This window comes from Camarhynchus parvulus, chromosome 1, assembly GCF_901933205.1.
Source record: "Camarhynchus parvulus chromosome 1, STF_HiC, whole genome shotgun sequence".
NCBI classification, from domain to species: Eukaryota; Metazoa; Chordata; class Aves; order Passeriformes; family Thraupidae; genus Camarhynchus; species Camarhynchus parvulus.
In genome coordinates this window covers 44,420,742-44,492,830 of record NC_044571.1, presented here as the reverse complement: position 1 = coordinate 44,492,830, position 72,089 = coordinate 44,420,742, and the positions used below count along the sequence as shown (strand labels likewise).

Genomic DNA, 72,089 nt, shown 5'->3' with positions numbered 1-72,089 from the left:
GAAATTGGTTTCCCCAGCAGTTGTTCACACAGAAACCACGTCCTTTTCTGGAGAAAATAAACTGTTTCCTGAGAGCAAACCTGAAAAGTCAATTACAGTTTATGAGTTAAGCACTTAATGTTTTCTTGATTCTTTTAATTTGAAATGTGGAAGACAGTTTTTCTTAAACAGCTACTGATTTCAAAAGGAGCTAAGTCTTCTAAATACAAGTTAGACACCCAAGAATCATTGTAGAAATGGCCACAAGGGCTATTTTCTAAGACAATAATATTTTATGTTTTTAATTAGGGAAGCTTGAAAAATCAACTAATTCCCCTTTACCAACAAAAGGAGACATAATAAAATTATAAAAAGCTGGAAGCTAGAAACATCTTGGGAAGGGATTAATTTATCTGGGAGGGACAGTTTGAAAGCAGCATTTGGAACCGATCTCCAGAGGGATGGAGAATTTACTAATGAGCACTAAATATTCATATATTTGTGATTATGGACATTGTAGTCAATGAGTGTCCATGTATTTTGCATATAACTAAGTTCTCATGTAAACAGACAATAGGAAAGTATCCCAGATTTAGTGTTTCTCTGCTATCTGGGATGTAAAGAAAACAAGCGAGCCTTATGAAAGAAAACTAGCTGTTAGAGCTTGTGTCAGAAATTCCTATTGTTTAATAGCAGGTCCTATTTCTGGGGCAGGAACTTCAAACCGTGGAGAGACAGGATGATTGTTTTCTTTGTTTTGCATATGCATTGTTAGCTTCCCTGCCCTTAGGGAAAGGAATCTTCCATCTATCTCAACAGCTATTGTTGGTCGAGATTTAGGATTCCCCCCTTAGCCTGCAAATATGATATGAGAAAGTAACATTCTGAAGGGAATGTCAGTTGGGTTGTTTCCATTTCTTTTATTTATATTGTATTAGGGCAGTTTGCTGTCCTGAAATACTCATATATTTGGGAGACTTCTGTTTATTCTTAAAGGGACACTGAAGATGCTCAGTGCTCTTTAGGATGCACTAGTGGTCTAAATTGCATACTAAATGAAATTAGTATATAAATTTAAATTATAAATGCATTCTGAATTCTGGTTTTTATGACATTGATTGAATCTGTTCCAGTTCTTCTTGGCAACTGCTTGGATTATGTTGTTTAAATGTGGTTTTCTTCCTATCCCTGTATCAAAACCTTGTTCATCCTGGCCCTCGTTTGTGCTTCTTTGTGCCACAGCACCTCTTTCATCATTGCACTTACAAAAAAAGATTAAACTATTCCAGGAAGTGGGAGAGTAATGCAATTGAATGGATATTTAGGAGGCCTGGATGTGCATGAATTGGCCCTCAGTAAATAGTTTGGCCCTATGCCTTTAGTCTTTAAAGCAAATTAAATCCTGAATGGCATTTCTCCAGGAAACATGCTTGATGGATTCCAAATCCCAAATATTAAACATAGGCTGAATCTCTGAAGTAATTTTTTCCTTCATAAATAATTTTAGGAGGTAAACCCATTCTTTTCAATAGACAACTAAGGTTGCAGTGCTCTCTTAGCCCAGAAATCTAAAATGCTGGACAGAAGTTAAGCTAAAAATTGATGATACAGAACTGTAAGGAATTATTTACTGTGTTCACCACTGGCTGGTGACACTATTAGGCTTCTGTAGTTGAAACACAAACAAGCAAAATAGACAGATATATATTTTTGTAATTGAATTCATACCTTAAAGTCATCTTAAAACTTGCCACAGGATTTCTCAACATATATGGGTTTAAGTATTCTAAATAGTTTTTTAGAGAAGCAAGAGTCAATAGCTTTTATGCAAGAGACCTACTGTAAGAGACCTGCCCTAAGAACATTTTGTCTTAGAGTTGAAATTACTTGCTAAAGGGCTCAAATATTCTGTCTTGTATGAACTTGAGTGGTGAACAAACCTTGTTATTATTTGAGTTTTCTCTATTGAATGTGTGACCTTTTAAATACAACAGAGTTGGTTGGCCCACACCTTAGCTGGAGCCATTTTCAGGAAGTTTGTGCAATATTTTTACTCTATAATAATTCTGTGTTTATATAGGTATAACTCATAGGCAGGAGCCCTGGACCAGAAAAAAATCATAAGTAACTGAGGACATATTAAATATCAGAAAATAATTTGACAGCTAATTTCATTTAGTCAGTACATTTGAAAACCATTGAATAAAGGTTAAATTAACATATAATTTCTTAGACAAGCAAAGTAGTACTTCCTAATATCACTGACTAGTTTGTAAGTGTAGCTTATTTTTTTCTGAAACCAAAATATTAAGATTCAAAGACAGAAATGGAATAACAAATATGTTTTAAAGTTATAAGTCCAGCACCTCAAAAAAAGTAATGGAATTTATTTTGCTTTCTTTTTTTCCTCTGAAACATTTTTCCTATAAATGTAATTCAGAAGGGCAAGCAAACACTTCTCTTTAAAACACTATAATCTTACACACAAGGTACAAGCAAAATGATGATTTGTTTTTTCTGTCATGTAAAACTCAGATGACAGCTTTGGTTAGGTTTGGGATAGAAATCTCACGAGAAATCTCTTCCTTATCCCACTGCTGTAGTGGAATAGAAGTGTAGCTGAACAATGAAATAGTTCTTCACCTCTTAACTAAGAGTAGACTGTTGCCAAAAGATGACAGAATCAGAAACTTGGTGATGGAGGAAATGGAGAATGTGAAACACTCTTTTTGTGGGCACTCACCAGTTATACCAGGTCAATATGAAGGTATCTGCACCCTGCATGAAAGTGCCTATTAAAGGAGTAAGTGTAAGGAGAGGGCCTGCTTCTCTAATGGTACCTGTTCAAAGGAGCCACAAAACAAGAACATACAGAGAGAAACCTGACCAATATACAGTAATGTGGATGGTGAAGACAGCAAACCTGATCAATCACACAAACTGGGAAGGGTATGTAGGTTGTGAAGGTGTTTATTTTTTTCAGTTGGAAGGATAAGGAAAGGGAGGGAGACAAAACATGGAGAGACATAAACCCTGGCAAATTAGCATTAACAAACAATAATCAAGGACAAACCTGGTCAGTCATTCTAATTGATGGACTACCAAGAAACAGCAGACAAACCAGGAACCTGCAAAGAGGCTAAGCCACTAGCCACCATGTGTGAGAAGTTGTGGCAGAAAAGGGGAAACATAACCCTTCTTCTTAGAAGAGGAAAAAGGAAGGCCTGAGGAACACTCCAGACAGTCTCAACTCTGTGACCAGCAAGATCATGGAGCAGATTCTCCAGGAAACTGTGCTAAAACACATGGAAAATGAGGAGATGATTTGGAACAACTAACAGGGCTTCACTAAGTACAAATCAGTACTTAAAAGTGGCCTATGAGAAAGCTGGGGAGGGACTCTTTACAAGGACATCTAGCGACAGGACAAGATGTAATGGCTTTAGGCTGAAAGAGGGTAGATTTAGATTAGATGTTAGGAGAAAATTCTTTGCTGTGAGGGTAATTGGATACTGGAATGGGTTACCCAGAGAGGCAGTGGGTGCCCTGTCCCTGGAAGCATTTAAGGCCAGTTTGAAGGGGACTTTGAGCAACCTGGTCTCATAGGAAGAATTCTTGCCCATGGCAGTGTAGGTTGGAACTAGATTATCTTTAAGGGTCCCTTCCAGTGTAGAACATGCTATGATTCTATGCATCCTATGATTTTATGACTGAAACAAATAACATATCTGGGGCTGGTTTTTTTCTATGTTTGTTCATCTTGTTACCATTTTTACAGAAAAACTGTGTGAATTTACCCATTGTGCAGGTTCTTGGGTTGGTATTCTGCTTTTTACTTTAATTCCTGAAAAAAAAGAACATCTGGAGTGTTACAGACTCAGATGCCTCATCTCAGTGCTAGTACAAGATTCATTTAGAGGATAATTAAAGTGAGGTGGAATACTATCTGACTCAGTGCATAGGTACAAATTCATACATGTGAAATTGATGCCTTTTTAACCCATAAGAGGTTACTAAAATATTAATAAACAATAGATTTATATCACACTAATTGACATAATTTATGCCTCTTTTTCTGGCAGTGGGGTACATAAAAGTTCATTACAATTAAGGAATAGCTAGAAGATAGAAGGCTAAGTCTTGTCACAGATTTTTAAACTGGTTAATCAGTAAGAAAGGAATCACAGGGACTATTCCCAGGGCTATCAGATACAATATCTGATCAGGCAATAAACCAGTGATTTATATCTAGCACATTCTTTAAAGATAGTAAGTGTTCTTATTCATATTTCACAATCAGGAAACTGAAATAGAGAGTGCTATGTCAAATTCAGCTCTTGGCAGCTATGAAAAGTGTGACGAATCACACTTTTACAGCGTTTTCTCTCTCTGACAACAGAGGTCAAGCTGAGACAGCAAAAATTTGTGGAAATTATCCCACCTTAAGACTAGTTTGATAATGAAAAGGGAAATACACATATTTTCACTCATTGTACAATGAAACTAAGTAAATCAAATAAAGATTTTTTTTAACCAAGACTAGGAAAAAAGCTGAAATATTTCAGAAACAATCTGAGAATTTCAGCACATTTGAACAATGGTGTGATGTTAATATCTGTTTATTTTATTTGAAAGTATGGTCTGCCCTAAAAAAAAAAAAAAAAGCCATAAATATTTCTAGCAATTAGAAGTCAGTAACAAAATGTCTGATTTAGATTCAAAGCTCAGCACTTCTCGTCAGAGTAAGAATATTACACAACATGAGCCATACAATCTAAGCCACACCTGCCAGCTTAGGAATTTGCTGTGCCCAATATGCCTTTGGAGTAAAACCTATGGGATTCATGTTGTGTATATTTTAATTTCTCTGTTTCTTGGTAATTTCCAATTATATTTCTGCCACCTAATCTTTATTTGGCAAATAATTATAATTTTTATTAGTGCGAAGCACTAGACTTCAAGCTTACATCTGGCCATATCAGGTCATGCTGGAGCCTTTGCTGATTTGAAATGGTCCTGGAAAGCACTTTGCAGATGAAGAGGAAAGGCTCAGCTGCTAGCACTTTAGTTATAGAACCTTCATCTGATCTGGTATTTGAAAAATATACAGTTATTATTTTCTTCTTTTTTTATTTTTTTTTCTGATGGACTCTGCTAGTATCCAGAAATGCTACTAGGATTTTCTGTAGTAGTATATCTACTGTCAGCAGATGATCTGCTCATGATCTGTTTACAGATTTTATAGGGGATAATAAATTGGTTTCCAAAAGGTTTCTCACTCTACAATAGTTATCCACCAGTTGATCCCAGGTATCTTTAATAGTTTATTGCCAAACATTCATCTGTAAATAAAAAAGTCTTTGGTTAGTTCTCTCAAACATAAATCCATCAATTCTTCATGATACCAATAAAGAAAGATGCCATAATTTGTTTCTAAAATCAGTGTTTTTCTGTGCTGTGATTTTTCTGATTGTGATTTTATTTCAGCAGGCTGTATCCTAAAAAAAGGCTAGCATAGATAACAAATGCCTCCTTCATCCCTTGTGCTGAGTTATTTGAATTGCATGGACAAAATAGGTCTGAATACTTTAGTATTTGAAAACAGTTCACACAAATGTATTTTGTCTGGTACAAAAAACGGCTATGGTTATCTTTGATATTTACTGCTTGATTTTACAGGCAGGAAAGTTGTAGAGGGTACTACTCATTAAGACACTTGTTACGGAGCATAAAGCAAATAAAAATTATTCACAGTAAATGAGAAAGTTTATGCTGGAAAATTCCCACTATATAAGAATATTATATATCTATCTCTATAGTCAGGATATTTGAGGCAAGATGGGAAGGTCAGCTATTGTGTTGTTACTGGTCCTGAATTTGCTGTGTAGTTCTTCATATGGTGCATGTTTGTTTGCTTCATATATGGTTTATAGTCCTCGGGTCTCCAGTATAATTCTGTGCCCTTTTTGTTATTGTCCCATAACATTACTTACCCTGAATCCCAGGGCTCCATTCTCAAAGCCCTTTCTGTCATACCAGACCTTTTTGCATCCAAACTACATTTTTAAGTCAACAGTGAATATTTCCATCCACATAAGTCATCAGTACATTACTATTACTATAAACATTGGGGTTATGCCACAAAATTTTACAAAGCTGAGTAAAGTGAAATTAATGAGGTAATAAGTACTTGGTCATCAGAAAATTGTCATTACACTTAAACAAGCTAAAAACAATGATCCAGGCAGGCCAAGGGGAGCTTGGATGCGGCCTGATGAGCCCTGGCCCAGTTGGTGCAAAGCCTTTGGCTTGTAATTAGCAATAGCAGCACTGTATCTATGGAGCTAAATGGCTCCAGGGCAAGGTGACACCATCTGGCTCGCCCCCTCTCTACTCTAGGACCAGCTTGTCGGCTTCTTCCAAACCCTTAACGCTTGATTCTGAGCCTAATCCTGGTGCTCAGTGGTAACATACTCAAAGAACACATTGCCATTGTGTTTGAATGTGACTTTCAGCTCAAAGTATTCAAAAGAATTTGAGACCTTTGTGTGGAGGTCCAACAGAGACATCACTTCACTTCTTTAGTTCAAAATTCAGCATGAATACTGCTCTGTGCCATGGGATGTGGTCTTATCTTGAGGAAGTACACTTTGAAGACTTGCTTGAGCAAAGCCTAAGTTTTGGAGGACAGAAAAGAATGAAGGGGGTCCATTTTCTTCCCCTTTCGAGGGCAACCATGGACTCCTAATAATGTATTAATGCTTTATTCTTAAAAGAGTTATTTTGGGAAGGGGTGGTTAGCTAAGAAATCAGGAAGAAAATTAATGTTCAATCAGCGTCGATGATAAGGGGATGAATGCTCAAACTTGTTTGACTGTGTAGATGTATCCATAAGTCTCAATGTAAGTCCATGTATTTTGGTTAGAACTCTGAAGTTTTGAAAGAGTCTGAGACATATAGTCAACACTTTGTTGCTCTTTCCATCATTTAACACCTTTGTCAGACAAGCAGTGCCACATATTTTATATATGTAGAGTATCAGATGTGACAGTGTTATTAAAATTACGCATACATTCCTATCTAGAGGTCCATAAATAATTTCATTTATTGATTTTAATGGTATACCTGCTCCAACTGCTTCATTTCATTAATTATTCATTAATATTCTTGGATTTCCTGCTGATACCAGCTGAATGAATGAAGAATCTTTCCTGTAACATTGCAAAATAATCTGGAAGACAGAAAAAAGTGTGTGTATATATTTTTTTCCATTTTAATAAATGCAGTGTTGTTAAATACATTATATTAGAGGAACTGATAGGACTCTATCAAATGTGTAACTGTAGATGCATTGTCTTTTATTATTTTATTAATTTTAAAAGTGATATGACAATCTGTTTTAAAGGAATGACATTGGTTAGCACTCTGAAAAAAAGATCATTCATTTAGAGTTGCTTGATTAAGAACAATTGGAAGAGCACAGAGGCTCAGAGATTAAAAAATAAAATTAAATGCAAGAGCATCCTGACATGTATATCTTGAAGAATTTGAAAGACAAAAACTTCTTAGCAGTTAAAGAAAATTGCACTGTAGGAAACGTCAGGATAAACCCCCCAAAAATGAAGCTGAGGAAACACTAAGAACTGGGTTAACTTTTGCAGCATCCTAACTCTGCAATCATTCAGATTTAATCACTTTTGCCATCTCTTCCACATCTTTTGTAGATAAGTAATTATGCATTTTCCACCGAGAGCAGGAAAGGGTGTCCAGGTCTAGATGTGCAAGATAGCTCTCAGGTAGAGTGCAATAGGCACTATGAGACACTAGGAAAGAATACATCCCCTCTCACCTGCCCCTGGTTCTAACAAGGTAGATGAGATAAAAAGTACACTAGAATATGGAGGTAAAAACAAGATCATGAATCTGTCACCTGCTTGGAAGCTGGCAAAAATGTGAAAATCTTAAGCCAAGAAAGGGGAACTGAGGAGTTTGGGAATACACTTGACAGAATCATTTTAATTGGTATGCCTTAAAACTAACATTTTTGAAGTACAGGCAGAATAGCTGTCTAACATCATAGTTCAGCATTAAATCGAACTACTCACAAATCCCTAATGACACTTGTCATTTTTTTTGTGTGGCCAGTTAGTTATTTTCACAAAGAATGTCAATCTACACAGGAAACCCAATTTCCTTATTGAAGGAATCAATGATCAAAACTTTTTGGCTTATCTTAAACAGGGATTTAGATTAGGTTAAAGAAATGGTTTGACATATAAGGTTATCAAACCATCTTCCAGAAAATTATTTCAGGGGTTGGTTTAACTCTTTATTGAATCAAATAATATGTACAAACTGGCTGCTTCTCTGTACTCTACTACAAATATTGATGCCAAAATTATTTTCACTGCATATATTTGTAGTTCTGTAGACTATCATTGTGCAGTTATATAGTTCCTAGCTAACTCCAGTATTTTTCCTCCCCTGATAGACAGAAAGACAAAACACATACCGAAAGGCTCCTATCCTATCTTGCTGCTTCTGGGAACTAAGGTTAAAACAGCTTCTCAAGACACTTTCTCATAAAGAAAGTACAGCCATTATAGTAAGTAGCAAGAACGGGGAGTTCCAGAAGAGGATGAAGCAAGGGAGTAACTGCCTTATTTCTTCTGCTTCTAATTGGAAATTCTCGTCAATTATGCTAATTTGCTAAACTTATAAAACTGTATTTGCCCTATGCAGAGTGGGCATTTTTCCAAATATGCCTTTGGAGGTCTCCAATTGACGACCAGCTTTTATATTGCCTCCTATACTAATATTTTCTTGAAAATGTGTTGTTTTGTTTCTAGATCTTTAAGGTATCAATATGGTTGTTCTTTTCATGAAGTCGAATTAAAACACAATTCACTTGTTAAATTTCTTTGTAAATTTCAGAAAACAAGGTTACATTTTAAATCTGGAACGCATTCTTTTCAATAAATTTTACAGTCTGCTTTTTGGTATAATTATATATATTATTTATCATATACATCATATGGAACACAACAGCTATCAATCTTTCCCGCAATACTTTAGCACATTTACCCAAAAGTCATGCCCAAAATAGTAAGGCTAATATTAGGATACAGGAAATTAATTTGCATAAAATCTAACATTGCAAGAAGCACATTGTATTATCCTAATTAACAGAGATCTTATTGATTTACTGTTTGGGTATATATATTTTATTATAATATATTTTTAAGATTTAAATTTTGACAGTCCTTTCTCTCATATATTTCTTATGAAGTAGTGAATTTGCCAGGTACATTTCAGTGATGAATGATCTTACAAATATACTTCTCCACTGAGCTGGTGATTCATACAAGTGAAATATTTTTTTCAGTAATCTCACAGGATTTCTTTTCCTGGTGGTTATTTAAAACATTTTAGCTTCTAATGATTTTTATTGCAGTGCAGTACAGGCAGCTGTATGTGAGGATATTTAAGTAATGAACATCATGATCATCTTTCACTGAAAGAAAGGAGGCTATCAGGAAACTGCCTCTGACCATGATTAGACTGAATTAAGTTTGCATTTAGCATAAATAAAGAGAAGGTCTTTAATCCACTAATTCAGCATAAACATCTCTATTAACTAATCCTCTCAAACTGTAGCAAATGCCATGCTACTTCATAACATCATGCATTTCATGCTCAGCATAATATTTCTGATTTGGAGAAAGCTTTAGTGTCTGTCTATACTATTCACTAAAGTGTCTTGCAATGCTTTTAGTGGTACTAAAACATACTTGGGTTTCTTGGTTGTTGGGATTTGGGAGGGACAGTTGTTGGTGGGTATTTCTGAGGTGCTAGGTGCTCCCCTCCTTCCATATGACTTGGTACAATTTTGCTTGATTTATCTAAATCCTATATCATTGTTTTTCATGAGACTTAGATCCTGGCAAATTCTAAACATTAAGCAATCTGAACTAATTTATATATACGCAAAACATTTGCGTATTGCGAAGTCATTACACTTCTCAGTATTTCCACAGCTCTGTAATTGGCATTATTTAATATACTGCTTTTCATAATGCATGCATTGAAATGATTCACAGGTTTTTATCTTATGGTCAGCAAAGGTAGTATCCTATGAAAAATTTAGATAATATGTGATGTGAGCAACAGTATTTATATAAATGCAGTTGATGCTTGTGGTGCCATTCCGAGTCACTGCTGTGCTGTTGGGGGGAAGAAACAGTCCTGCTGAGCATGGCATAGATGTGACCCCACGTGAGGTGACCCCAAGGCCCCTCCTTTCCTTGAACCAGGGTGAAACCCTCCAGTTTGTTTTCCTGGATTGCTGAGTCTTGAAGAGACACTACAACAGGTTGCAGATGATGTACAGAAAATATGGAATAAAATACATACATTTTTTGGGTCCTCTAGGTCTCATAGGACAAGCGACAGCTATGTCCTGGGGTGCATCAGGCGCAGCATCACAAGCTGGACAAAGAGGTGACTGTGCAGATCTACTCAGCACTGGTGTGGCCTCACCTCAAGTCCTGTGTGCAGTTTTGGGCACCACAATACAAAAGGACATCAAAGTATTAGAGCATGCCCAGAGGAAAATGATCAAGTTGTTGAAAGGCCTCAAGGGAAAGAATTATGAGCAGCAGGTAATGTCACTTGGCTTGTTCAGCTTTGGAAGAGAAGGCTGAGAACTGATCTCATCACAGACTACAGTTTCCTGAAGGAGGGCAGTGGAGAGTAATGTGGTGATCTACTTCCTTTGGTCATTGGTGATAGGACACAAAGAAATGGAATAAAGCTGTCTCAGAGGAAGTTCCGATTTGACATTAAGAAAAGATTCCTCTGTAAAAGGGTGGTCGTCACTACAACAGGCTTCCCAGGGAAGAGTTTTGTCATGGTAAAGAGAATGTCAGAGCCCCAGAAGCATCTCAACAATGCCCTTAGTCATAAGATATTTTTTTAGGTAGTCCTGTGATAAGCTGGGAATAAGGCTAGAAGACCCTTAATAGTCCTTCCAACTTAAGATCTTCATATGATTTTTATGAAACTTATCATAAACTAAGGACCATTTTCAACAGATATTCTTCATACACATCCCTTGCTCTGGAGACAGTTTAGTAGTTTGTGTGCAGACCAATCCTTGGTGAAAGAAAAAAAGATCCGTGCTGAACAAATGTAATTTATTATCAGAGACTCAGTTGATTTCACTTAGCTTGTCCATTACAGATATCCTAGCCAAGACAATTCTATTCAAATACAGAATACTATAATAATTAAAGTCTTCTCAGCTAACTTTAGTCAGCCAAAATTCAAACGTATAGGATGGGATTCCTTCGCCTAAAGATAAATATCTACTGCAAATTGTGATGTCCTACCATATCCTGTATGGACTTCCACTGTCATGTCAGAAGGATGGAGTTCTTCTATCTGTTTTGTGTCTCATGTGTCCTATGTGGCTGTCTCAGATATTGTAGAACTTCTAAGGGGGAGTAAGTTTAGGCAAGTAAATTACTGACTTATAGTAACTGAGTAGCTTCATAGAATCCAAAGACTCAAATAGACTCAATTCATTGTTCGCAGGTAGGAGCTTTGCCCCATGTGAAATGTCCTAACTAATCAAAGTTTTTGAAAAGGACTGAAATAACTGCCAGAGCATGACCAAGAGACCTCTTCACACAGTAGATATATAAACTTGAGCGACTGAATGAAGTCCTAATGACTGGAAATCCAGTGACTAAATGAGAATCAAAATGCTGAATCTGCATGTAGATATCTAAAATTAGTAGAAAGTTGAGTCCTACTGATATTCTGAGCCAGCTATGTGGGTTACCTGTATAATCAGCGAAGACATTCTGCCATGTGGTGTTGCACGTCTCTTACAGATTCACCTCTTTCAGCAATTGTTTGGAAGTGCTTCTGCCTGCTGACTAGAATGTGGAAGAAGAAATCTAGCTAAGAGTAATGAGCTGAGAGATTGAATCCCACTTCAAGTGCCTAAGGAAGTGTGGGCTTCTCAAAATCTAGGGTTTAATTACCTAAACACAGGGCCCAATTGTATTGGCTATGCCCCAAGGACATACAAATAATGCACAAGACCTAACTGAATATTTCTGAATGGACAGGTGGCAATCAAGATACCCCAGGTTATCCTAAATTTCATTAGATGTCAATATTAAGGCATCTGAACTGATTTGCTACAGTCAATTTAAAATCAGATGTCCTCATGAAACTAGGAAGATATGGCATAGATATAACTAAATAGTCCTTACCTATTTTAACAAGTTTCAGGATATGTCACACCAAAAATATTTTTCCTTTAGCATTTAACTAGTTATTCTGATTGATACTCTTGGAACCTACTTGATAATCTTTCAGCCTTCAGCTTATAAATGTTTATTCTCATAATGCATTGGAATATTTAGTGTCCTTTTAAAAAATAGACATTTTTTGTAGTATAGTTTGGGAAAGAATTATGTACAAAATACAACTGGCAGTCTAGGTAATTACTTTTTATGTTCTTTAAATAAACCAAAATTATTTTCATTTTTCAATTTGATTTAATCTTATTTATTAATTTTTAACAGAAAATTCTTTTGTGATTAGTTATAGCATTTCTCATTATCCTCCTCATGTTCCCTCCCTTCCTCCCTCCCTTCTTCCCCCTTCCCTCCTTCCCTTCCTTCCTCCCTCGCTTCTTCAAAGGGCTGTCCTTAAAAGTTCTAGTGACATGAGAGCAGAGCTGTGACTACTTTGCCACTTTTCCTTTCTGTTTGAAATAAAAGCAAATGGTCTTTTTTCCTCTTTTTTTTTTGGTTAACTTAGAGAAAATAAGCATTGCAGAATGTCCCTTCATCTAACATGGGGGCATGTGTAATACCAAAAACAGCTAATAAAGGATATAAAAGCAATAGAAAGGAATAAAAGCAATAGAAAAATCAATTGAGATTGCTTCTGCATCTTCACACAGAACCCACAGGACAGAACATTCTTTTAAAAAAAGCTTGGTGAAGTTAACTTTCAGGTTTACTTAAAAAGCCTTAAGAATCCTTTCTATAAAAGTTTTAATGTTATTCTTTTTATAGCAGGAAACTAATTATTATATTATATTATATTATATTATATTATATTATATTATATTATATTATATTATATTATATTATATTATATTATATTATATTATATTATATTATATTATATTATATTATATTATATTATATTCTGCACTATGCATTTATTTCACTATACAAATTCTAGTATATCTATATTCTGGTCACACATACACACATGCAAATCAACAGTGAACATGTAAATGCTTCCATTATGGCTTTTTTTCTGTACTCTACTCTGTAAACAGTTCAAAAATAGAAACTTACTACATGCTTTATCCTCACAATGGTTATTTCTAAACACCCTTTTGAAATGTTTTGAAGTGTATAGAACCTGAAACTATCTATCTATCTATCTATCTATCTATCTATCTATCTATCTATCTATCTATCTATCTATCTACCTGCCTACCTACCTACCTACCTAATCTATTTAGAAATACATCCAAGATAAGTGGGAATATTATATTACTGCTTTGTTCTTTGAATATTACATTCTTATTTACTTCCACATATTTCCTTCTCTCTTAATCATAAATTGCTGATGTCCGTTGAAGTGCTAGAAGAACGGCTGACATGAAGATTGAATACAGAAATAGATTTCCAAATTATACTGTTTCACGATTCAGAATATGCATAATAGCAGCCCATGAGTGGTCATTCTTAAGACAAATTCAGCCTTTTTAATTAGTCACTCATTTCAGGGTAATGCAGTGATAAGAAACTTTTCCACTTTACTATTGACACTGTGATCACTTTTAAAGAATTTGGAAATACAAGCTCACTTTTTAAATTTTGGCATGGGGATATAGCATAGCTAGTGATGTCTCTAAGACTAATAGTATAATGTAGCAATTATTGAAATTTCTTAAGGCTTTGGAATAGTCCAGCTGTGTTCTGTATTTTTATTTTTGCTCTCTCATCAATGCATCAAAACAAGATTATTTGTGGTTTCTATGCTACAGAGTAGTCATTTGCTAGAACAGATAATGGCTCATATAATTTTTAGATAATTTTTCTGGTGAAAGTGCTATAGCAGAAGCACTATGGCAAAAATTTGCATAGCTTTTTCTGTCCTCCTAGAACAGGAAAAAAATGCTTCCTATGCATGAAATTTCAGAAGGGCTAACTTACAAAATTTACTAATAACGAAATATACAACTTCTCTTTTCCAGTCATCAGGCCAAAGAACAGAACTGTGAAGCACAGTGAGGCATAAACACTTTGAATAAGCTCTCTTTTGGCTGTTTTTCAAACTGATAATTGCCTAAAAACTGGAAACATGTTCTACATTTGACTCATTCATCACACAAGAATGAATTCTTGTAAAATTGTACCTAATAGACAAGAATACCACAGCTCACCATCAGAAGCCTGCTACGAGTGAGTAACAGGCTTTTTAAGCAATCTCAAACACTCACTCATAACAATTCCTTACAGAATTCACTCTGGTTTTAGACATTTCTGTAGGAGGCCATATTGAGAAAAAATAATATTTTTATAATTTGTATCAAAACAGCTACTACAAAACACTTGGTTTTGAAATTCATTTTCTACATTAGATTACATAAAGATGAACAGTTCCTAGGCCTTTAAACATTTTCTGGGAGGCTCAGTATAATACTGACCTCACATAGAGTCTAACTCTAATTGATTATTTCTTGCAAGTAGGAGACACATAATTTTCTAAATTCTGAACACCTTTTATCAACCAAAAGGAGTCAAAAGCTCTGTAAATATATAATTCCTTCATATATTAGCAGTGGGCAGACCCACCACTCTTTTTTTCCAAAAGGCAATTATAGAAATCCAAAGTCCATCATTACATCTTGGTTATTTGCATGGAACATCTATATTTCTCTCTTTTCCTTTTTTTTTTTTTTTTTGTTTGTGCAGAGAAAAGTTTATCCATGGGGTTCAGACTTTTATTCAATAAATATTTTGTCTGTGCTAGTTTCCACTTTTGTAGACAATGACAGATTAAGAAATCACATGTTGCAGTGCACAAATGATGAGGTTGAGTTTTGCCACAAGCTGATAAGAAGTCATGAAATATAAATTAACAAATTCAGATGATCACAGCCAAAAAAGTCTACCTCTAAGGTTGAGCATACACAAGTTACTCATGCAAACAAATCCTCACTTTGTGAAGAAAGGAAATATTGTAAGGTGCTTCTGTCAAGATAGGTCAATCAAGGCACAATTAGCTCTAATTAGCAATCCAACAGGCTATTAAAATTGTTTACCTTCTGTTGAGATAAGCACAAAAAAGGTACATAATTTTTCCCACTTGTGAAAACATCAAAGAAAAGTATTTCCGATCTGAACCATGAAACCAATTATAAATGAGGACAAGCACAGCAGTGACATCAACAGAATTTAGGAAACCATTTGTATTGCTAATTGCAGCATTTGAGCTAGCTGAGGGAGTATATAATGTTCTTCTTACGAGGCTCAAAATAAAGGGTCCCAAATAATTGGGACTTTTAAATAAAAAATCTCACAAGGACAGAGGAATTGAGTGAAAACTCTCAGACTTAAAAGTTCTACAGTTATTTCAATTCTTATCTCAATGTCTGAGTAAAGAGGTAGAATGATAATAATTTTTTGCTCCAATTCAAGTACATAAATTAATAGCCTTGTTTTCAAAAGAATAGATCAATGGCTAGATCTTGTTCATTTTTTTTTAAGCTAACATACAATAGAAAATTCAAATAGGAAATGAAAGGCCAAGAGAAATCCATAGCTTTTTCATCTCAGTTTTTTGAAAATACATTGTCTATACAGAGGAAAGCAAGTTTCATGAAAAGTAATGTACATGGATTTTACAATTTAAAAGCCCACATACTACTTTGCATTAGAATTGAATTTAGGGAGAAAAAAAGTTTTAGGTTCTTTAATAAATGAGGAAGAAAGTGTTGCACTAAATCCTGTATTAGGAATCATATAGCTAATATCCTGCTCTGATAGACCTTTTTCAGCTAAGGACCAAAACCAATGTAGTTTGGAACAAGGTTTTTGTTCCAAAAATGAAGCAGCATGCCATATACTTTTTTTTCCCCCTGGTTTATCTGATCTGCTAAATATGCTTAGGTGCTACTGGCAAGAAAATTATTTAAGCAGTGATTTTAAACATATCCATGACATCACTTAAACTATACTTAAACAGTATACCACACAAATAGCAGTCCTCTGGATGCATTTAATGTACTTGAATATGTCCAGAGCAGGACATGAAAGCTGGTAAAAGGGTGGGAAGACAGGTCCAGTGTGGAGCATCTGTGAACTCTGGCTTTGTCTAGTTTGGAGAAAAGGACACTGAGTGGAGGAAGTGGAATTGCAGGTGTTGATCTCTTCTCCATGGAATCCAGTGATAAGAAATCTAGGAATGGCTCAAAGCTGCACCAGGGGAGGTTTAGGCTGGATATTAAAAGCATTCCTCTACCATGAGGATGGTCAAACTCTGCAACAGGCTGCCTAAAGGGATGGTAGATGCCCCAAAACTGTCATGGTTTGAGAGGCATTTGGACAATGCCCTTAATAATATGCTCTAAATTTTGGTTACATCTGAAGTGTTCAGTAGCTGGACAAGATGACAATTGTAGGTTCATTTCAACTGAAATTCTATTCTATTCTAATCTATTGAAATCCATTCAATTTTAATATTTTTTCAAGTAAGTGTAGAATCACCTACTCCATATTTCTGATAACAGATTAGATTCACCAGAAAGTTTATTATTGTTTAAAATTATTTCAATTCAAATAAATGCAATGAATCTGTTAGCAGCCCATTAGAGTTGAAATGGGAAACTGTAATTTTAAGGAAGTTCATATTTTGGCTTTCAATATTCAAATACTACAAAGGCATATCTTTCATTACACATTGCTCTTGAAGGATGAAAACTGTGAACTTCAAAACTTTTTATGATAACTCTAGTTATCATAAAAAAGTTATTTGAATTTTTAAATTATTATTATTATTATTATTACGCCTAAAAAATTAGCCAATATTTAGATTATCCCACTACACATGTAGAAAACATTATTGAAGACACTACATTTTATCCTTTGCATAACGTCTTGGCTGGTTGGCACTTACTAACAGAATTGTTAGGCTTCATCTAACATGATGTATGGCTGATTATTTCTTTTTAATTAAAATAATACAATCCAAAGGATTCTAATCCCTCATACCTCTGACATAAATGAGATTATCCATACCTTTGCCACATACTGGATTAACGTGCCTCTCTAAATATATGCCCACCAGAAGACAGCAATCACGTTGCTGTATTTCATCCAGCCTCTCTAAAGCTGCGCAGGAAAAGATGGGGTTTATAATGAGACCATGAGATTTACAGATATGAGCTATAGCAGATCCAGGAGGTGGTAAGAACAACAGCAGAAAAGAAATCCTGAGTCTAGTATTTCTAAATCAAGTAGCCTGACAGCTGATTACATGGAGGAAACTGTGGATCAGGAATTTTTGGTTATCATAACTCAGGCAATATGGTACAAGGAAAGAAAACAGCCTAGACAGAACAGTTTAGGCTTTTGAAGATGAATTCTTAATCCATTAATTCTGCACAGAAGCTCATGGGAAGTTAATGAAACTCAACTGCTGGCATAAAAGTGCAAATCCTGCTGTTTAGACTGCTGACTGAAGTGGAATGCAATGCTGTTATTTCCATCTATATGTAGGTTTTGTGTTGTTGAAAATTAAAAAGCTCAGAGTAGACCTGACCCCAAATAATTTTGTTTTCAAAGTTATGATCAAAACACTATGTTTAGCTTTCTTTCCTCTAAAGTCAGCTTTTTGAGGTATAAACAGTAAGAACATTAAATAAATTTCTCCTCTCAAGAAAAAATAATAGTTCTGGAAGGAATTTACTCTATGTTTTATTTAATACGTGATCTGGAACTGTTTCTGTAAAATGCAGTGTGTTTCATATAACCAGGCTGAATTGCACAGAATCTCTTCCTGCCTTGTATCAAAGCCCTATATTTAAAGATGCTGTAAAAAGAACTTGCTGAACATGGTCAACATTTCTGTAATACAAGTAGGAAAGTTATCATTATTCTCCTTCTGTGATTCTGACAGAAATAAAGAAAACATGGCTATTTAAATCTATGGCTATTGTCATGGTCAAATGATGGTCAAGCTTCACAAGTACTGAATCTCTCCTTAATTCTGAGTCATGCAAGTTAAAATTGGTCTAAATAAAATCTGTATAATTACCACAAATACAGTAATAAAGGGAATTTTTTTTGAGCTAAATTAAAGATTTGGTCCTCTTTGCAAAAATAAGGACAAGGAAAGACAAAGAAAAAGCTCCAGAATTCCCACCCTATTCCTTTCAAAAGTAATTTTTTTTTTCATTTACCCACCTTCTCCTTACTTCAGTAGAGACTGTCATGCTGAGGTTACTTTGAGTACTAATGTACTTTGGAACAGGCTCTTTTAGTATAGTCAATAAATAATTCAAATCTTGTAATCCAATTAGAAAATATTAATATATACGTCTATATTAACATTTATATGTCGTATAATTATAACATAATTAGAAGTATTGCCTGTTCACCGTCGTCTAATACTGAATTTCAAATATAAATCTTTCCTTCATACCAAAAAATGAGCTGTTGAAGCAACCTTGATTTATGACTTTCAAAAAGAACTATCAAAATATAATTTTAAAAATAACAAAAATCAATTCCATCTGAAATTAGCAGATTCAGGAGCTTCAGCTGAACTGTTTTATAATTAGGTTGAGAAACTTGTTAATCTAATGAGAAATTCCTAGTCGTTGTTGGAGTAAGGAAAGGAGGCTTGCTCGGTGGAAAATGAAACTGGAGCAGTTGCAAGTTTTCCATCAAAACTCAGCCTTGAGAGTAAAGCGCAGGAAGAATCCATATAAGTCATCATAATAATTATAAAAAAAACTTTCTTAGAAATAGCATTTATTTTGTCATTTTGATAAAGAAAGTTGTTTTTTGCATCTTCAGAACTCCAGAATTACTACTGAGAGTAGTTACTGCATTTTAGTAAAGAAAAGTTATTTTTCTTTTTATTTTCAGTTTATCAAGATTTACCTAAAACGGTAATTGCATGTACTGTATAATCCCAATACAGAAAATACATGCAAGTCAATAATATTGCAATACTAAAGTATCCAGTAAAGTTCATTAATGTTATCTTTACAGTGAATACTTATTACTACTCAATGTTTCCAAATATTTATTTAATTTGGATTTATTTTCTTTTCTTATTTTTTACCTATGATATACTGTTTTTTCTACTACAGTAAAAATAGTATTCATTAATTCTTCTAAATAGGAGATACTGTTTTATGAAATACTATCATTATTTACTTCTCCTGAATTAAAAAAAGTAAGCTTCCTTCCACCCATGAGATTCCTTCATTCTTCAGCTGAAGAATGCTGATGCATTTATAATTCTTAATTGCACTTTTATAATAGGTAAATCCATGGATTATAGCCACAGGTAAGAAAATCTGTTTCTCCTAGTAAAATGATTTGAACTGAACACTTTATGTAATGCAGCTTTCAATTCCCAGAGCAGGAAATTACGGTGATGTTACTAAGAAAATGCAAAAATTATGAATTTTTTTAACAATTCATTTTTAACAGCTAATGTTACTCCAAGGAGAAAGCAAACCAAGAAATGCCCTATTTGTCGTTGATTCTATAAACACTCTTGTAATCTATATTCTTCAGCCAGATTTAACAAAATATTGTGAGGGACACTGAGAAGAAGAGGACAAAATTCAAAGACCAGTTATTCAATATCTAGTTTAGCTGCATAAAATTAGACTGCAGCCAAGAAGAAGGTAGATTTGTACTGCTACCCACACTAACAATGAAGGGTTCTCTCCCTGTGTTGAAGAAGGAAACAAGATCATCACTGCAACATCTTTCCATGTCTTGTTTTAACATTCAGGTTTTTTCACCTTTCAGTGACATCCTACTTAGTCAATAATGAATGAATAGCTCCAAAGTTTGTTATCCAAATTTAGCATATATGTATATTTTGGGGGGATTGGAAAGAGAGGAGGGAGGGTTTCAAATTTTGAATGTTACTGTTTAGTTCTGCTGTCACCTGGGTACATGGTTTAGTGGTAAACATGGCGGTGGGATGCTAAAGACTGGACTCAATGATCTTTGTGTACTAAGTAAGGTTCATTCCCAACTTTAACAATTCTATGATTTTATCTTTCTGATCTCAATTATTTGTTATAATAGTATTTTTCAAACATTGAACCAGGAAGGGTAAGAACTCATGACAGAACATCCTTTTGGATTATGCTCCATATAGACACAAAAGATCCCATCAAATTTTATTCTATTAATCTGCTTATCCAAAATGAGTAAAATTTCTTAAATTATCTTCCTAATGCAGTGCATAATAAATATTGATTCAAAATGCATTGAGTGTTTGAGGAAATAAATAATTTATTTGAACACCAGCTATGCACTTAAAAGTAGTTATAGTAATCTCCTTAGTCAAATGGTTGTCAAAAATAGGAAATTGTTCTATTTCACAAGATTGATGAAAAATTGACCTATAAAAGTCTGTCTACAGCAATATATTATTTCTGCATTGAAACTAATCTTAAATTACTGAATAATCTCTGGAAACAAAAGACTATTAATAATTTTAATGACAACTAATAAAATAGAGTTTGCAGAGAATATTTTAAGCATTCCATTCAAGTCTAAATAATCTTGCCTTAAGAAGATATTCAGCTTACAAAAAGGCATGGGTTATACTGTCACTAACTGGAGTATCCAATAATCAAATTTTGTCATTAAAATATCACTATCATTATTTAATACACATTAAATATACATTGAGACGCATTTAGCTTTCTTTTTTATTTCTTTGCAGTTCTGACACCTCAAGAATTGTGGTAGATTACTTATTTTTCCTTAGTTGCTACCATGCAGTGTTGCTTTCCCGCTACATGAAAGGATCAGTTTCTTTACAAACTACTTATTTTAAGGCCGTTTCCCCTGCCTTCTCCAAAATGTCAGGTTTTGCAATTGAATGAACTTAAAAGTTTCGACTTTTGCACAGAACGACAAGTCTTCAGTGTCCTTTGAATGTAATTACTGTATGGGTAGGTAGCATAACATAATACATCCCTTTTACTACCATGAATTGTAGATGATAAAAGAATTCCTCCTCAGAGAATTTCTTTCTAAATTACTTTCATTTAATTCATTACATAGGATCTTTGTTCAGGAGATGTGTATGACAGCTGATTAAAAAATTCCCTCCCAATTCCTTCTTATTTAATTTCAAAAACATTAGATTCAGAAAGGGGCAATAATTAGTTCAGCTGAACCTGAACAGATTTCAAATCTTAATTATAGACCATGCACACCTATGTCTCTCAAACAAGGAAGGAATATGACTATTTTGAAAACCCATTGCCAATCTATTTTTTCCTATTTACTGACGTAGAAGATACTGTGACCACCTTTCTGAATATTTAAGTTATGATTTATCCAATGTTTATAATGTAAAGCATGCATGCCATCTGGATGTTTTCATGTCATCCTTGAAGCTGAATCAATATCATTTGCTTAGAACAGTTGCCTCAGCATACAGATCACTTGAAATGTGAATGGTAGAAGTGTAGGAAATGACAGCTTTGCACCATGTAGCTCAGCTGCTCCAGACTTCAAGCACATCCTGATTTTTTTGTTCAGATTATTTTTTAAGTAGAAATAAAACGTTTTCTGAATCTAATGGGAATATTCTTACACAGGTACTGTGTGGAAAGAAAAGACAGACAAGGTCACACATGCCCCACTAGTTTGGGATGGGGGTAGGCAAAACCCCTGATTGTTGTTATGCAAGTTTGCCTAATTTCAGTCAAGTTTGCCTAAGTTCAGTGAGAAACTCTGAATTTAGCATTAATAATTTCCTTGTTTCCCCATTACAGTTCTTTGTAAAATGGCTTAAATGCAGAGCATTCCTCTTAGCTTTTCCGGTAGAATCCACAAATCAGTGCAGTATTCAAGAACTTAAGGTATTTTACTAGACATACCGCTTAGTAACAAGTGCAATTCTTTGAAAATAATAATTTAATCTCACTTCTAACTAATAGGCCGATAAACTTATCAGCTGGTCTGCATCTGTGAATATCATATTGCTGGTTTGCCTTTGAGAAGAGCAGAGAATATTTGAAAAATCAATCATCTGGAGTACTGTATTTGTCCATTAATAAGAGTATCACATTTTGATGAGGTTACAGACTTTTTGTACTGACTGAAATTGATGACAAGTGAAGTCATTCAAAGGAGATCATTCTTGAGTTTCATTTAGGGAAGTGGTACTCAACTTTTAACAGCTGAGGAGCATGCAGCTGCTTAGGAAGGTTTCTCTGTGATTTTTCACACTTTTAATTTCCTATGCCAAATTAATTCCTGGGGTTTTTTGTTTCTTCTTCACCCATTAAGTGATAATATTTTTCTCAGCAGATACAACTCTTTCTGATGTTTAACACCAGAGGTACTGCATGGACTGCAAACGATTTTTCTAGAGGTCTTATGTATCGCTAAGAGAGTTGCAACAACCCAAGTCTTCTTTTCATTTTACCTTGTTTTTTTTTTCTTTAATGCTTATCTAGACCTAAAACTCTGTTATAAACACAAAATTTTTTCCTGAGTTATATTTATGAAGCAGATAGTTGAGACCATGCCTGGAGTACTGTATCCAGGTCTGAGCTCCTCAGAACAAGGCAGACACAGACATACCCAAAAGAGTCCAACAAAGGGCCACAAAAATTATGAAGAAAGTGAAGAAAGGCTGAAAGAGCTGAGACTCTTCAGCTTAGAAAAGGAAAGGTTCAGGGAGATTTTATCAATGAATGTATATAAACACCTAAAGGGAGGTTGCAAAGAAGATCAGGGAATCATAGATTAGTTTTGGTTAGAAGGAATTTTGAAGATCATCTAGTTCAAATACACTGTAACGAGCAAGGACATTTTCAACTAGATCAGGTAGCTCAGAGCCCCGCCCAACCTGATCTTCAGTGTTTCCAGAGACAGGACATCTACTGTCTCTCTTGTCAGCCTGTTTCAGGGACTCACCATGCTCATTGTAAAGACATTCATCCCCATGTCTACTCCTACTTAGTTTAAAACCATTATCCTTTGTCTTACTGCTACAGGTGCCATTAAAAATCTGTCCCACTCTTTCCACTTGCAGCCCCCTTCAAGCATTGAAAGGCCAGAGCAAAGTCATTGCAGAGCCTTCTCTTCTCCTGGATCCAGGATACAGTTAACAACCCCAACTCAGTCTTTTTTCATAGGAGACATTTATCATCTCTCTGATAATTTTTGTGTCTCTGCCCTGGACCTATTCCAATAGGTCCATGTCTTGGTTGTACTGAGGGCTCCAGAGCTGGATGCAGTACTCCAGGTGGGGTCTCAGGGAGAGACATAGAGGAGCAGAATCACCTCCCCTGACATCTTGGCCAGGCTTCCTTTGCTGCAGTCCACAAATTGGCTTTTTAAGATGAAAGAACACATTGCTGGCTCATGTCCAGCTTTTCACCCACGAGTAGCCTCAAGGCTTTCTCCACAGGACTGCTCTGAATCCCTTCATCCCCTGCACTCTATTGATATAAGGGATTCCCAGACCCAGGTGCAGGACCTTGCACTTGGTGTTGTTGGGCCTCATGAGGTTCACATAAGCCAACTTCACAAGCTTATCCAGATCCCCCTGTATGGCATTCTTTTCCTCAGGTGTATCAATGGCACAAATCAACTTGATGTCATCTGCAAACTTGCTGAGGATGCATAGATCCCAGTGTCTATCCCACCTATACCGTTGATAAAGGTATTAAACTGTACTGATCCCAAAGATAGAGCCAGTCTCGGATGGTTAATGACAGGATCACTGGTAATGAAAACAAACTGAAATGAAAGAGGTTCCCTCTGAACATCAGGAAACACTTTTTCACTTTGAGGGTGACTGAACACTAACTAGTGCAGGTTGTCAGAGAGATTGTGGAGTCTCCATTCTTGGAGATATCCAAAAGCTGTATAGACATGGTCCTGGGCAACTGGTTATAAGCGGCATTGCTTCAGGGGGTTGGAAATTATTATCTCCAGAGGTCCTTTCCAACATCAACCACTCTATGATTCTGTGATTCTGAAACTCATGATAGTCCATTCTTCCCTCTGAATGTTAATGTTCATGTATAACATTCCTATCGGCGTCAGGTCCTTTCAAAAACTCTTCCATTCATTTTAAGACCTGGCAGAAACTCAGTCTTCCAACACAATTATTATTCGTCAAAGCTATAGCTGTGTAGCCATGATATTTTCCGAAAAATCCTTTCCTTAGGATTTTTTTCTCCTGAGAAGCTGAGAGGCCTCAGGAACAAAATGTAAACAATGGTTATCTGCTGCTGTGGAATGCAACAGGTGTATCTGTGATTGGTCTCATAGAGTTGTTTCGAATTAATGCCCAATCACAGTCAGCTGGCTCAGACTCTCTGTCTGAGACACAAGCTTTTGTTATCATTCTTTCTTTTTCTATTCTTAGCTAGCCTTCTGATGAAATCCTTTCTTCTATTCTTTTAGTATAGTTTTAATATATCATAAAATAATAAATCAAGCCTTCTGAAACATGGAGTCAGATCCTCGTCTCTTCCCTCATCCTCTGACCCCTGCGAACACGGTCACATAGCTGTCCTCAAATTTTCAGAGCACAAATTCTGCCTTTTGATGATGCTCAGTGCTTTATTCAATCTGTTTTGAGGATAGTACTGCTTCTGCACTTTCATTCCCTGCTCCTTCAACAAGGAAAAGAGCAGCGTTGTCTTTGTCAATACTGGTTCTGGAATTCTCCTAAAGGCTAGTTGTCTTCAGGCATCATCCCCACACAGACCTCATGTTGCCTGTACAAGAAGACTTCTCAAGTGAAGTCAAGATCCCACTGAGCTGGCAGTCCTGTACTGTAAGTAGAAGTTTTCACAGAAACAGTTATGTAGGATTAATTGTATTTGGAATAATGGTCTAGAGAGGTGCTTTTGTGCGACAGCTGGACCATAGAACTTTATATTGGAAGTCTGACAACAGAGAATAATTTAAATAAGGTTCTTGTATATCTATTACCTCAATAACCTTCTTTCTTTCTTTTCCATAGATGATTAGGTACTCAGGAAGATCCTACAGAAATTGACACGACTGTCTCATAAATTCTCTCCAAGGTAGCCATATGTACATACTCTGTTCAAAAAAGTTTCTAACAAGTCTTCTGCACAGTAGCAATTGTTGCTGGAGCTGTCATGGATTGCCATAGACTTTGAGCACAGACAGCATCTCCTTTTTTTCTCATTTCCTGCTTCACAGAAGGAATGAGCCGGAGGTCAAGAAGAACACGGATGGAGACAGAACTGTAGTTATTAGCAGCCAGCTCTGCGTTGAAATTGCAGGTTAAGGTATTTACAATGCACTGTCAGAGTTTTTCCCAGCACTGTTTTTAAGTGTGAATGTGAATATATAGGAAAGAAGTGTTGTCAAATATGTTAAGGTTTCTATGTTACTATTGCCAGTTATGTTCTACATAGAGAGAGTTACATACAGTGTTCACACACATACAATACTATACAAATATGTAACATATTTTTGTATTTTATAAACACAGGAGACAAAACATATAAGTTATGGCTTGTTGTTTAAGAATAAAATAGGTTTAAATAGTCTGAAGGTTTAAAGGGGAAGGTCCCTCTATCTCTAATATTTTGGAATCCACTATTACTTACTCTTACTTACTGTTATTAATTCATTATCTGCTGAAGAGTTTAAAACCATGTATTGTGATCCCCTTTCTATTATCAAAAGAATGAATTTTTCTGAGATATCAAAGAAAACAGTCAGATGTTTACAAGTTCCATCATTTGATAGAGAGAAATATTTGAAAACAATTTTTAAAATTTTCTTTTGAATAGTAGACAAGGAAATTTCTTAATTTCCTCTGGGGACCTTCTGGTTACTCTGAGATCTCAATTTTAATACTCTTCCTTTCTTCCTTTTCTTCTACTTTCTTCCTTTCTTTCTTTATCTTTTTCTGTAGTTCTGTGCCTGGAATAACCCAGAGTGGTGTAACAGCTCAGAAGAATGATTCTTAGAGGACAAGGAGTATCCACATTGCATATCGTGGAACACAGCATAAAAGTATGTAGGAATGTTTAAGGGTGCAAAGTCAGCCAGAGGAGTGGAGGGGACTGCAGAGGGTACAGGAAACTAAAGTTGGTGTAATCACATTAATAAGTGCCCTTTTGCTGCAGCAAAGACTAGTTGAACCAAACTATTCTTGCAACCACATTAAAACAAACTTGTAGTTTCAAAGTCTCGAACAGAGGCAAGGAGAGCAAAAAGAACCACTACAGATGACTAGGAGCCTAGAATTAAAGGTTTTGTTGATTTTCTAAAAGATAGTAGTGTAAACATGTCACAAAATCTTTATTTTCTTGGTTTAAGACAAGTTAAGGGGTGGACACTCCAAAATGAGTTACTTCCCCTTTAGTTTTAATCAATCCCTTTCCATCAATAATGAGAAAAAAAACCTGAGTAGATATTAGTGAAAGGATTTAACGCTTTACTAAAAATCACTGAAATACCAAGAGGAAAGTAACAGTGATAATCACAAGTAAAAAAGAACAAAGACAAACTCAAAATGGTGGAAAAACTCCTCACCCAAGATGGCACCTGTTGAGACAGCTGTGTGTGGGGAGACAAAGAGGGTGGAAGCCTTCCTCCCTCTTACCCCTCCAGCAGCGGCATTCTGCCTCGGATGGTGAAGGCAGCTGGCACATTCCAGCGGCTGAAATTCAGTAAAGAGATGAAATGCATGAGGGGAACTTCACCTTGTTGCTAGCAGAAGCAGCAGGCAGCCAGCTGGGATACTCGGACCCTGCCTTTCCTGTGCTACTGGGTGCTGCTGGCGGGATGGGAATACTGTATGGAGTCTGGATGGGGATACTGTATGGAGTGGCTGTAAACACAGACTCGTGGAATTTGCTGTGTAGCAGTCCAGGACTGCAAAACACAACCTCTCAGAAAAACCTGCCCAAGGAAACCACATAAAAAAGAAAAAAAAACCAAAAACACCCCAACAAAAAACCAAAGACAAAGGGAAGCCTCTATCAACACTGGCTCAGCATTCTCTCCCTGAAGAATGAAAGGGAAATGGCAAGAGCCAAGAGAAAATAGAGACTCTGCCTTCAGTGTCCCAGCATTAAAAAACATCTGTACAACCCAGCCTCACAGTCATTTTGGGTTACCCAGGATGTTTATAATGTTTTGAATTAGAAGCTATGATTTTTTTCTCTGAAACTAAACCATTATTCCAAATAGAATTAACCACAGATGGTACATTACTTTAATTCTTCTACCTTCTGAAAATACAGCAATAACACATATGTCTTTCCTTTATAATCAATGGAAAGGAAAATTCCTATCACTTTACTTCCTGAGCAATCTTAGAAACCTCTCAGTGGAAAAGCTTTTTTTTCTACAGAATGAAAATGCAGCATGAACTTTTGAGTTCCTTTTAAAAGCCAAGGTAAGATATAAGCAACCTCATCCTTACCAGGTAGTAGGACTGACCAAAAATGTACAATAGCTTCATACCTGTAGAGTAGTAAAGGCAAGGCTACCTTCTGTCTCATAAGCTGGTCTGTGCAGTTAGGTGACAGCTGTAACAGCCAGATCCTTTATTTAAAGCTGTTGCTAACATGGCATATATTAATTTATGCCAATTGAATTAAAGAAATTAAAATATCACAGAACAGAATTTTCCAGTTACTGATGCACTTTTGGCTACTACTCCTCTAATAAAGAAAATTATTAAATTAAATTATGCATATTCTTTCAAAAATATCATGCTGTTCAATTCATATTACAAGCTTCATCAAAAACAAGGCTTGATTATGAAGCTAATTAAAGTCTCATTAGGTACACAGAGAGGCTATCTTTGGCTACAGAACTATATTATAGCAATTGCTTATATTGCTGTCTAGTGTACTTGAAACACCATGTTATCTTTGCCATATCTTGCACAGCTTTAGCACTTAGACATCTGAATATGGTATCTTTAAATGTTGTATTTGGAAAATGTAAAAAAAGCTTAACAATTCTGTGATGAAATTACTGCAAAACACAGTTGTTTTATATTAAATATTTTTAGGACATCTGTGCTTTCTCATTTTTTGAGGGGGGTGTAGTTTAGGATGTATGAAAGAAATGAGATAGCTAATTTGATAAGACAGAGCCCAATAATGCTAAGAATTAAATACCTTATTGGAGTTCAAACATACTCTCATTTTCAGAGGTAACATTCCAATATAATTATATTTTATGCACTCTTTTACTGATAAATGCACAGAAGAGAGGAGATATATAAAATAGGCAGATCCAATCTCTCAGTGACATTAACAGAGAATAGGTCAGATAGTTACATCTAAAAAGCTGGTTCACAGTTTAGTCCATTCAGATTGACTTTTTGCAAACAAATTATGTTAAAAGGTATGTGTTCAATTTTTTTAAATTAATCAACATTACACATTTCAATTTATGATGACTTAAAGTTAGAAAAGTATAGCTGGCTAACTGGTGAATTTACTCTTTAGATATTAATAAATTTCTTGAAAATAATCAGTGGATTGACAGTGTTTACAGTGAGCAGTGCAGGTGCAAAGCTGAGCTATGTCATCTTAGGCTCATGGTACTTCCATGACTCTCTTGCTTGAAAAGAGCATGATGGGCCCTTGTTGGATTTTTTACTAACAGAGCTATGGTCTGTCAGACAATTTTTGAGTGACTTCTCTTTCAAGGCAATCCCACCATAAACTAACATTACTGAATGTTTAGCTGCTATTAAAATGAGATTGGGAATTCAATCAGTTGCTTTCTACCCAGCAAGGATTTCAATAAAATGTGGTGTATGACCTGAACCACTCCACAACCCTAGGGAATCAGTGACATTTGTATAGGCACAGGAGTCATGGAGAGAAACAATAAATACCATCCAACAGAAAAAGTGAGTTTGACTGAACTTTGTAAATTAGATATTATTGCCTTTGTTAAGTGCAGTAGGTGAAGGAAAGGAAGAACAATAACATTTTTATTAAATTTTATTTATCCTGTCCCTGGCACAGAATAATATAATTGAATTAATCTTTCTTAACAAAAGACTGATAGGACATTATATCCCTTTAAGGAAAGATGAATCCTTTCCAAACATTAGATCTTTGCTCTTTCTAAAATCATTGTTAGTCCTTGTTTATTTGTTTGATTTCATTGCTCAGAACACCAATTAATTTAAAATCTATTCTTTTCTTATAAATTTGTTAATTTTTAATATGGCTGGATATACTCTATGGATCTAGATTGCACCATAACAAATGGACAAAAACACCAAGAGAGAAGCATGTAAATACAACTGCAAATTCGTAAAGTTCATAAATAGCTGTGTTCAAATACCTTTTCTCTCTCTTTTTCTAATTATTATTTTTTATCAATTTCTGAAGATCCAAGAGGCCAAACAGATGTACTGTTTTCCTAGTCTTTGCTTCTTCACTGCTGACTATCTGGGATTCATTAGTCAATAGCATGTTCTTTTTTCCTTGTTTCTTTTAATTTCTGTCATTATAATCCTGTATCATTGCACATTTAATGCTGGATAAATTATGGTATGTCTAATCTATATCTAAATTAGTAAATTATATTTACCATATACTAAATTACATTATGAAATTGTATTTACAATCATGAAATTATGTTTGCAAACTTACCACATCACTAAATTTTAATAACAGTATGTATCAAAATGAATATCCATAGCCTGATTCATAATATATTATATTACTCCAGGATTTGCATTAAAATTTTCTTCTCCTTTTTTTAAACTTTTCTTCTAGGAATTTTTTGAGGCAGAAGTTTTATATTGTTAATTTTAGATTATATAACAAGTTGAAATATTTAAAAATGTATGCCTTATAAAAGATCTATTTATTTATTCCCTATGCCATAATCTGTTCCTCTCTTTCTTGGACTCCAAGTCTTTGTGCTTACCTTTAATCTCTATAGGTACTGTGGTGATATAACATTTATTTAGGGTTTTTTATAGACTTGCACTATTGGAATTCTACAGAAAATATAATTTAAAACTCCCTGGTAAGTTCTGGTTAGGCAGCTGCTAATAGACCACCTGCAAAGTAGCCAAGAGATTGAGAAAAAATGTTCAAAAGACAACTTGGAAACAAAGTCTTCGTGAGATTTGCATGATGGAAAGAGAGAACCTCTGAGTTCTTCCATGAGAACAACCCAATAGTCTGACTAATGAGGGATTTGTAAAGGGACCTTACGTGGAAATTTTCTCTCCACAAACCACAACTACAGCATTCTTCAGTGGAAAGGAAGGTATAATTTATAGATCAATGAGCAATGTCTCGCAACTCTGGTAGATACTCTTGCCACTGAATATTGCAAACCTAATTTTGTGTGACTACTTCCACCAAAACTGTAAAATGGCCTTATGGAAAAAAAAAATGCTCATGCACTTTCAGTAGCTGGTGGAACTAAACTGAACAGTAATTTGTTTGGAGCTATATATTTAATTCTCTATTTCATTACTAAAACAAGATTGTTTATGCTTCAACTTACAAGTCAAAGAAAATGTGTCTGGAAGGCAAATAGGGAGTGGCAGGACAGCTGAACCTCCTTTTCTTCATAACACTTCACCCATCAGTCTGCCTCCTCTTTTCTGTAAAAACTTTGAAAAAACAGGACAACAACCCAGATTCTTGGATGGTTGGTGGTTTTTTGCTTTTAAATAGGGAAAAAAACTTCCTCTCTATTTATTTCTTGTCCCTGACTTTTAGACACATGAAGCATCTTTGACACAAACTGTATTTCATTTGCCTTACACAGGTATCTGCACTTGAGAAATACTTCTTCCTGTCTAGCAGATCTCACATATGCAAGTGCCACGTAGTTGTCTCAGATAACATAGAGCCTTTCAATTATTTAATTAATTGAACTGCACTCACAAAATCAAGGCATGAGTTAGCAGCTGAGCTGCTGCTCAGAGAGCATGAGTAGCATCAGTGCTGCAGCAGGAAAGTTGGATGTGGGGGGATAATGTGAGGGCTAAAATTTCCTCCATAAATCTCACACGTAGCTCTTCATTCTACTATTTCTACATTATACACAATTCTAAGAACATATATATTTAATTTTAATGCTAAACATCTTAAAATACTATGAAATGCTAGAAATCCAGTAAGCTGAATGACATGGAGATGTCTTAGTTTCAGAGATGGCATTGAAATGTGGATCCTTTCCTAAAATCTGAGAGGAAATGAAAGACAGACACAAGTGACTATGAAGCAATCAGTGTTTGGCACATGCTAATTCTGAAAAGAGACCATAAAGACCTCAGATTAGGCACTAGGCCAAAATGTAGGATGTAATTAAAAAATAGAGAAATTATCTGGCAACCTATCTGGTATGTGAAAATCTCTGATAGGCTCTATTAAAACAAAAGGATTTTTGAGAATACTTATTTATAATTAGATGGAGATTTTATTTCAGAGAAGGTCCATTGTGTTGCCTGAAGACAGCTGAATTCCTTCATATTTATTATACAGGACCATATGAAATAAAATACATTCAGTAAAAAGAAGTACAATGAGAAGGAGTGAAACTGTGCATGTAAAAAGTAATTAATTAATTCTAACCATATTTTCAATGTATTTGTTTCACTTGCTTTGAATATTTTAACAAAGCAACTTCACCAGCAATACAGAGCACAAAAATGGATAGAAAATGTTGATGCTGGGTAAATAAAAACTGATAGGAAGAGTTTGTAGAACTGCATACAAACCCAGTGAATAGGATTTTGAGATCACAATACATCTGTTGCCAACTTGTTAGCTGAGTTGAAAAATGAAGGAACACAGTCTGCACTACCTAGTATACTTGGCAGACTGCAATTTTTAAATATAAATTAGTTGTTCAGAAGTAAATTCAGGCTATCCCATTAATTTGATCAATTTCTGTAGATTAAAATGTCTACAGGGTAAATTCTTTAAATTTTGTGAAAGACTTGATTAACAAAGTATTAGGAATTATTCTCCTGGTTCAGATTTCTGTTTTCTTTAATGTACTTTAATTAGGTCATGTAACTATTGGTGGGATTGATCAATTGCCTTTTGACTCTGTCTTGAATTCTTTGCATACTATAAATCACATTGAAAATTAAGAGGATATATGGGTGGTCATGGAGTGCCACATCTAGGAGATATTTTCATCTTTTACTGCATCATTTTATTGATTATTTCAATAGAACCCATAAATCCAGTGGGTAACTTTCCTAAAATAGGAAAAAAAGAGGGGGGAACCTCACAAGTTCTTGTCATACATAATAATTTATTTTAGCCTACATCTTCACGCTTTCAATGCAGGATGGACTATCCAAGAAGACAAATTGGGAAGTCTGATGGTTTGACCTTGGCTTGATGCTAAGTGCCCACCAAAACTGTCCTATCATTTCTATCCTGAGCTGGACAGGGAAGAGAGAAAATACTGAAAAGTTTGTGGGTCAAAATAAGAACAGAAAAAGATCACTCATCAATTACTGTAATGGGCAAAACAGACTCAGCTTGGGAAAATGTGTTTAATTTATTGCCAACAAAATCAGAGTAGGCTAATGAAATAAACTCAAATCTGCAAACACCCTCCTCCCTGTTTTTAGGCTTAATTTTATTATCAGTTGTCTATTTCTTACCCCCAATGGCACAGGAAAAATGGAGTGGGAGCTGCAGTCAATTCTTCACCTGTTGCTGATCCTTCCTGCATGGTTATATAACATAAACCAGCTACATCTTCCCATCAGAGTGCCACATGTCAATAAAATTAATGTGAATCATGCAAGCTCCTCAACACATAAACATTCCTCTTTCAGTGAGATACAGAGTACAAAATTATTGTTGGTATTAAGAAAAGCTGCCTACATTGTCTTAATTTTTTTTCCAATTTGGATCTTACTCATGATCAATCATGATCATAAGTTTCATGTAGAATTATTTTTCAAACATAGTTTCTAAATAAGATAATTGTGAAGAAAAAAAATGCAATAATGTATAGCCTTGATCATATGTGCTTTACATTTAAAGTACTGGAATTAAATATAAATTGTTTTGAGGTACTGGATGCATCATTTTAATCTTCTAATTCAGGAAAGACAGAAAAAAAAAACCATAATAAAAAGAAATAAATTCAGAGTAATTAGATATTACTGTGAAGTTCCTGAGCTTAATTCAGGAAAAATTAAATTTCTTCAGAAAGCACAGAGGGAGATAAGAATCACTAGTTAATACATACCTTGAATATCTTTAATTTATAAAGAATGTAATAGACATTACTATACACATAAAATTTATAGTGGGTATAGAGGTTAGATAGAGGTATAGAGGTTAAAACACAGCTTTCAGTGGCTTAAAAATAGTCTCACATCTGTGAGATTTCAATTTACTGGGGTATACTTCAATCTACAAGAAGAACTGGTGATGATGGATCAAAATTTCAGAACTCTATTACTATGAAAGCAGGATGGATGGTTGCCAAACAGCACCAAGTACATGTACTGGAGCAGTTGGCACTGATTTTTTGTGAAAGAAATAATTACCTAAAGTACAGAATCATAAAGGAATTTCCCAATTATTCTTTAACTAATCTAGAAAAGATAGAATCATTTTTAAATTATATTTTCCCTCAGGCTCAACCTACATTTAATTCTTAATTAAAACTTCTGTTTACCGAGCAGCACTGTTGACACAGTAGGATCAGAAAAAAAAAAGTCTATTTCCAATAGCATATTTTAGAGTCCTTTACATACAAACTGAACAATGTTAGCAGAATTTTTTTCTAGACTGCAGTGATTTATTTTACATATAGGTATACATGTTGGTTTACATTGTTTTTTATACATGGTAAAAAAGATTCTTTGAACATTCGGGTTGAAATCAGACTAGTTAACATTTTGTCTTGGCCCTGTAAAAGGCAAAGCCTGTGGCTCTGTAAAAGCCACAGAGTTCTAGTCACTTCATAAAATGTTATTTTGTGCAGTTTCCCTGTGAGGCTAAATGAAAGACCAAAAAAACATGTCCAAAGACAAGAATCTGAGACTCTTTTGTCCTAATATAGCACTAAACTACAGATAAATCTGGCTTGCTTTCTCTCAGCTAAACCAATTCCTGGCTAAGCACTTTTTCAGTTTGATGGCTAGGGAAAGGAAATCATTCCATCCTGGTTTCAGCCTTTATCAGCTGTATCTCTTGCAATGGCACTATCCAGTGTACAAGGCAGCAGACTCCATCAAAAAAAGTCTCAGATGCAGGTCCTGAAAGGAGTACTCAGAGGGTGATAATACAGAAGGGTATAATGGTGAGTGGCAGTGTTTGCCATGGCAACAAAGGACTGTTATCTTACTTAGCAAAGAATATTGTTTTCTATGATCTTGACATTTTTGCAGTTTACCATTAATCAAGAATTTTGATTCTACAGGTATACAAGATCAATTAGAACTCTAAAATATTTGCAATTCTATTTCAGGTTTGATTTGATTTTCCTTATTCTCATAATCTTCTCTAATTACAGCAGCAACTATTTTAATAGTATTCTCATGTGCACTTCTTAAATGTTTTATTTTATTCTTCAAAAATGGTTGTATGAAAACATGTCATCATTGTCTAGTGATATCTAGAAAAACACAAATTTATTGCTTTCTTGTTATATATTACATAAAATGTCACAAAATATCACAAAAAATAATTTTATTCATGGAGATATTTACTTTTGAACCACAATTGCTGTATCACCTTTGCTGTTTTGTTTGGCTTGGTTTTGGTTTCAGGGCTTTTTTGTTTGCTTGTTTGTTTGTTCTCAAAATCCATCTGGATTTCACCTAAGCTACATATTACATGTTACTACCCATAGCTGTTGTTCGTCTTATTACAATTATTATCATCATGATTTAAAACTCATTACATTGTTAACTACTTTATTCTCCATTTCAAAGATATCAACAACGAAGGAACTTTGCTCACACTCTGCACTTCAAGATCTGTCCCTACTGCCAAACATCAAGAAAAAACAGTCCATGTTACATTATCCATAACTATTATTTTAACCCTTCCAGTTCTTGCCCAGTCCTACTGTGGTGTAGTGGGTAAGCAACATCAGCTATCTATTGGTGTTAACTCACTACAACTTTCCAGTGCTTAAGAACTTTTGGCAACTGCTTCTACAGATTTTCTTATATCTATAAAGATTTGACCTTAGATAATTCATGTGTTTTTAATGGAATAACTATATGGTTGAGCTATTTTTTTTTTGGATGACCTATTTGATTATGAACACAGCAATTTTTGTTCAAAGTACTTCTGCTACTTTAACTTATGCCAATTCTCTGATTGAAATTATATATGACTACAAATGAGAGCAAATATTCCTACAGTACTCTATACACAGATATGCCTTTTAAGACTGTCAGGGTTTTGTTTGTATTTTATTTAAATAGTCCTTCAGATGGGGAAAACTTCAGTATTGGCACTAGCATGAATTCCATTCAGCAGATGTTAAAATGCTAAATTTATTACAGGATGTTCCTTACTAACACAGATTAAGAATATAAAAGTGCTACCAACACACCAAATGTTAAAGAAGGTAGATCAGAATGATGTTATATAAGGATTTCAGAATTAAAAGAAAGGACAGTCTAGATATTTTACTGTGTTCCTGAAATAAACAAACCATGCAATATCATGTCAAGATAAGACACACCAAGGCAAATAACATTGGCAAACCATACAAAACACATTCTATATATACATGTTAAAACAAATCTCAGGACATGCTTTAAATATAAGGCCAAATGCTGATAAATATAGTAGGCATTTTCCCTTCCTACATGAAACAATTTCAAAGCAATAGAACCAAGTAACGAACTAATAAGGCTGAAGAATGGAATAACAATTGTTCAGTGTTTCAATTTTACTATTCAATTACTTATAAAATAGTTACTATTAATTTAATTATGTTATTTTAAAAAAAAATTTGCTAACTATACTGTTAGTTTATATTGTCTTAGTCCAAATAGGTTACTCATTGTAGTGGTTCATTTTACAGTGTGTAACTTCTGAAAGAATGGGATTCCATCATTAAGATGGAGGTCATGTTTTTTCTTTCTCGCAAATCAAGCTGATTTTATAGGTCAGTAGGCCAAAAGACATAATTTTGTTCTTTTTCAAGTATTGGTCACTTAGAAATAAAGTATTGTAGAAAACTAGGGACATAAAACCTTTGGGTTTTTCTTCTTTTAACAAAGACAATTGATTTTTAAACTAGTATCTATAAGTTAGATTGTATATCCCTGACAAATACCCTTCACAAAAGAATAAACACAATAAGTAGTTAAATAAAGAGTAGAATCCAAAATGTAAGCAATATAAACAATTTCCCAAAGGTTTTCATATTCACAAGCAATGGAAAACATTTACTTATGTTGTTTCTACAGAGAAAAAGGTTTTACGTGGTAAAAAAAAAAAGAAGAAATAGCTCATGCAAATTTTACCCCTTTTTTTCAGAACTCATTGAAGAACAGAGAACCTGGAATAGCTTGATATTGCCCTTTAAATGTATTTTATAAGAAGTGAAAATATGTGGCTAAAGCATGATGTACTAAATCTATTGTCAACAAGAAGACAAAGAGACTGAAAGAGAAGGGTCAATACCACTGCTACAACACGGAGAATTCAAAGAACCTGGAGGTGTTACAACGCAGCAGTGTCCTTGACCACAAACCTGACATTCTTCAGAAAAATAAATAGACAAGAAAACGGGGACTTCATTCTTTGGATAAGAATCGTTTCAGTATATATGTAGGTTTTGTGATATGGTCCACCTTGGTTACATTTCTTGTTAATACAAAGAGGAATGTTTTCTTTTCATTGGAAAATAGGGTGTTAACACCTTATCTAATGTATTTTACGATAAAGTGAACAACATTTAAGAACTGTCTGTTCTTCTCTATCACCAGTAAGTGAATTCACACAGTTGGATATTGGAGATTCGGAGAATTATTGCAGGAACTTCATGAGACAGGAAAAGCAATTTTCTGTTGTCTAAACAAACCCTAAAACAAATGACATTTTTGTCACAGAGCAGAAAGGGGAGTGCTGGAAATAAAAGCCTCTTTCATTCAACTTAATTACAGTTCTGGTGCAGGTATTTCCAGAGAAGATAGAACTGGATCTTACAGAAGTGGTGCATTACAGGCTAAGAAATACATTTGTTCCAAAGCCCCTCTGCATATTGTACTTAGAATACATTATGTATTGTATGAGATTGTATGTCAAGGTTTTGAGAATAAGGGGGTGAAGATGCCAGAAGCATATCACATGTCAGATAAAGCCAGTACCAGCCAGCTCCAAGATGGACACTTATCACTGTCCAAAGCCAAGCCAGTCAGCAATGATGGGAGCACCTCTGTGATAACATGGTTATGAAGGAAAAAAAAAAAAACCTGCTGTGCAACAGATGCCAGAGAGAGGAGTGAGAATATATGGGACAAGCAACTCTGCAGACACCAAACGCAGCAAAGAAGGAGGTGGGGGAGATGCTGGAGCAGGGATTCCCCAGCAGCCTGTGGTGAAGACCCTGTTAAAGCACTGGTACCACTGTAACCCATGGAGTGTCCATGGAACCTCCAGTGTCTGAAGGACCTCACGCTGAAGCAGGTGTATGACTGAAGGAGGCAGTGATCCTCTATGGGAAGCCCATAGAAGACCAGGCTCCTGGTGGGACATGTGACCCTGTGGGGAACTCATGCTGGAGAAGTCTGGTCCTGAAGAACCACACCTTATGGAAAGGAGCCGTGCTAGAGTCATTCCTGAAGAACTGTAGCTTAAGAGAAGGATTGGAGCTATTTGTGAAGGACTGTCTCCTGTGAGTGGGACTGCACAATGCAGCAGCAGAAGACATTGAGGAGGAAGGAGTAGCAGAGACAACACAGGATGAATCAGCTGCAATCCTCTATTTCCCATCCCCCTGAGCTGCAGCTGGAGAGGAGGTAGAGAATTTAAAGGTGAAACTGAACCCAAATATGAAGGGGAAGGTGGAATGAATACATTTTAAGGTTTGGTTTTCTTTCTCATTCCCCTATTCTGATTTGTTTGATAAGCAATTAAATAAATTTTCCCTAGGCAAGTCTCTTTTGCCCATATTGGTAGTGATGACAGAAGTCTCCCTGTCCCTAACTCAACCCATTAGCCTTTTGTTATATTTTTTCTTCCCCTGTCCTGACGAGGATGAGGAGTGATAGAGCAGTTTTGGTTTGCACCTGGTGTTTAGCCAAATTCAGCCCACTCCACCTATATAAAATTCTCAATTATTCAAAACTAGTACAAGCTGCTTTTTAAAGGAACTCAAAAGACATTTCTTATCAATGACTCCAGGCTAATTGAAAGTCAAGTCAACAGAAATTCCTTCATAGATATAAACAAACTCTCAGTTACTCCCTTGATAATTGTGTCGAGAGCAACATTTGCAAAAATACTGATAAGATCTGATAGAAGCTGGCCCTGTTTTGAGTGGTGAGTTGAAAGAAATAACCTCCAAAGGTCCCTTTTAACTTGACCTACTTTACGAGTCTATGTTTCTATGATTTTAACATCATCAGTAACTCAATAAAGTCTTTCCAAATGCCATGTGAAAAATAAAATTGGAATGAGAATAGTAGACTCTGATAAAATATTTCTGAAAAGTACTTGCATTGAATAAACCCCTAACCTCTAAAATCAGCCTAAATTTCACAATGGAAAAATACCATTTATTCATTTTAGTCTTTAGTCACATTCTAACAGATGACCTGAAAATTAGATCAGTAGGAGGATAAGTAAATGTCCTCATAAATGCTTTTCAAGATCATAACCAATAAACTTACAAAAATTAATAAACAGCATTCTTAATTAAACAGTATCTTTGTATTATTACAAAAGAAAAGGTGTAAATCAGTCTTAATATTTATCTTCAGAAAGAGAAAATGCGTATAAAAGTTGCTTTGTGACTGGTTAAAAAAAAAGATTAGTCAAAATATTACACAATATTATAGGTAGCCCTGAAAAGACAAGACATTGTCAATACATAAAGATACTCAAACACTAGGTGAGTAAAAATATTCCCAATTTTATATTATTTTTACTCTCTCAAAATTATTTAAATAGCATTTGATGAAACAACCTCCTACTGACATAAAAAATTGAAGACATAATATATGTATGTTACATTATATCCAGTAGACATAATCCAGTATTTTACACTTAAAAACAATTCATAATCTTTTGTTTGGCTGTTTTCCAGAGTTCTCAGTTTTTTATATGTTTCAAATTTGTAACAGAATTATAGATGCATACCATAGGCACAGAGAGGTTGTGGAGTCTCCACTCGTGGACATTTTCAAAAGCCATCTGAACATGTTCTTGGACTATCTATTCTAGATAGCCCTGCTTGGGCAGAGGAGCTGGATAAGGTGACCTCTTGAGGCTCCAGCCAACCTCAGCCATGCTGTGATTTTGTGATATATTGGTGGTCAAATGTGTGTGACTATATATAGATATTAATATATTCATACATATTTGTTCATCTGTTTAGGGACATACTTGCTAAAACATACTGTATAAATTATTGGAAGTCACCATCTTCCAGTTTCCAAAGGAATATATTGGAAGAAAGACAAAACTTTCTGAGTATATATTTTGATTATTATTTTCTAATTTCAGTCCTTGATAATGATTCTCTGAATGCATTTATTATGTCTGCACTTCGGTAAATCTTATGCAAATTTTGGTGAAACTCTTTATGACTCCCTGCTCTCAAAAGAATATAATATAAAACATTTTTAAAACTGATTTTTAACAATGTAGCTGATTTTTACTCTTTCCCTGACATTTTATTTCTTAAAAGCTTACAACTTAACATCCAGACTGCTTTCCCACAATAAGTTCTGTGGAATTGTGAGTTAGGAAATGAACAGTATCAACTCAGGAGAATTCACCTAATATAGTGTCATGTCCTTGACAGTAGTTACAATAAGCTCTTTTACAAAAATAGTTCAAGAAGGTAAACTTTGATCTTAAAAAAAAATGGATATATTGTAATGAGTCTGACTGGGATGGAGTTAATCTTTTTCACATCAGACCACATGGTGCCATTTCGGATTAGTGATCTAAATGGTGAGATAGCACACCTGTGTTTTAACTGCTGAACAGTACCTGCACAGCACTAAGATCTTCTCTGTTTCATAATCTCTGTATCTCTTCAGGTAGTTGGCTAGGGGTGGACAACACAGCCATGAAGTTTATTCAAATGGATGAAAGGGATACCCAATACCATATAACAGCATGCTAGGCAATGAAAAGTAGAAAGGAAGAAAGGTCTAAAGCAGGGATAGTTTTTTGAAAGCAGGTATTGCACTGGAAATTGGCTGGACATCAGTCTGGTAGGAGGAGGGGATGATTAATTGCCTCTGTGTTATTTGTTTTGCTTTGTTTTGTTTCTCTTCACTTATTAAATTGTTTTTGTTTTGGCTGATGATTTTTTGCCACTTTTTGTCCTTCTAATTCTCTCCCTCATCCCACTTATCATATCCATTCTAAAAGTCTTGACTGTATTAACAGTTAAACTCCAAAGTTTTTCTTTATGTATATAAAATTTAACTCTTGAAACTTGATAAAAATATCGCTGAAGGACTAAAAAAATAAAACAAGTTCCCTATAGTAATCAGACATTAATAAAAAATGTTTCCACTTTCAAGTTTTCTGCCACTAACCATAACTGAGTGACAGTTTATTATTGTGCTAGAAAACAGAGTACAAGGGTGGGTTTCACAGAGAAACAGCAATAACATGTAAAGATTTATGTTTTTTTCCTGAGCATTTCACTTTTATTGCATAAACAGTGGCCAAAGTGAAATACAGAATCCAAACAACTGAAAATATCTGCTCTTTCATAACCCCCTTGGAAGCCAAGTCTTTTGACAACTTGCATATCCTGAGATGATGAAAGGTGACTCCATTTTAGCATTTTCTATCCAAAATGGGCATGTCAAATTTCATGAGAAAAAGAGCTCCCAATGGCTTAGGAATTGAATGCCTCAAGGCTGCTTAGAAACCTGTGGCAACATGATGGCAATACAAAAATAATGTGCTATTCAATTTAAAGATTGTCTTGGGCTCCACAGAGTAGAGCTACGAACACATCTGTCAACAGATTTTTCTCTCCATCTTTCAGTGATGTGAAGAAAATATACTTACAAAGATACCTTTTGAAATAGAATAAAAAAATCTTTTTTGATTCTCTTTACATGCTTATTTTCATAGCCTTTTTAAATGGTGTTTTTTGAATATTTCTTTAAACATCATGGAGGTTGTTCCACCGATACATATATAAATCTGTTACAATGTTTAGAGACATTTGATTATGGTGAGCAATTAAAATATGCCAATTTGGATCTGCTTCAAAAAACATTGAAGAGGAAAACCCATAGTCAAAGTATAAAACTAACCAAACCACCAAACCTATTTTATAAATGAACAAGGAATGGCAACACAGAGGGAAAGTAATTTTCACTGAGTGGCATCCTGATGTATAGTTAAATACAGCATGGCAGTACTACTCAAAATATGGCAACATATTAAAATCCAAAAGATACTTTTCCTGAAGAAATCTTGTGCATCAGACTCACAGAGACATTTGAAATTACTGGCCTGTGACATCTGCTTATTACCCCAAAAGAAAAAGGATCTTAAAAAAAAAATGTTTCTTTAAGATCAAAATTAATGACAGCATGCATTTACAGGTAATTTCATTTTCCATTAATATAGTTGGTTTTTCATTTTTTTTAATCCTGTAAATTAAAAGAAAAATTCAGGAGATTTTAAAGATAAAATCAATGTATTCAGAGAACCTGTATATATAAAAATACTCCCATTGAAAAACAGTCAGTTTCTGTGCTGCACACAGGACAGCAGCTTGACAGACTGATACACCCAGCCCTGATTTCAGACAGACTTTCACTGCAACTCCTCAGGAATCTTTTACATTCCTACACTACATGGTCAGCCTCAATAAGGTAATAAAGTTAGAAGTGATACAGAACACCCAAGTGAGGTGGATCAGGGTCAGGAATAACACAGAGAAAAAGAAGTCATGATTCTTAAAATGTCATCCCCCCTTTTTACTCCCCTTCTTCCTTTTAACAGTGATTCCCTGGATGAATTAGCAAAGACTTTAAGCTATTTCCAAGTAACACAAAGTAAAAAAAAAAAAAGGGTTGGGGCAAGGTTCCTTGGCTAGGTTTGTAAGTCCCCTCTGCACTGGCATCTAAAATTTTCAGATATCAAATGAAAGCTTGAGAACAATGAGGTTTACTCATAAGGGAAAAGAATAATAATAAAAAAAACTTAGCAAAACTAGAATGCTGAAGCTATTTTAGATGTAAAATACATGCCATAAATTCTATCCTGATTTTAATTCTTGACCCATTTCAAATCTATGATTGAATCTCTGACTTTGTTGTAGGTTATTTCCTCTGTGTTTTCTATTTAAAATATTCTTTAAGATAAAATTCTGTTATATAATTTGAAAAAATGTTAGTGTTTACCCTATACTGTTTTAACTTACTCTAATGTGTACTATGTACTTCATGGAAGAAACAAGAATGTATGGTTTCTGTTCACAATTGCTTTTCATTTCCTTGCTATAATTATGCAAACTTTTTAAGGAGGCAAAAAGAGAAGGGGATTAGAAAAAGGTTTCAGAAAATGTTGTATGACTCAAACATTTTGTTTCTGGTTATTGCATTTCTGAGAAATGCACTTGCACTTTATACTGCATTATATCACAATATGTTTGTTTCTCTGAATATTCAATATTAACTGAAAATGAAGAACACGTAAGGGTATCTGCAGGAGAAATGGAGCTGTAGATAGCATCCTTACAGTAGTAAAAAGAGGAGGGTATACTTCTGACTGTAGCAAAATTGGGAGGATACATTCCCATGACTCCTATTTAGTTTAAATATTGCTGCTGTCTCTTCATAAAGGCTACAAATACAATCGTACATGTTTCAGAAAAACAAAAATAAAGACTTTAATGCTTTCTGTTCATTCTGGAAGCTTAAAACTCTAAACCCCTGGAGATAATAAGCACATAATTTCAAAAGTTCATATCTTATAATTTCCTAACTTTAGAAAAATAATTCAGTAAGTCATGGAATACAAAACAATAAAAGCAAAAATCCCACAGAAATGGAATATGCAAGCATAGGGCATTGACAATTTCACTGATAAAGCTTCAGAAATCCCAGTACTAGTGAAAGACCCTGGTTGCCACAGAAGTTGTCAGTATTCTGGAAAAACTGCAGCTGTACTTTGAGTCCCACAGACAGCTAACTTCTGACAGCTGTGAATGGTTCTTTGTAAATGTAGACTTCTCTCTTTGACTCAAAGCTGAGCTTCTGGAAAATCTCCAAAACAGCTACTCTTGTGTGGCTGAAAAATGCTCCAATTGCATGCTAGGAGACAGCATGGCAGACTAGACACATCTAAACGTGTGTAAAATCTGCTGATGCTCTATTTTTCTTTCCCCATATCAGGATTGCAAGTTGTCCGTTTTGCACTTCCTGTACACTTAAATCTAGGGAACATCAGTAGGCAGAAGGAGTGCCATAGAAATGCAGAGTCAAAACACGTGACAACAGACTGCTATTGAGTTAATGTAAACGGTAACCTAGGTTTCAAGGACTCGAGCACTCCATCAGAAAAATGACTCGAAATGTTGAAAGATGGTAGAAACAAAAATTAATTTTTTAACTGCATGATCAATACCGATCAAACAGGATTTGTTTCAACAGTATCTTTTCAATGAGTGTTAACTCAATTTCCATTAAAGTTTGTGAAATTTCAACAGTATTCTTGATAAGGAATGTAATTTTTAAAATTGTCTTTTATAATGAATTCTCCTTTTTTAACCCCACAGACTTTCAGTTTAGGAAGCCTATTGATCATATTCTTGATTCATTTTTTCCTGCCATGGGAATGACATACTTCAAGCGTGTGCAAAAATCTCATCTAGAAGAACAGGTTCTTTACTGTTCTGGGGTCAAATTAGTAAGGGGGAGTGTCACTCTTGCATTGAGAATGACACAGGAACAGGCGAGAGGCAGTATTGTAGAAAGAGTAAAAAAGGTTTTATTCAAGAGAATGGCGTGGTTTTTATAGAGTGATACAATACATTCTATTTGATTGGCTAGTTAACAAAAGCACCTTCCTCATGCACCATCCTTGAGAAGAACAGAAAGACAAAGTAGAAAACCACTACCTGCAGATTGTTTATACTTAACAAGTTATCATATTCTCACAACTCCCTAAAAATTCTCACAAGCCACTGTGAGAAACGCTTGTCGTTTCTCTCTCTCTCTGTCCCATGGCATCCACAAGGGAGTGTAGAGGAATTACCCTTGTATTCACACACTCTGCTTGTAGGCAAAGAAAAAATGCAGCCACTGTGTCTTGGCAGCTGTATGGTCATTTTTCCTCTCTAGCTGCGCAATATCTTAAAGAAGGCAGATGAATGAGGAATGATGCATTAGTACTGTGCAGCAGGGCTTGTCTCACCCCCAGAAGTTATGCTTGCAGATACAATCTAGGAGAGACATACTTAGAAGATATATATTTATATGCTCTCCTATACATGAGAGCATATTTATATGTGCACATGAGTACACATTTATATGTGTACCCATGTACACATATATCCATATAGAAGAGTTACACCTCTAGGACTTTCCTTCACACTCTGCCATCTGCAAAAACACCCTCTTGATGTGTGTCTTGAGCTGATGGTGCAAGCATCTTCTTCTCTTATCACAAGGCTATCCATTTTCTGTAGAGAAGAACCTTATTCAAGGGTCAGGCTGACCCAAAAATCTTTGAGAGGAGCAGATGCAATACTGTCTTTGAAATATGATGTGACCTTAGGCTATATAAAGCAAAGGCAAGTGTATGTATTTGCCCTTGTATTGGTAAGACCTCATATCTGCAACACAGACAAAATTGAAATATAATGGAAGGGTATACCCCAGGAAAAAAATGCATTTAAGAATTAAAATTGTCCTGTTTTAGTAAAATTTATTAAGGAAATACCCTTTTTTAGTATTTTTCACTGTGCAGTAGGTATTTTAGAATGTATTCAGATTTTATTCAGTACATATTTACTGGGTGATTTTAAAAATCTAAATTATCCTCATCACAAAGTTAATTCCAGAGAAGTAGCAAATTTCATGCTGTGAAACAGAATCTTAAAGTCTTACTCAGTTAAAAGTTTTGGCAATTATAGTCTGGTACATTTACAAATCCTGACATTTTAATGGTGAGCAGCTTGCATAACAAGTGATCAGCTGGAAATATATAATGCCACACAGTAGAATTCATCTGGATCTCAAAGTTCATCTCACATTAATCTTCAGAGTCTCTGGAACTGGTTCTTATTTACATGAGAATATTCAAGAGTCTGATAATTATGATCACTTATTCTCAACTGAAAATGTAAGATAGGCATGTGGAGTGGAAAGAAAGGAAATAATATCTACCCTCTCTATTCTGATAGAACCAAAGAGGATTTTCCTCTTGATTGCAAAACTATCAAGATCTTTGAAAACTCTGTGTTCTTTAAAATGTATTTTTTAACCTGAAGATATAACTGCAAGCATTTACCTTCAGTTACTGGGTAATTTCACATCTTTGGTAACAAGGTCATCAAAGGAAACTATAACCTTGTTGATCAGTGTTGTCAGCTTGTGAAGGATCTGTCCAACATTTGGACTTGATAACACTATGGCAAGCTTCACAACTGCATACAGCTCTTTTTATATTGTTAATTCATATAACTGAAAAAGTAACCCTGCTCTTGTTTAAGGTTTGAAAAGGTTTGAGTGCTGTAAACATTCAGAGTAAAAAGGATTTCCTGGAGTGGAATTCTGGGTTAAGGCTGCTCAGATCATTTAAAAGATTGTTAACTGATTACTATAAATGGAAAAAAAGCCAAACAAAACAGGAAAACTTTTAAATGTTTAGATCCATAATTGGCTTTATAGAATATAAAAGCTTAGCCTGCTACACACAGCGCTTTCCCTAAGTATTAATAAGTGTGATTTTGAAACCTGTCAATTTGAAGGGACAGTTAAAAGTCAAGTTATCAAGTTCCTAGGTCATAATTTCTTAACACCGAGCTTCTGTATGAAAGGAGTAGTCTCACCACATTTTACAACAAACTAGAATAGTGTGAGTGGCATACCTTTCCTAGAATATTCCTTCAATGAGATATATGTGACAGATGAGCCAAATACTCTGTTTTTAATAACCTGCAAACCCAGTAATTTAGTATCAAATTACAGAGGAACTCCGAAGCACGGAGTTGGAGAAAAACAAAAATAAAACCAAAAAAAGAAAAACCCCAATATATTAACTTAAGCATAGAAATTATGTTTTATTCAATAAAATAAATATATGATTTATGACAGAATCAAATCTTATTAGATGCTTTACGAAGAAAACAGAATAATGCCGCAATCTACAAAGGAGCAACAACAGAATAACAAGAAGAAACAAAGTAAAATTCCTGTCAGCAGTTTTCAGAATACTTTAAGTGTAAAAAAAAAAAAAAAAAGAAAAAAAGCTACAATGCTCCAGGCCAAAGTTCCTTGATATTAATTTAAAGCATTTTGACTCAATATGCTTTGGGCCATTATTAAAGTCAGTGCCTTTTTATAGCAGTTTTTTTCAATTGCTTTTCAATAATCAGCTTTATAACTGATAAAAGCACAGGGCTAACCTTACATTAGGTGTTTCCACCCTCCTCAAGATTAGTGTTAAGTGCCATTATCTGGTTAAGATGTAAAGGAATGAGATCAGGACAAGTTAGGTGTAATGAATCATAATGTTAAGGCTGTCAAGAGGAGGTATTCCTCACTCTCTGAATTGGTATAAGCATCATAATGTCAATTACTTTCTGGTTGGACCATGTATGTTGAAGAACATGAGAAGAAAAGATCTGTTACAAGATTATTCTGTGGTATATATTAGGCTGTAGATAATAGATGAACATATGGCATGTCACACATGCTAGAGTTAAATATTTGACATGAGACTGTTTCTGATTCTCCATACTCCAAAAAGAAATTGACTGCAGAGAAGTTAGTAGGTCAAAAACAACACTGGGAAAAATCTCAGCAGAACAATGAAGAAATTGGAAGTCAAGAGCTGCTTTTAAGACATATAACTTCTCAGCAACAAAATGTGAATTTCTCACGTGCATTGTACTTTCTTTGGGAGATGTGAAGGAGCAATCAGCGTAAGGCTAATTTACTCTTAAACAGGCTTGTTCTGAATTGTAATATATCATGGAATATATTTATATGGGTCAAGAAAAAAATTTCTTTTAGTAGATTGACTCAGTCAAACATAATTTTTGTCTGTGTCAGAATCTTTTGTCCCTCGGAGTTGTTAATTCATCTGGTTTAAGATTAAAGACTTCCCACAGACACAGCCTCAAACTCTATTTTTTCATTACTAACCTTTAAAGAACATAACACAATAGTGCAGAACTTTCATGTAAGCTGCTTCTTTTAATTTCCAGAACTGAGGTTAGCAGCATGGAAGCTTACTCATTTTTAGTGAGTTCTGGCATAGCCAAAAATAGATTCCTGAACCTGACTCTTTCCCATCTAGCTTTCAGCCCCTAAATGAGCCTGTACATTATTTTAGACACTTACTTTCCCTGAGGGATAAAGGGACATAGTCAACTGAAAGAAATAGCTTTCTTGAGAGGATGATTCAGATCTTAAGGAGGCTTTTAACACCTGTTTACCATTAAGCACAGGGACAGCCTGGAGCAGAAAAGTCTCCTTTAAATTATGCTCCAGTACCTATTTGCTGTGCTTGAATTTTTCCAGTAAGAACAGCTCATCTCCCACTGGAACAGTTTCTTGCCTCTTCAGGATTAGGTGTCACAGAAGGCTCTTCTGAGTGGAATTGTCTTCATTCACGTTCCCAGATATCCTAAGTCCACTTCAGCCCCCTTTAAGTATGCAAGCCCCTGAACTTATCCACAAGTTTATCTCAAGATATTATTTAATATGAGTTCACTGAAGCTCTAACTTTTGAATCTCTTGTTATCAACAAACTTCTACTGGAAGTTATGTAAAAAAAAGAGGGAATAAATGACAATGACAACAATAAACAACACGATGCATTTTCTTAGATGCTAATTTATCTAACATACATGTTGGATCTTTAAGCAAACTCTTTAAAGCTTTGGCAGTCTGTAAACTAGCAGCTTTAATTAACAGCTTCATTAATGAAAACATTTGAAAGAATCCTATCCTTAGTGGAAGAGTATTCAAGGCAAGTATTCAAGGCAATAAATAAGTTTTTCAGGTGTGCAAAGGATGAAGAAAAATTGCATGGCATTATCAGAGATATTTCTGATATAGTATAATATAGAAGGGTATATTTCTGGCATGCAAATCTTGTTCCTATTTGAAAAAAGAAAGATAAAATTATATATTAAATAATGATAAAGGATAATATGTGGGTTTTTTCTGCAAAGTGAGAAGATTTGTTACTTTTACTCTACACAAGTAATATATTTGATATTCAGAAATACAGTCTTTATTTGGGAAAGTATGCTGAAAGCAGAAGTATATGTTAAATGGCTAGAGATTCTATACCTGTCATATTTAGAAGGGTCAGAAGGTTTTTCACGATTGTACTATATTTTTCCAGCTAGGAATTTGGAATGAAGACAACACATGGGACAGACAAGTCAATTAAATCAGTTTTTGTCAAAGGGAGGAATGCAAAACAAAAGGTTTATGTTTTACAGTAGCATTTTGGGTGTTAGTGTAGCAAATGAAACTGTGGCAGTCAGCAGTCAGTACTGATAAATCACATGCAGTTATTGTTCTGAATATCCTGTCACATCTGCAAATTTAATAGGCAAGGGATGGTAACATTTTCCTGTATGTTTTTTATACTTTGCCATCACCATAACAAAGACACTTATTCCATTTCATCTTGGGTGTGAAGGTCAATCACTGAGCTCCATAAAGTGTATGCAAACAAAAAATATGCTGGCTAAAAATATTATTAAGAACAAAGGAATATGTAATGAAAGGAAATAAAATACAAATTTAATCTGCTCATTTAATTAAATGTAATTTGTTGAATAAACAGGAATTTCTTTTATAAGAAAATGTAAGCACAAAGCAAGGAAATTGATTTCTTATTACAGCATCTACATGGGATTTTAATCAATGTATAACAGCAAAAAAAGAAACAGAGAAAAACCCCTTTCTGATACAAAGGTCTGCCATCACATCAATCCTGAAAGCTGTTCCATGAGCCATATATTCAGTCATGTAAATCTAACAGAAAAACAAACAGGAAATATATATTATTACAGATATAACTAGATAAACTAAACTTGGTTATACAGAAACTTTAATGAGCACTTGCTAGCAACAATATAACATAATTTTTGAAAGAGAACTTAAGGTTTTTTCTGTAATATTAAGTTTTTAAAAAAAATTTGCTAATGCAAGTCTGGATTTTGAAACAATATCCAGTTCATGATTAGCAGGACTGTATTTCCCATAAAGCCCTATCTACATCAGTAAGACTACAGATGACATAAAGTTTAAATATGTTTTTATCTCTTCACAATTATATTCAGGTATCTCCAGTTTTATACATTGACTGAACATTCAGCAAGTATGTATTAAGCCCACTTGACTTTAGGCAACAGGAACTAAGCTAAATGAATTACATCCCCTCAATTGGTGGAAAGGGGCATGTATTTTAGAGAAGACTTCAGGTAATGACAATAATCCTTGAGAGATGCCCATCTCACATCACTATCCACAGTTAAGATGAATTTACTCTGATTTAGACACCATGCATGGTTGCGTAGTAAGACTATTTCAAAACATGGTGCTCATCTGCCTTTAAAAAGTAAGTTTCATTTTATAAAGCTATGAAAATATTTCTTGCTTTTCCTACAATAGTTGGGAAATTGTCCAACTGGAAGGAATTATTAAATTTATTTAATTTAGCACTGCATAGATGCATTTCAGAAGTAGATAACATTGTGTAAATGTAGACAGCTTCTTAACAAATCTTGAAGCTTTCAGAAGAACTAATATAGACTTCAAATGCTAAAGCTCATCCTAGGCAAGGCAGACTTCATAATTTAGGCATGATACTCTTATTTACTAAAATTCTTTGTTGCCACAATTTTCAGCAATAAATTTGCATTAAAAACAAAAAAAAAAAGACTGAAGGAAGACATAAAAGGACACAAAATATTTCCAACATTTTATTATATTAGGAGTCTGATTCATATTCTGGATGAGATATGGGAATGGGAGCTCTGAGAAATTAATTAATTTAATATGGTATTCGACATTCCATATGCAACATTTCAGTTAACAGATCTAATTTTTCTTCCACTCCTGAAATAAAGACTGGGGATAATATTCCCTTTCAACTCTCTTTGATCTGCTTTTTCTACCATGACCTCAAATTTACAGGTAGCCAAGCACAGTTAAGTAATTTTCCACTATTCAGTTACCACTGGATGTCAATAAGACTGTCATTCTCACTCCAGATTATTTTCTCTAAGTCACAGGTTATAGAACAGCACTATGGATTGATGCTACCTGATCAGATATGTCTAGTGGAGAATGCCATTTGCAGCTGCTGGGTACCACCGTAAGAGAAATAAACATAGTAAAACCCCATGTGGTTTTCTACTTAAGCTTTGTAGGATGTTAACATTCCACAGGGATATGTATAGAAATCTAGATCTGAAATTAAATTAAGACGTAACTTTCACACCACCTCTATGCAGAGATAAACTGCTCTTCAGAATTTTTTCGTCTGAAGATTCTAACTCTACACTGATCTTTACCAAGGGGTGCAGGAAGGTTCTTGGTGTGTTATAATTTGCATAGCTTGCATCATATAAACAATGCTTGCAGGGCATTTTGATATTCTTAACTAAGGTATATCATATAGTTACGATAACTTTGTTTTCTTTTTATTCGATATAATGTATCTTTAGTGTCTTGCAAGATATCTTTATGCTTTATATAGGGACTATACACAATATAGAAGTTTTATGACATATATCACTACCATTTTTCACTGAAACGTATAGCTCCACTGGTAAACTAATAAAACACTTGTATTACTCAGTTATTTTAGTGATTATAAAACACAGATTCTTATTTGTGCTTTCCACTTGTCTACAATGATGTTTAATATCCCTTGCTAACAAATCTCATGTTATATTTCTTCACATTGAATGATTAAGCACCAGTTCTTCTCCTTCCATTGCCTATGGTAAAAACGCTGTAAGTGACAGATACTCAAAGGAGCCTAATCCCAGCCTGTGGTATGAAGACTATGGGAACCCACCCCAGTAACTTTAAAAACAGGTTTTAATTTTTTAAATAAATTTGTCTCATAGCTTTTTTGGTCTGTGAAAACTCAGTCTTGTCAACTGAGGAGATATGCTTAAATTTAACTTAAATTAAAACAGAGAAGTGGAAATCCGAAACAAATACCAGATTATTGTATTGGTGCTGAAGTACGCAAGGTTAATGAGGAATAATAAGCTATGATTAATTAATGTATTTACCAATGCAAAAGTTTTCAGTGCAGTGGACTTGCAAGACTCTCACTTTTGCATTAGAAGACTATGGGCTCAAATTTTAAACTAAGACCATCACTCCCTTAAAACCAGTAGAGACATTGAAACAAAATTATGCTGACAGTAAATACCTTTAAAATAAAACCTCTTTCCATAATTCCAAATTCTTAGACTATGTGTGATACAGAAGGCCAGAAGTAAAGTGTTTAAGAGTGCTGACATCTCCAAAAAAGAGCTATTGTTCTCGACAAGTTCAAGTGAAGTAAACTCAGAATTATGGGTTCAGAAAAGTAGCTTTTCTCTAGTAATGTTTTGAATAGTATTGAGAAGGATGAAAGCTTGTTTGTTTGCTTGCTTGTCTTTTAAGTAAAGGTCTGTATTTTGAAAAAGAACACACTACTCAACAACCCTGTTTTCTGGACAATATCAGTATAATCCTGCTCTCATTGTACATGCAGCCTTTTGATGTCAGAGAAAATGATTATTTAATACTCTGATGTGTCTGTTCAAGTATCCTATTTATTATTACTGAAAGAAAACATCTCTTTTAATTTTTACTTTTATTGGGTTTTTATTATTATTATTATTAGGCAATAATAATAATTTTAAAAGCTTTCATGTCATAATAGCTGCTGACTTTCATTAAACAACTGTCCCACTGGAAGAATGTTTGCATAACATTTAATAGCCACTTGATTATGAAAAGAATTGGGGTCTAAACCACATTCTTTTCCATTACTAGTGATCTATTTAAACATTAATTGTAAGTGTTAGAGGGTTGTACAATCCATCAAAGGCTCTTAATTCTTGAAACATCCCACTTATCAAGATGTTCTAGAGAAGCTAATCACAGTACACGTTTTTTCATCACTCTTTGACATACATAATTAATTGTGTTTACTACATGAAAATCCTTTTTTATACCAAATGGTATTAATAATTTTAAAATTATAATAAATTTACCAAACATAAACCAGACTGAAATGTTTTCAGAAGACTTTTTCCAATTTATATATATATATGTAATATCAATATAAATATAGTATCAAAAAGGCTACATAACATCAAAAAGACTATATACTACCTAAGAGCATTATCCATTATCATCCATTTTTCTTTCAAAAAAGTTTGTTCTCAAATATAATTGCACAATCATGAACCCACTCAAATTTTCTCTTCAGTAATATGCAAGACAGGTGTCAAACAGAACTCAAAATCATGAAGGAAGTTTACTATCATCTTTTCTACTCCTCCCGTTCAATTTCTCCTCCTCCTTCAATTAATGTTTCCATCAAGATTTTCCCGCACACATATAGGGACACCTAGTGGCAGAAACTGATGAAAACTCCCCTCTAGGAAGACCTGGAGGAGCCACCAGTGGCATGAAATTCAGATCACACCGAGTAGCCAAAACATGCAAATTCAGTTCACTCTAAGGCTTATGCACCTTTTTTTTCATGCTCCAATGAGTGAGTTTACTTATTGAAAAATACAAAAAACCCCAAAAAAACCATTCCTCATTTTCCTTTAATATATCATAAAACAGTTATAAGTGCCTCTTGCGTAGAATCATAAAATAATAGATTGATTTTTGTATATCACTTTGTAAATAAATTTTCATATTTATTTTAAGTAAGGACAAAGCTGGTAAAATCTGTCTGTGAACGTATGTACATAAATATGTGAAACTGATACATGTTCTATGTTTATATTTTGTAAATATGTGTCAAAACATATGATGTAGAAATGCATAGGAGCAGCACTGTTTTCCTTAAAAAGTCAGATCAAGGATTTATCTTTTTATGGTATTAATTAGTGTGTGTTCAAATAGGTTCAAAAGAATTATTTAAATGGAAAAACATAAAGCTAAGCACCTGGATCCCCTAAAGTTATGCAGAATGAACTTTACATACATATACATATATATATATATATATATATATATATATATATATATATATGTGTACATATATGTATAGATATGTAGTCCTACCTCTCATTTGCAGAGCCTAGATCCAGTATTCAGAAACCATTAAGACTGATGAAGTTCTTGCTGGGCAAATTCATGTGCCTCAAGGATCAACATTTCTTGCTCTATGTCTTGCAGCAATCTTTTTCAAAGACATCAGGAATAACATTAATACTACTGAATCACTTGGAAGTCTAATTTACACATAATCCCCGATTTTCAATTTCTGACTTCCCCTGGTTTTGTTGCTTGTGAGGAACAGATCATTAGAAATTCTCATGGGACGCTCAACTTCCACAAAGTGAAGAAGGGTGGGACAGGTCAGGTTCTCTGTTTGAGGGAGAGTATACTAATCATATTCAAATTTTTGCTAACTAATGTGGTGTAGAAATTTTAAGCCTGCTCCTTCTCTTCAGTGTTTTAACCATTAAGGCAGAAAACACCTGGTATTTCTCTGAGTTTCTCCTGTTAAATATGTTTTGCTTAGTGTAAGAAAATTAAAGCATAAAGAAAATAATAGCCTAACAGATTTGTACCTTAAGGTTACTCTTCTATGCAAGGATATTAATAAACCTCTTTTCCTACTCTACAACTTCCACCAGAAAAACTAAGAAGCTATCCCAGAGGAAGTGTTCATATCCAGAAGAAATCAAAATCCTTTTATTTCAGTTATTATGGATAGATTAGGTACCTTACATTAGACATATTTCACATGAAATAATTTTAATTATTTGATAATCCTAAGTATAGCAAGGAGATAAGAGAAATGAAAAGTCAGAACTATTGTATAATGACAGAATAGTTCAGGAAATTTCAGAGAGTTTTTTTTGCAGTATGCCACTTAATCCATGCCATGTCCTACTGAAAATGCTGAAAATTTAGCTAGTATTTTTAAGGTAATGGAACTGAGTTCAATTTGATTTTCTTAAGTAGTAATAGAAGCATATTGCTGGAAGGGGCTATCTACACTTCTACATTCTCACAATTGAGAGTTACAATACACTTAATATTTAGTTTTAAAAAAAAGGGATCTACAGAACTTTTGGTCCAGATGGTATTACCCACTGACTCAAAACCTTTAATTCTTTAATTTGCAGTAAAGAACAAAAGACAAACCTCAAATCTTCCTTGGGGAAAAAGAAAAAAGGGAGGAAGAAGAGAATAAAGGGCAAAAAGGGCACTGCCAATGGTCTGTGGAGAGCCCCTCAACAGGAGGAAATATGTGAGAACTTCTTTGCAGAATGTTCTAGGAGATACATGTCCCACTATACAAAGCAGAACAAAAGAAAGAAAGAAATTAACATAACTCAGAATCTAAATTATACAATAAAGGGAGAAAACATCCTACCTGACCTGAGAGCCTGCAGTAAGCCCTCAGGCAGAGAAGAGATACAGTATAAGTGTAGAAAAAACATATTCCAACATCTTCAAAAAGCCCTTTCCTTTCCAACTTGCCACAAATGTACCTTTTCTAACGCGAACTGTCCCATTCAATTACAAAGTTTTTTATTTTCAAGTTCTATTAAAAAAAACCAAAACTTTGTTGGCCTGATTACCTATTTGGAAGACCTTTCCAGTCTCAGACAGTCAGTAAACTTCTTCCCTTTCCTAGGTTTTATAATCAATGCATATGCATTTGATGGCATGCCAACATCCCTCTTCAGTTCAAATACATTCTGTTTTGTTTAGTTTTTTGGGTGTTTTTTAGCATTTAACTAAAAATGAATTTGTAAGAACTCACATGTCCTTTCAATATCTATTTGGTTAGGTATCCCTTTACTTTTTTTTTAATCTCTCTTCTGTAGACACATTTTCCATGCCTCAATTACCATAGTTTCTTCCTGATCTTTAGACTATATTTTAGTATCTTCTTTGAATATACAACTAGAACCATCCAGGAACTCATGAAAAAGCACATCCTTTACATTATCCTAATAAGGCCTTCTTACCTATTATGACATCCTGCCTAATAAATCAAAAAAATCACATTTTTCTTTTCCCTTTATATAAGTACTTAATTTATAATAGCGACATCTAACCCCTTCCTGATTGACTACTAGCTTTAAATTTCTGAAATTTTTATAGACTTGGATTTTCCCAGTTTATAGCAAAAGTTTTAATTCATGAGTTTGTAGAATGCATTACTGAATTTCACACTATTTATATCAGCCTAGACCAAAAGAAAAGCAATATATAGACAGACATGAATTGAATTTAGAAAGACTGACATTTTAGAATATAGAAAATAACACTAAAATTGTTAAATATTTACATAGTATGTATACATATATATATATATATATGTATGTATGTATCTCAACACATCTGTTTCTCAGAAGCACCTCTAATTTTGTCTAAAATTTCTGTCCAGACCCACTTATCTTATACCCTTTAATCAGTGCTATGTGTATTACAAAGGAGCTGATCCTTTCAGCATTTTAGGACATAAAACTGCTGGACCAAATGCCTGTGCCACAACACACTGAGGATTTCTCTTACCCTATTCCTACTTTCACTAGACAACAAAATTTACACATCTTCTTACCAGAAACAGAGGCAACTTTTCTTTTTACCTATTTGGTCTGAGCCTATTTTACTCTTAATGCCCACCCCGTGCATTAACAACCATCCCACTTCTTAAGTTCTCATTTTATTTACATTGCTTAACAATTTTTTACTCTATTTCAGCTTTCTGTGCAAGTTTTGGTTTAACAAGGTTTCTGACCATTCTCAGTTTGGTTTTATGCCTTCTAATTATTGATGCAGATTTCTTCTTGCTAATCAGTATCTCTTTTCCATTCTCTTTAGGTTTTGTGCTTACTCTTAATAACTTGCTTAAGGTTTCCACCTTCTGGGAATTCTTTCATTCCAGTTTAGGTGGACTATTTTATTTCTCCCCTTCTTCTCCACTGTAAAAATTCAATTACACCTGCTTTCTTTTTTACATTAAGTAGCATTTTTCTTATCTGAATTCTTCTTCCACTACTCACTAAAGTTTTTTATTTCTGAGTTTGCCTTTCTGAAACACTGGACTGCAGTTACGGATCCTTCACATTCTTTGGTCTTGAAACTTCACATGAAGTAGAAAAGCTCAAAACCATTATATTTATTTTCTATCATTAGTTTATCCTGCAGATCCTATAATTTACTACAATTTAATCTGATTTATCCATGTCTCTTGCTTGCTCAATATCTGTTCCATAAAAGAAGCTATCCTCTATCATGATGAAATTCATGTCATCCCCAGCAACATTGGTTGAACTTTCTGCTGATGCTTGCCCATAAGAAATAACCCAAATCTGCATGATCACACAATCTCAGCTTTAGCTTTATTTCCCCTCACCCCCATATTTGTAGGCATTATTTTCCACCTCCAATCTGGACTAGCAGATTCATAATAGATTGTATCCCTAGCATTTTTCCTACACTTTGCTCAATGATTTTCATTCAAGTGGACACTATCTCATCTTGACCCTCAAATTTAACATTTTTATTGCACTATTGTTAATAGTCTTCACTCCTTAACATGTTTTAGTGCATTACCATGAAATTATTTCAACACTTTCTTTCTCTTTCATAAAGAGTGTCTATCCTTCTGTTCCAATATATTTCATTCAACAAGTTTGGAACCTCCAAATTCCTGTTTCCCCATATCTGATTCCACATGCTTGATCAACTGTTCCTGCCTATGTTATAAACTGAAGTACTACAGAAAGAGGGTAGACTTGAACACTTACAGGTTGTACATATAATGCATGTATGCCTCATATGCATTTGTTGAACTATCTTTACTCTGGCTCCATCCTCACTCAGGTCCCTCTACTTGTACTCCACATGAGGATTATATTAGTTATTTCCAACTTTCTTTCTAAGTATTTCAGTTTAAAGGAGTTTAGGATTTCCCAGTTTAATGAAAGGTAGATGAAAAATAAATTAGCAAGAGGCAACACTAGAATAAAAAAAAATCACAAATTTAGTATTATTTACTTTTTGATGTTTTTGCTTTGGTTTAAAATGACAGTTCTAGTTCAAATATTCAGATATAACTTTTCACTGCCAGAAATACTTTTGGACTAAGAATAAGAATGAATGGAACAACAGCATGATAGTTCTACACTAATAACTATTTAAATCTCCCACATGCCACTAAAATCATCTAGCAGTGTAACAACTTGAAAGTAAGATTTTATTAAATCAGACTTTCTACTTATTATGCTTTTTAATATCTCACTAGTACAGGATTAAAAAAATTTAAACTAAAATATATCTATAATGATGACTTTAACATGATAGCTTTTAACATGATTTCAGAGTTATGAAATGTCAACTTCTCCAAAACAGTTTCAGGAAGGAGTTAAGCTCAGCCTAGCTGACAAGGTCATGTAAATTTGATTTTCTTTCTCTGTTATGAATAAAAAAGGTTTTATGTGTGTCTAATTTTGTGTGTCAGAGAGAAAAATAGCTTAGAGAATCACGGCAGATGCTATAAATATGACAGGCCTAAAAAATGCAAGCATAGAATCCCATATATTCAAAATGCAGAATTATTATTTCAAAAGAAAGATATTTTTCTAAAATAGTGAGGCTATAAGAAACTCCTGCAAGACATCTCATGATCTGTTCAGTATCTGTGACTTTTTTTTTGTTCTACTATCATAAATTCCATGTTGCATATTAGAAAGCTTAAAAGAGTGTATGTAGGTGGAAAAAAAACCAAAAACACCTACACACCTGTATGGGGTGTGGTTTGGTATTTTTTCCTGACTGAAACTACCACCTTGGAACACAATCTAAAGCCATGCAAAACCTTCCACTGAATTAACTGCATTTGCATCAAAACGGGAAAGTCAATGATCCTTTAAGAATATAAGTAACTACTTTGTCCCACTGAGAAGATTTCCAAGAGCTTCTACAAGGCCAGGAAAATTACGTGGTTCATGTAAGAAATTTGTCTTCCATCCAAAAAACACATCTTGCTTATTTCAGGTCTAGGGAAACAAGATTTGAGTCACACTCCTTTGATGTTTGCAGAGAAGATGAATATGCCTTTTAGGGAAAGGCTGAACATTACAAAAAGACTATTTTTTAGCAATCATTTTTGGGTTTAGCATGTTGGGATGTTAAGATATGAGTTAACAGAGGTCTGCTGAAGATACAGATGTGCAGAAATCACATACCACAGACAGAGTAGTGTTCAATGCTTACACTAGAACAGGAAAACAGAGGGACATATACATCTAGTATTACCTTGAGTTACAGCTGGATTCCAACCTCTGTGCTGTGCACATGGGGTGTACTCCATATGTTCCTGTGTGCATAACACCATTAGATTTACTACATTTATGTACTATGTACTACTAGATTTATATATGTACTACAATCTAGACAGCACACAACAGCAATTAATATGCAAATACGAACACGTGCACATCTTTGCACGTACGCAATTATACCGCCTTCTAATTATTATGGTTTTTTTTTTAAGATCAGCCAAACACGCAATTTCGCCGAAAACAAAACCCGAAGTTTAACCGGAAAAAAAAGCATCCCCAGAGCTACAGCCAGCCTTGGCACCAAAAAACCCTCGGTGGCCCCGCATGCACACCTAATAACGGCGGTAATCCCCCCGGGAACGAAGGGAACGCGCTCGCCGCGGCGTCGCCTCCCCGCTCCCCGCCGCGGCCGCTCCCGCCGCGCTGCGCCCCGCGCGGTCCATCCGCCGCCCTGCGCTGCCACCTGGCGGCGGCGGGAGGCGCCGCACCGCGCCTGGAGCGCGCGGGAGCGCGGCCGGCTCCGCGGGCCCCGGCGCTGCCGCGGGGAAAGGCCCGGAGGGCATGGAGGTGGCCAGAGTCTCTTAGATGCCGCTGTTGCATGCGTGCCCCGGTTCCCTCCGCGACCCGCCTCTGGGGTGGGCCAAGGAGAAAAGTGAAGCTGAAACGCTCCGACACACGCCCGCGTCCCCGATGTCGGAGAATGCGCGTAGCGATACTTTGTTTCCCCGCGACTGCTCAATTCCCCGCGGTCCCCGCGAATGCTGCGGAGCCTCCGCACAGCGAGCAGCGGCAGTGGCGACCGCCGCGCCAGCGGCTCCCGCCTCCCATCTCCCCGCGGCTCCGCTCCGCGCCGCCCGGCCGCGGCCAGCGAGCGCTGCGGGAGAGGACGGGACGGCCGCTGACCTCCGCCCGAGAGGTGCGGGCAGCGGGAGCAGCGTCCAGCCGTGGAGGAGCGGGGGGAAAGTTGGCCCGTGCTGGCGAAAGTGCGAGCGCAGCCCCGGGGTGCGTGGGGCGGAGGAGTGGCGGGGCCGGCCCGCCGCGCTCGTATCGGCATGTGTGTCCCTGCGTGTGCCCGTGCGCTGGGTGCCGGTGCGGGCTGGCTGCGCGACGCCCCACGGGGCCGACAGCCGCCGCCGCCGCGCCGTCACCCGGGGACACCCGCCCAGCAGCGCGGCCCTCGCCTCGGTCCCTGCGCTCCCGCCCCCCTCCGCGCCCCCCGCGCCCGCTCGGCGCCGCCGCCCCGCCCTCGCTCCCTCCCTCCGCCTCCCCGCTGCGCTCGGCGGCGCGGGCACAGCGCGGCGCTCCGCCGGCCGCCCCCGCCCCCGCCGTGCGGGCGCCGCGCCGCCGAGCGCGCGTGCGCGGCGGGCGCGCCCCCGCGGCTCCCCGGGCGCGCGCTCGCGCGTGTGCGAGTGTGAGTGCGCGGCGCGTGTGGCCGCGTGTGCGCGCCCCTGAGCGCGCGCTGTGCCTCGGCGCCGCCTGCGTGCGGGGGGTGCCCGTGCGCGCTCCGCACCGAGCTCCCCGGCGCTGCCGTCCTCGCCTCCGCCGCCCCGGCGGCTCCGCGCAGCGCCCGCGCAGCGGGTCGGCATCTTCATGGGCTGCCACCATGCTTGGGCCCTGGAGATTTCGGGCGAAGTAAGTACCGGGCTTGACTTTTCTCTCGCTCTCTTTCCCTCCTTTCTTCCTCCCTTCCTCCTCGTCCCCCCCGCCCCTTCCTCGCTGGGTCTTCCCTTGCTGTTGCTTGCCACCCCCAGTCCCCGCCGCTTGCCCCCCTTCCGCGAAAGCCATTTCTCCCAACTCGGGGTGCAGCTCAGTTGGGTGGCAGTGTCCGGCTGGAGCTGCTCGCTCGCTCGCTGCTGCTGTCGGCGGTACTGAAAGCTGCTTCCAGCCGGATATGCAGTGCGGTAATCTAAGGGTTGAACTCTTCGGGGAAAAAAAAAAAAAAAAACCCACACACACACGCAAGAAAAATCCCGATGCAACCCCTTTCCTCTTCTCCCCTCCCCCGTCGCCCCCACCCCCTGCCCCCCCCCTCAATCTGAACCTCTGTAGGGAGCTGGCGAACAGCAGCACACAGTCATCACAGAGGGGTTTCCAGGGCGGGATTGCAACCTTGCATATAGCCAGCTACAACTTTATTTTCTTTACCTCCCATCCCCCCTTTTTTTTTTTTTTTTTTGTCAGAGAAAGGGGAAAGGGAGAGGGAAGGAAAATTGTATTTGTCTCTTTTGCTAACCATAATTGAATTAAAGTTGTAAAATGCCTGGGAGTTTAACACTGACCGGGCAGGTTTTCAATAGGTTGTCATTGTGGGGTTTTTTTTTTCTTCTCCGAAGAACTGTTGGTTAATGGATGAATGGATCTGATCGAGCTGAGAAAAAATATGCCAGATACATGCCTTTGAGTAAGATTTCTGCTGCCTTTATGCAGTGAAGCCTTTTTGCTTTGAGTAATTCCAATCCAGTTGACGTCTGGTCAGAATTAGAGAGATTCACGGAGACTTCCGATTTCTTGCTGCATGATTGCCTTTGCTGCAAGTGCTAGTTTTGCAGCCTTGAACCTGATGCCACAGGAGATGTCTTGCAGTACTGAGACTTCTCGTTTTTTAGGATGCGTTCCTCCAAACCAGAGTTGTGTCATGAGGATTGGAGCTCTGAGGTGGACGATAGAAAATGCAAGCCCGGTCCAAGATCCCAGCATTTAAACCTGATGATTTATTAGTCTTCCCCTACCGACACACAAAATGCATTTATTTTCCCTATTCATATTGCTTTTAGACTAGTAGAAGTAGAAGAAAGCCACGAGGAGTCAGAAAGACGGCAAAAAATGAAAGGATTTGTTTCCAGCTAGGTGGAATTCGGACATTAAATTACTGACGTAGGTCAATGGTAGGGTTTCCCTTCTACCCTCCTTGGCTTTTAATCAGCCTGGGTGTCTTCTTCCCTAAAGGATGAAGAGCACTGACAGCCATCGCTGCTTATAATCAGTAACTCTGATGTCTGGAGTGTTGGCAATGAGATATTTTCATGAGACCTATTTAGATCTCTCCACTTCTACCAGGCTAGTTTTGCAGAACATTGGGAATAAGCGCTATGTCAGATATGGATGAGACTCCGAAGATGACCTGCATGTTTTACATTTTTCACAAATTTTGGGTGAGTGGTTAAAACATTTATTTTGAGAGTGTGTATGTGTCTGTGTGTGAGAGAAAACAGGAGACTTCTGCTTGAAATGAGCTCTGTTACATTGTGTATAACTTGGGAGGGGATCACATATCAATTAATATTACTTGCTTTTGTAAAGATGCACAATTTCCGTAATTGAAGAGAGCTGTTAAGTGCACTGAAGTAGGAGGTTAATGTATTTAATCTCATTACAGAAGAATTCCTGCACAAAAGTCATCTGGGGGTGCGAGCGTGTGTGCATGTGTGTGTGTGTGCGCGCGTGTGTGCATGTCTGTGTGGGTGGGTGTGTGCTTTGTAAATGTATAGCTAGGGAAAAAGCCACCAGCATAAAAGAGTTTTAAAAAATGTGTGATGTGGAGAATGTGTCAGTGTTCCCTCTGTGGAATTAAGATGCCATTTTCAGCACTGAGCATTTTTTCTTTGGATTCCTACCATGGTGTTTCCATCACCAGTTTAAAATCAAGGTAGAAGGAGGGGAAGACCTTGGTGCACTGGTTCAGCAGGGATGTTCTGAGGGGAAGAGGGAGCTGGGTAATAGAGGAGGTGGGAAACCTCGTAAAATGGTGTTTCTTTTCTCTTAAATTAGAAACGTGAAACTGAACTGACAGCCATTTTATGTATATTTATGGGGCTGGTTGTGAAAAGGAAATCCAAAGAAGCATTGAAATTCACCCCACACTAACAGAACCAGAGCAATTCCTACTGTGACCTCACCTTTTTAGACACCGCAGGCATTTGACTCACAAGGAGTTGCCTATCAACCCTTTAATCAAGGCATGTCATCCAATTTCCAAAAGTGTGGGAATTAGAAGTGACAGGAGGGGGGGTTTTTTGATTGGTGAACAGTCCATTCTCTACCCTACTGAAGACATATATAAACTTTGTTTCCATTTCAAATGTTATGGGGCTACCCTATCATGCTACTTTTTTTTTTCTCCTTATCCTTACAGGAAATAAAATGTATGCTTGCTGCTCTACAGTAACTTTGGAACAGGACCTCAACAAAAAAATGCATATCTGGATGCTGCAGACGATCGCATTTGCTTTAACATCACTAGTCCTTTCCTGGGCAGAAAGCATCGAGTATTATGGGGAAATCTGTGATAATGCGTGTCCTTGTGAGGAGAAGGACAGCATCTTAACAGTGAGCTGTGAAAACAGAGGGATCATCAGCCTTTTTGAGATCAGTCCACCAAGGTTCCCTGTTTACCACCTCTTGTTGTCTGGGAACCTTCTGAACAGGCTGTACCCAAACCAGTTTGTCAATTACACAGGGGCTTCGATTTTGCATCTGGGGAGCAATGACATACAAGACATCGAAACTGGGGCCTTTCATGGTCTGAGAGGTTTAAGGAGGCTGCACTTGAACAATAACAAGTTGGAACTTTTACGGGATGACACTTTCCTTGGGCTAGAGAGTTTGGAATACCTACAGGTCGATTATAATTATATTAGTGTCATTGAACCCAATGCCTTCAGCAAACTGCATTTGTTGCAGGTGCTGATTCTCAATGATAACCTCCTCTCCAGTTTGCCCAACAACCTTTTCCGTTTTGTGCCCTTAACTCACCTGGACCTGAGGGGTAACCGGCTGAAGCTGTTGCCCTATGTGGGCCTCCTGCAGCACATGGATAAAGTGGTGGAGCTGCAGCTGGAGGAAAACCCCTGGAATTGCTCTTGTGAGTTGATTGCTCTGAAGGATTGGCTGGACAGCATCTCATACTCCGCGCTGGTGGGAGATGTGGTTTGCGAGACCCCTTTCCGCTTACATGGTCGAGACTTGGATGAAGTCTCTAAGCAGGAGCTTTGCCCCAGGAGGCTCATCTCTGATTATGAAATGAGACCTCAGACACCACTGAGCACTACAGGGTATTTCCACACTACCCCGGCCTCAGTCAACTCTGTGGCCACTTCTTCTTCAGCTGTTTACAAATCTCCCTTGAAGCCCCCCAAAGGGACCCGCCAACCCAACAAGACAAGGGTGCGCCCCACCTCCCGTCTGCCCTCAAAAGACCTGGGATACAGCAACTACGGCCCCAGCATTGCCTACCAGACCAAATCCCCGGTGCCTTTGGAGTGCCCCACTGCCTGCACTTGCAACTTGCAGATTTCTGACCTGGGCCTCAATGTCAATTGTCAGGAGAGGAAGATTGAGAGCATTTCTGAGCTGCAGCCCAAACCCTATAATCCCAAGAAGATGTATTTGACGGAAAACTACATTGCGCTGGTACGCAGGGCAGATTTTGTGGATGCCACTGGGCTGGATTTGCTGCATCTGGGCAATAATCGGATCTCGGTCATTCAGGACCGGGCTTTTGGGGATTTAACTAATTTGCGAAGGCTGTACCTGAATGGGAACCGGATCGAGCGGCTGAGCCCAGAGCTGTTCTATGGGCTGCAAAGCCTGCAGTACCTCTTCCTGCAGTACAACGTCATCCGGGAGATAGAGGCAGGCACCTTTGAATCTGTCCCCAACCTTCAGCTCTTGTTTTTGAACAACAATCTGCTGAGGTCTTTGCCAGGGAACATTTTTTCTGGTCTGTCTCTCTACAGGCTGAGCCTGCGGAGCAACCACTTCTCCTACCTGCCGGTGAGCGGGGTGCTGGACCAGCTGAAATCCCTGCTGCAGATCGACCTGCACGAGAACCCCTGGGACTGCACCTGCGACGTGGTGGGCATGAAGCTGTGGCTGGAACAGCTCAACACCGGTGTCCTGGTGGACCAGGTGATCTGCGAGTCCCCTAAGAAGTTTGCCCAGAGCGACATGCGGGCCGTCCGGGCGGAGCTGCTGTGCCCCGACTACTCGGACATCGTGGTCTCCACGCCCACGCCGTCCCCGGGCCAGCTGCCGGCCAGGACCACCCCCTCCTCCTCCACCGTGCGCCTCAATGGCACGGCGGCTGCGGCGGGCGGCTCCGCGCCCGCGGGCGGCGCCGGCGGCGGCAGCAGCTCCTCGGTGCCGCTCTCGGTGCTGATCCTCAGCCTGCTGCTCGTCTTCATCATGTCCGTCTTCGTGGCGGCGGGGCTCTTCGTCCTGGTGATGAAGCGGCGCAAGAAGGGCCAGGGCGACCACGCCAGCGCCAACAACTCCGACGTGAGCTCCTTCAACATGCAGTACAGCGTCTACAGCGGCGGCGGCCACCACCACCACCCCCACCTGCAGCAGCACCCGCCCCACCGCGGCGGCGGCAGCGGCGGCGGCGGGGGCGCGGCGCTGCCCAAGGTGAAGACCCCCGCCGGCCACGTCTACGAGTACATCCCGCACCCCCTGGGCCACATGTGCAAGAACCCCATCTACCGCTCCCGGGAAGGCAACTCGGGCGAGGATTACAAAGACCTTCACGAGCTCAAGGTCACCTACAGCAGCCACCCCCTGCCGCCCGGGGGGGGCGCGCCGCCGCCCCCGCCGCCCCCGGCGCCCGGCGGGGAGGATGCGCCGGCGCGCAGCCCCGCGTACAGCGTGAGCACCATCGAGCCGCGGGAGGAGCTGCTCTCGCCGGTGCAAGACGCCGACCGCTTTTACAGGGGCATTTTGGAGCCCGACAAACACTCCCCCTCCACGCTGGGTACACCCGGCTCCACCCTCCCCGACTACCCCAAGCTCCCCGCCGCCTACACGTACTCCCCCAACTATGACCTTAGGCGTGCCCACCAGTACTTGCACCCGGGGCCGGGGGACGCCAGGCTCCGGGAGACGGTGCTCTACAGCCCCCCGAGTACTGTCTTTGTAGAGCCCAACAGGAACGAGTATCTGGAGCTAAAAGCAAAACTAAACGCAGAGCCGGACTACCTCGAAGTGCTGGAAAAACAGACCACATTCAGCCAGTTCTGAGAAACAGCCCCCCCGTCCCCCGTCCCCTCGCCCGTCTCAGCAGCTCCTTCTCTAGAGTATTTGTATTTAACAACCACACGCAAAACAAAGAAACGTAAATGCTGACCTCCCTACACACACACACCTCGCCCCCCCTCCTCTTTTTCCCCCTTTAATTCATTTTATTGTAGGGTGAAGTGCCTTGGCACAGGACTTTTCAGCTTCGGGGAATGATTCTGAAAGGGTGTGCTGTTCAGTTTGGTTTGGTTTTAGTTTTACTTTTCTGTTACTGCATTTGGAAGTCGGAAACCACCTATTGTGTAAAATGGGCACAGCACTGGCATTGTGCGGGTGTCCATGTGTGTTTGGGGAAGGTGGCAGGAGGTTTCATGGTTTCTTGTCAGGTCACATTCAGGATTCAGGTCGTGCTTTTTTTTTTTTCTTGCATTTTTATCTTTTGCTTTTTTTTTTTTTTTTTTTTTTTTACAGGCATTCTTTAGTTTAATTTTCTGTCTGGTTGAAGAGTACAGCGCACATTTTCCCCTTTTAGCCATGGGTGAGTCTAAATGGCTTTTATGGAGAGATTAGCACACCCCGACTTTAATACAAGGTTTCCTTTTTTTAAGGATGTGTTTGTATACTTTCTGGACTTTTGAATTAAAAAAAAATATATATTATGATCTTTAAAGGGATCACTGTAGATGTGGACAAATCATTAAAGAGTGCAGAGATATATGATCCATAACTGGTTAGTGAAAATAACTTATTGATGAAATATAAAAAAATATTTTATTGTAGCACCTATTTTTATATGCACATTAGCATTTCTCTTTCCTTCACTATTTTAGGGCCTAATCTTGCAAATTTTTAACTCACTTGAGTATCTCTATTTGTGAAAGAAGTCCCAGCTTAGGCCTTCATCCTGCAGGCACTTAAGCACATGGACAGCTTTACCAATGCGTGTAGTTCTGGAGACTCACTCATTGGGCAAAGTTTGTCAAAAGCCCAAAAAATTAGGAAAGAGGATGCAGAATTCTTCTTACAAGTAAAAATACTGGAATGTTTGAGTGTTTCTTTCTTTCTTTTTTTTTTTAGGATGGGGTCCAAAGGTTGTGGATTGCTTTAAAGTATTGCACTACAACGAGAGCTTTTTTCCCAAATCTGATATAGTATCAGAAAGACCTTTTAAATCTCTACAGATAATGCCATTTATGACCAAATCTTAACAGACAATCGGAGACATAAAATCTGATCACAATAGGAAAAAAAATCATGTTTCTCTATTGAAAAAATGTGTCTTTTAGCAACCTCCTGCTCAGGAGTCTGGTTGGGCAAACTAGTGAGGGACATGTAGAAGGCATTCATTTTATCAGTAAAAAAAGGTTCATTTTTGATTTGTTGGTTTCATTTTTTTTCCTTTGTTTTAAAAATTTTGTATTAGTTAACCAAAATATAATGATTTTGCAACTGTTGTAGCCAGTTGATGATTGTTTAGTTGAGTACAATTGCACTTGTACAGATCCACATGTTTACTGGCATCCGGAACGACCAAATGATGGACTGTACACATCTCTATAAAATGTCTTTACCCCTTTGGGCAGCAGGCAATGGCAAGGATATTCATAAACACAGCATCACTGTAAGATGGGACAACTGATGTCTCATATGTATCCCAGCACATGTGATTTTTTTAATAGTTTCTGAATAAACACTTGGTAAATATTTCAAATGTAAGATCCTGAAGTAATGAGTATCTGAGCTTTAGAATTTCTGGCCAAAATAATCTGTTTGTACATTGGATTCTCTTTACTAGCTGTTAAGGCTCATCAAAAAGATCTAACGTTTCTAGGCAAAACATAATGTGTTCTCTGTTTTCGAAACATGACGTGGTAATTTCCAGCATATATAACATGGGTCAGAAAGCAACACAGGGGTATATGTTTCAACAACATATTGAACAGGATAGTTTTATATTTGTATTTTGTTTCCTTTCTGAGGTGTTCTATAATATATGGAACAGGGTGATATTTCACGTCTTTTCTTTCTTCATCAGGTTATTATATTTAATACTCTTTCCAGAGTTGCTCACTAGTACATCTTTTATTGCTAAAGGGCTCTGTTCTATTCTGAATTTCCTACCCATGTACAATCTGTCACTTTCTACAAAAACAAAGCTGTATAACTGGTCTGTTGGAATTCAAGAAAAATGTTTTCTTGGCGTGTGTTCTTCTCTCTATGCCACCCACACCGAGCAAAAGCAAAAAAAAATCAAAAAACAAGCATGACTGTATTTAGCTTGGACAGTTTAGTAAGTGGAGTGTTATTTCAGTTTGAAATGCAGAGTTGAGGAGTGTTCTTTTGTCACAAGAGACATAACAAATGGCTATTCTGTTTACTGCTCTCCATCCTGCAGACTTCCCATTGACACCAGTGAGAGATGTGTGTGTGGCTGCCTGAGGTGCAGTTTTGGAGCCCTAACTTTGAATTGCTGTCTTTATAACTATTGCTGAAACCAGTGGCCTGGTTCTTCTTCCATTTAAGCTCAGTAGAGGCATGCTGTTGTTAAATGGGTATAAGTAAGAAAATTTTCAGCCTCACTGACTTTGCCAGGGAAAGGCTAGTTCAGAGAGGATAGAAGGAGAAGCTCCTGCAAACTTTGTGTCTGTTCATGTGTATATATATCTTTCCTGTGTGGTTCTAAACTCATGAGTTTGCATAGGTGTCAGTACAAGCATAGGATGAGGTCCTTAGTGTGAAAGGTACATTTTGCGTGGCATTCTGCCACAAAGAGGCAGCATCCGCAAATGAGTAAATGAGCAGGAATTGCTTGGATTTACAAGAAATAGCTGAAAGAAATCCCTTGACATTCTGTTTATGTTTGCATTCTGACACTGCCATTTCTGAGGTCGGTAGTGCTGCTGCTTCCATGTGTTCTACATGCATTTGGTATCTGCTAATGAAGGATTTTTCTAATGGCCTACACTACAACCAGAACAATTAATTTAAATCTTTTTGACAACTCACCTTCCATAGGAAAAAACATGTTATTGCTTGCATTGCTGGGGAAAAAGATTAAATTACATCAATTACTTACAGAAAATGCATTCCTGAAGATAAATCCTTGAGAAATAATACAGAATGAAAAATAATATTCTTTAGTCAGTAATCATCCTAAAACATATCTGAAAGGGCTATTTTTGAATGAGGACTTCAATGGAAGTAGGAGTTCCCACTCAATGGCTAAAATGATATATCATCTGTGGATAATTATTGTAAGAAAAAGTAGATGGGAATAGAAATTGGCAAAGGGAGATGTTCCTCTGGTTAAAAAAGAGGATGAGAGATAAAATAATTTGTTTGAAGAAAAATCCACCCTATTTTGAGAATTCTGAATGTTATTTTAGGTTCTTTATAAGACTGGTTTAGGTCAGTTATTAAAGTGATATTCCCCTCTTTTTTTTTTGTGTGTGTGTTTGACAAGTAATATTGAGATTATTGAATCACTCATGTAGTCTCACATTTTACTTCAAAAGTTCCTAAATGCATGAAATTCGTTGGTGAACAACAACAGCAACAGAAAAAAGTGGAAGAGAATCCTGGTTTCTCAATGTAATTACTGGAAACAAAACATGAGTGAGACCTGCTCTTCCCTTCCCTTCCCTTCCCCTTCCCCTTCCCTTCCCTTCCCTTCCCTTCCCTTCCCTTCCCTTCCCTTCCCTTCCCTTCCCTTCCCTTCCCTTCCCTTCCCTTCCTTCCCTTCCCTTCCCCTTCCCTTCCCTTCCCTTCCCTTCCCTTCCCTTCCCTTCCCTTCCCTCCCTCCCTCCCCTCCCTCCCTCCCTCTCCCCTCCCCTTCCCTTCCCGTTTCATTTTTTACTCTCATCTTTAACAAAATGAGCTGAATTTCAAGTGGTTAATCCCAGAAGATGTAGCCTGGAATTTCTAGACATTCCTACACACTGTTTGAAATACCAGATGTTATGTCAGTCCTCTCATCAGTTTAAAGTCTGACAAAAATGCAACTTCCACTTCAGTAGTTCTAGAGCCCACATTCTCACACCTTTATTTTTAATACATATATCTTTAACATCCAGTATTTTAATGGTCACTTAAGGTTGTGAAAACATCTTCAGTTGATTCTGCATACTGTAATATTTAATTTCTTAATGTTTTCCTATGTTTCAACTTTTTTATAAAGCTATAGGTATTTCTTAGAGGAATTCAGATACAGTGATACTTTTTCTCATATCACATAATAATTTAGTTGTTATTTAGTTATTAAAGTAATTTTCAAAAATTGTTAAAGAGAATAAAAATGAGCTTAACACATGTAGAAGATATATCTGGAAAGGCAAGAATAGTTAACTGTGGTTGTTAGAAAAAATGAAGGCAAAATCCTGGTTTTGTAGGTTGTTTAGATCTCTGTTTAGCTGGAGCTAAAATGTCTGACCAGCATGTTGTTTCTTACAGAAACTTAAGAGTCTGTTTAATGCATATGGTTCCCTCTCAGGGGGCTGAGTCCATTAAGGCACTACATCCTGAAGGACAGGGTAAACAATAACTCCTTCATTTTTAGAGGGCAGGTTCTTTATATTGCTCAGTGTCTCCAGGGAACCTGAATAGCCTTTCATTAGGTTACAGAGTGGCATACTGAATTACAGAGTCTCCAAACCAGAGAAGGAGGCTGAAATCTTTTGCTGTCTTATGCAGAACTGAGAATGCTATTGGCACTACTGGCATTAAACAAGAAAAATGGGGAGAGAAGAGGAAGTGAATGGCAGACACAGTGCCATAGCTGTCAGCCTTCAAACAGTCATCACATTTTTATTGATTATTTGATTGTAGGGAATTTGCACCTCTATTCTGCAGCATCCACTTACCCTGGAAAATGTCGGACCTCAAGCTAAGGAATGACAAGAGGATGGAGGAGTAGATGAGTGAGGCGTTTCTGTGAGAGAAGTGGGCAGGATAGCAGCAATTTGAATGGGGCAGCCACACTATTTGTTTTTCTCAACACTTCTAAGAAGCTTTGCAATGTGTTTTGCTGAAAAGAGAGCACACAGATCTCCTTACAGTCCAGCAATACTGTCTTACATATTTGTGGTTTTTTCCATTTATGTATAAATAGTGTCCTAATATTACAAATTTTTGCAATTTATTTTTTTTCCTGTTCATTATTCAGCTAAATTTCAGAATTTCTAGCAGTATGATGTTTTGCAGTATGATCATTTATTCCCAAGTATCAACTCCAGAAATGCTAAGCACTGTTACACTTTAGAATGATTGTTTATTCTTTAAAACACTGAACAGAACAGAGATGGGGCAGAAAAAAAGGCATATTTAGGTCCTAGGAACAAGAGGCATCTAGTTAATTGAATATACAAAGAAATAAAGTGTAATGAAGTTTGTAATTAAATGGTTATCAAATTAACTATTTAACTTACAGCTAATGCGCCACATTTTGTTTCTGGTTGTATAAGTACACAACTGGATTCCACTGACTTGAGGAACTTGCAAAATATTTACCTTGCTCTTGTAAGTCTGGCTTTTTGTCATTGAAATAAGCCATTCTCTTAGTATTTTTGTTTTGTACAGTAAAAATTTGAATACAGTAATTACAAACATTAGTAGTTCTGCTATGTATCTCTAAAATGAATCGCATCTATTTCCAATCTGCGGACAAATTAACTAAACACTGATGTGTTCAGTGATATGGCACTGTAAAGTTTATCTTGGACTCATGTTGTCCTGATTATATGGGAAGTACATTTTACATCCACAGATAAACATGTGGCTCTTCAGAATGAAGAACCACATGAACAGACAATATACCTCTATTTAATTCTGTGGACTTGGTCCCGAAACCTGGAATTAGATTAAATA

The 72,089-nt window shown here is 36.8% G+C and overlaps 1 protein-coding gene and 1 long non-coding RNA gene across 3 annotated transcripts; one reads left to right on the top strand and one right to left on the bottom strand.

Annotated features, from left to right (window-relative positions):
- Positions 1–46,957: 46,957 nt before the first annotated feature.
- LOC115908398 lies at positions 46,958–59,319 on the bottom strand. Its single transcript, XR_004061108.1, has 3 exons — positions 59,191–59,319; positions 53,968–54,085; positions 46,958–49,686 (listed from the first exon to the last, which is right to left on the bottom strand). It is a non-coding gene; the product is annotated as an uncharacterized LOC115908398 (long non-coding RNA).
- A 1,400-nt stretch (positions 59,320–60,719) lies between these two features.
- SLITRK5 (SLIT and NTRK like family member 5) lies at positions 60,720–66,837 on the top strand. Of its 2 annotated transcripts, XM_030956930.1 has the most exons (3): positions 60,720–60,848; positions 62,274–62,368; positions 63,349–66,837. In XM_030956930.1, exon 3 carries the CDS (start codon positions 63,357–63,359, stop codon positions 66,228–66,230), a length of 2,874 nt encoding a protein of 957 aa, XP_030812790.1. In that variant the 5' UTR covers positions 60,720–60,848; positions 62,274–62,368; positions 63,349–63,356; the 3' UTR covers positions 66,231–66,837. The 2 variants fall into 2 exon arrangements, with proteins under 2 accessions (XP_030812790.1, XP_030812782.1); XM_030956922.1 differs by lacking the exon at positions 62,274–62,368 and having other exon boundaries at positions 60,735–60,848.
- Positions 66,838–72,089: the final 5,252 nt, after the last annotated feature.

Bases quoted from the DNA above. Each gene is read 5' to 3' on its own strand.
- SLITRK5 (XM_030956930.1), top strand. From the start codon at position 63,357: ATGTATGCTTGCTGCTCTACAGTAACTTTGGAACAGGACCTCAACAAA.